The sequence below is a fragment of the Rosa chinensis genome, chromosome 4, assembly GCF_002994745.2.
Source record: "Rosa chinensis cultivar Old Blush chromosome 4, RchiOBHm-V2, whole genome shotgun sequence".
Classification (NCBI taxonomy): Eukaryota; Viridiplantae; Streptophyta; class Magnoliopsida; order Rosales; family Rosaceae; genus Rosa; species Rosa chinensis.
Window position 1 is genome coordinate 23,012,329 of NC_037091.1, and position 72,089 is coordinate 23,084,417.

Consider the following 72,089-nt stretch of genomic DNA (forward strand, 5'->3'; position numbering starts at 1 on the left):
ATCACCATGCAATGAAGGGAGCCTCCCAGGCTCTATGCTCAACTCACCGACAAACACATAGTAAGCAGGGATGAGTACTAATAATGCTCGACTGCACCCACGTGAGGAGGATAACTAAATAAATCTACCCATGGTGAAGAAAACAATAGAAAACAGAAACCAAGTAAAGCATCCCCAAAATCTCGCAAATGAAAACATGAGTACGATTCCCAAACGTACTCGGAAAATCTCAAGATAAACAAATAAATCATGACGCGTCCCTCACGCCAAAAGAATACTCACAAAACCGTCAACAAAACATAGGTATAAAATAATAATTATAAATTGGAGATAAATCATCGAAACTCAAAATCACACAAAATAGTAATACAAAATCCACTTCAAAAAAAGTAACCGAAATGAATCATAATCAATCTCCGAAAATCATCATTTAAAGTGAAAATCACGAGATAATCCAAAGTCAATTTCCGAAGTCAATATATGCTCAAGTTATAATAGATTGGTAAATACTTAAATCAATAATTTAATTCGGGAAAAAAAATAACCGCATGCATCACTTAAAATCAAAAGTCCACTCACAGTATACGGCTGACGCGATATCCAAGCGATTGGTCGATACCTCATCCTGTACACAATGATATTCCGTAAACAACAATTAGACAAATAAATACGATTCTAAAATGAAATCCAAAAACCCCTACTAAACCAATATCTCCATTTCTTTCCGGATTCAACCCAAACTTCACCACTAATATCAATCCGTCGATTAGCGTATTCCATAGTGGAAACAAGGGAAAACCGAATATCGGCTTCCCATAAATCGACATTCTAAACTCCAAACTTTGTAAATTCACAATCGATATTAAACTTCTCCAAATTTCACCAAAATCGCATATTCAACCTCTACAATAATTATAGGATTTAACTAGCTAAAAATCAAAGTTAGAAACCTGCTACACCCACAGTGGCAGCAAGTGGGCCCCACCCTCCGCCAGCCACCACCTCAACAGGCCACCAAATTTCATGTACAACATCATCTCAATATTTCCAACAACTTTCTCAACTATGATAAAGTCAGAAAATACCTTGAAGTGGTCAAACAATTAAGCAACCCGAAGTACAGGGAAAATTTTTAATTATGATTTCTTCCTCCACGCTGCAAGAGGTTTGGAGAGCATGAAGAGTTGCTCAAGGCGCTTTTAATGGACCTAGTTTCATCGCCTGAGGTGGCCATATTTGAGAGAAACCGGCGTTGACCACTTTCTGCTACAGTAACCGTAAGCTTCTCGATGTTGGTTCTCCGTTTTTCGACCAAATCATTACAAGCCACCATCACAGGATTCAAGGGAAGGAGGAGATGTGTCTATGGGGGCTGGTAGCTCGCCTGTCTGTGGCCGGACGGCAAAGAAACGCCAGAGATAAAGAGTTGCAGAAGAGAGAGGGAAAGTAGGAGGTAGGAGAGAGAAAAGAAAAATAAAATTTACCTGCCCACAGTAACTTTTCATATTTATACCATTTCTTTGCCTCATCATGCAGATAGTATTGCAAGTATTAGGGAAATTTTTACAGTGTAATCTGTATATGTTAGTGGGTGCTTATAAATTGTTAGAAGCTCAATGTAATATGTTCAGATATGTTGTACGTTCTTTGACAGAGTATCTGATAGTTATCTAGTCTGCCTCTTTTACCAATCCTCAAGAACTCATTACACCATGCCAATAAACTCATCATACGACAGACCATGACCATCGTTTGATATGCAAAAAATCTGTCGTCTAGTAAGCTGATATCTGATTGACGTTCAGACGACGGGTCAAGCCCGACGTTAGAAGTTCACTCAGACGACAGACACCTAAAAAAAATATGTCATCTGAGTGTGCCTAAATATGCACAAATTGTAAGTATATGTGGTTAGATATGAAATAGAATGACAGTCAAATGTTGTTGTCGTCAAACTCTAGCAACAGACTTTACAAATAACCTATTATCTGTTTTAATGTGAGACGACAATAAAATGTTGTCTAAATGTGTAGAATTTTGAAATTTCTTTTTTACATCTGTTGTGTGAAATGATTTTACACAATAATAATCTGTCGTGTGAATAACACTATGACTATAAACTCTCATCTTTGTCTGTGGATTCTGGTTGTTTCAAAAAAAAAGAATTTTGCTTGAATTCTGTTGTTGGATGTTCAGTTGTTTTCCTTTTTATGTTGTGTGATTTGGTTTACAACCACAGAATTTGGCTTTAATGTGTTGTTCTTTTCTTAATAAAGCAACATACATTCTAAAACCTGGATACCACAATAATGTACCATACATTCATCAGAACCTGGAAATACAAACCAAAATATACCATTCATATAGAAAGTGGAAATCGCTTTGTACCATATATTCATAAAAAACCTGGAAACCACTAACAACATATCCATTGATAAACACTGCAAAAACTGTACTACCACTTCAAGCAGCCACCAAACTACATCAATTGTTCCAAATATTCAACAAAGTAAAATCGATCTAGCCTGAAGTAGCCTTTTTAACGAATCCATGAAGTGAATGGTTTCTTCATCCAGATTCACAACAGCCAACATCCAATGACCATAGTTCACAATAGAAATAAGTCTAGCTCTCATTCAACTAGTTGAGATAGAGCATAATGATATGTCTTTTTTTTTTGAAGAAAGGAATTTTATTAATGAATATGCGGGAGGTCATACATGAGGGCATCCAGAATTTAGTCTGGAGCATTAACAAACCATTCATGATGAATATTAGAATGAAAGCTATGACTGGAAAGCCTATGAGCTACTGTATTAGCCTGACGAGAGGCATACCTAATACAAACATCGTTACTAGAATGAACCAGATCTTTAACCTCTGCAATTAAAGCACTAAGAGAAGATAGATTCTCCACCTCATTGTTTATATCCCCCACTGCTATTAGGCAGTCACTTTCAACCACAGCTTTTGTTACTTGCATGTCTTGCAGAAATAACAAACCGTGTTTTAAGGCCAACAGCTCGGAGTGTAATGGAGAACTAACAAAATTCACCCTGTGAGAGAAGGCAGCCATAAACAACCCTTGATAATTCCTGAGAACACCACCAATGTCACCATATGGAACATGAGACATAAATGCACCATCTACATTCAGTTTTAGAGAGACTCCAATAGGAGGGATCCATTTTTTAGCTAGCCTCTCTCTAACCCGAGGCGAACTCCCAAAAAAGTTAGCTTGCAAATATTCCTCATACCAAGCCAAGGACTAGGCCACCAGACTTGAACTAGTTTGTGAGTGATTCCGCCACAACACATCATTTTGATTTCACCAAATATTCCACAGGAGAATAAGCAACTTATAGAAAAGCATTGAGGATAGAGAGCTAGCCCTCTCTAGGAACCATTCCTTCAACGGTAAAGTCGATGGCTGAATGGAATAAGGTGGGGCACTCAATATAGAACGAGCAATAGGGCAATTATAAAACAAATGTTCAAGGGTCTCAGCTGCCTATGAACACACGGTGCACTGTACCTCACCCGTGTAGCCCTTTGAAGTCAGAGCCACCTTAGCGTGAAGAAGATTATGAGCTGCTCGCCAACCAAAAATAGCCACCTTGTTTGGAACCTTAGCTTTCCACAGAGCCTTCCATAATGGGGCATAAGGGTCCCCTAGTGATGAAGAAGCCAAGATATTACCAATGGCAAAATCCTGGGCAATTGAGTATGCTAACTTAACCGAGAAGAAACCTCTTTTGTTGAGCTTCCATGCAACCCTGTCAAATGCAAAGTGTCTACTCACGGGAATAGAAAGAACACTTGTAGCTACATCATTGTCAAAACAAGCACGCACTGCAATAGGGTCCCAAGACCAGGAACTCGTATCCAACAAGTCTGAAACTGTCTCAAACATAGTATCAGGTGGTCTAGCTAGTGAGTGAGCTGCAACATTTGGAATCCATTCATCCTCCCAAATCTTCACAGAAGAACCATTACCAATTCTCCAAAATAAGCCAGCTTGGAGTATTGGTCTAGCCTCCATTATACTACGCCAAGAATATGAAGGCCTATCCCCCATATCAGCAATAAGAAAAGACCCAGTAGGATAGTAGATGGCTTTGAAAACCCTAGCTACAAGTGAATCAGGACGAGATAAAAGTCGCCACCCTTGTTTTGATAGCATGGCTAGATTATGGGCAAACAAATGTTTAAAACCCAAACCACCCTGTTCCTTGGGAAGACACCTTCTTTCCCAAGACCTCCAATGTATCTTCTTTTTTTCATCAGTACTTCCCCAAAAGAACTGAGAGCAGAGCTACTGAAGATCATCACAAAGAGATTTGGGAATCAAATAACAATTCATAACGTAATTAGGTAAAGCCTGAGCAACAACTTTAATGAGAAGTTCTTTACCTCCTGCACTTAAAATTTTTGATCTCCAACTAACCAGTTTCTTAGTGAGCCGCTCCTTCAAATAAGCAAAAATGGTTGTTTTGTTATGTCCAACATGGATAGGAAGTCCCAAGTACAGACCATGCTCCTTAACACATTTGACACCAAGAACTGCAGCTAAGTAATGCCTAGTATGCAATTCCACATTGCCACTGAAAACCACGCTAGATTTATCCAGATTAATCTTCTAACCCGAAGCCCTAGCGTAGATAAAAAGAATATTCTTATAGGCTTGACATTCTCGAACTGAAGCTTCCCCAAACAGAAAACTGTCATCTGCAAACAACAGATGATGTATAGTTGGAGTAGAAGGTGACATAGTATGGCCTCTGATGCTCCCATTCTCGACAGAAGAAGAAATCAATGTAGAGAGACCCTCAGCACAGAGGATAAAGAGATAAGGGGATAAAGGATCCCTTTGTCGGCAATATAAAACCAGTAGGAGAGCCATTGATTAGAATGGAATAGCTTACAGACTTAACAGTTTTCAAGATCACATCCACCCATGCTCTACAGAAACCAAGCTTCACAAGAATAGCCTCCAAGTAATTCCACTCAAGCCTGTCATATGCCTTAGAGATATCTAACTTCAAAGAGAAAAAGCCGTCTACCTGTCTCCGAAGTTTCTTCATAAAATGTGCTACCTCAGTAGCCACTGGGGTATTGTCAGAGATAAGACGTCCTAGGACAAAAGCACTTTGTAGAGGAGAAATAATGTCAGGGATGATCCTTTTCAACTTGTTGGCCAAAACCTTGGAGGCTATCTTATATACCACATTGCATAAAGCAATGGGCCTTAAATCTGAAGCTAACTTTGGCTCTTTTATTTTTGAAATTAGAGTCAAATGGGTAAAATTGGATTCCTGGGAAATATACCCTGTACTGAGCGCCTCTCGTACTGCCCTGCACACATCTAGCTCTACAACATTCCAAAACTTCTGAAAGAAACAAGGAGACATACCGTCCGGTCCTGAAGATTTTGAGGGATGCATTTGAAATAAGGCTCGTTTGATTTCTTCATCAGAATAGGGAGTCAAGAGCTCATCATTCATATTATCCGTAACTCGAGGTTGTATACAATCAAGTATCATCTCTGTAGCCAAAGGATCAGACTGTTCAGACTGAAAAATAGTTTCATAATACTGGATTAAAACATTAGCCACTCCTTCTAGTTCACTAATCCACTGTCCATCTTCAGACATCAAACCCTTCACACAGTTACGACTTCTTCTGTTCGACGCTCTCCTGTGAAAGAAGGTTGTATTATGATCTCCCTCCCGGAGCCATTGAACTTTAGAGCGTTGCCGCCAATAAGTCTCATTCAAGGAAAAGAGCTTGTTTAGTCTGAACTGCAGTGCTTTTTGCTCAGCAAAGTGTGAATCTTGGTGGTCTTTCTTCATCAAAACATCCAACTTACCTTGAATTAATCGCATCTCCACCTGCCGTTGTTGAAACACTCCTTCATGCCAACTCATAAATAGGTTTCCGGTGTGTTTAATCTTTCTACTGACCTGAAACATAGAATCCCTAATAGATGGCAACATCCAACCTTGTTGCACAATATTACCACAGTCCGAATGTTGTAGCCACATATCTTCAAAGTGAAAACGTCTGGGGGCACGACTAAATGAAAGGAACTCAGGATTAACCTTAATAAGTAGTAGTGGACAGTGATCGGACCTGCTTAGAGGTAGAGTGATAAAGTGGGAAAAAAGGTACATCTCCCTCCATTGTACGTTCTGACAAGCTCTGTCAAGTCTTTCCTTTGTAAATCGATTGGCCCAGGTAAAATGAGAACCAACAAAACCTATATCCATCAATTCACAATCAACCAGGGCTTGATGAAATCTCGTCATCTGGGCTACGCACTTCGCCAGACCACCATACTTGTCATCTAGACACAAGATTTCATTAAAATCACCGGCGACTAACCAAGGAAGATTGATCTGTGCTGCTAGGGTTCTTAGCAGATTCCACGTAATATTCCTGTTGGAAGTTATAGCCACCCCGTAGATCCCTGTGAATCAAAAGACACCTTCAGAACCGATGGCACCTACTTTTGCATCGATATGATTTGCAGAATAATTCTGGAGCCGCATCGGAATCTCATTCCTCCAAAAGAGTCATAGACCACGACAATCATCATCTCTTAGAGCACAGAGAACCCCATCAAACCCTATGCGACAACGAACATCATTTAGTAAGTCTGGTGTGGCTGGGGTTTCGGATAGGAAAACAATGCTAGGGTTTTGTTGTCGAACAATATTGACAAGGGCATCTTGCGTCTCTATGTTATTAAGGCCACGACAATTCCACGTTAGGATTTTGAATCGATGCATGGAGTACCGAAGGGCGTTGTGAGAATCCGGAGATCGGAATTAAAGAACCACGATACAGTTCTCAGATCTATCTAGGGGTTCTAGGGTCGAGAGGGAGGCTCTCTCTAGGTTTGCCAATTTTTTTCAGAAAAATTATAGAGAATCAACTAAAAGCATAATGATATGTCTTATGTCTTCTTCTCTGAACTTTATCATCAACACTCTGCCTTTTGAACACATGCAATAGTTTGAAATATGTTTATAGCTACTATACAATTGTATAGCTTTCAGCTATCAAAGTTATAGAAAGTTGATCATGCATAAACAAAGAGTCAAAGACCATAATTCTTTTATCCATTATTGAACATTTTGGCATTCGGCCTTTTCACACATGCCAATCATTTCTTGTTCCTTCCCTATTATTTCATATCTCTGTTCAGTAAGTGGTGCATTTCAGTAAAACAGAACAAAGACTACATAATTGAAGTCTTAATTAAGATGCACAAAGCATGTATGTGAAACCCAAATATGATACCCCAATCTTTGTATTCATGAGTAGTAAAGCGATATAACCAGTAAGAAATAAACATTAATATAATAAAAGCTTTCAAATTTGATCTGATGAAGAGAGAAAGTAGGATAAGGATCACTAAAAATTAACAACCTAGGTTCCCACCAATCAATTAACAAAGAACTTAAAGCAGCAGTTCGGAATTGGTATATTTACAATGTTAAAGGGGCCAGACTATGTGCAGGTGTAGTTCAACACAATGATCGTCTAGGGTATTATAGCATTACCTTTGACAATGGGAGGTTGAACAGTTTGCAATTCTAGGCATTGTAGTTTGATCAAAGTGTCAGTCAATGTTCGGGTATAACTTAACACAACAGAGTGCTTTCAAAGTGTCATTATCTGGACCATATATTTACCTTCAAGTAGCCTTCAACGATTGAGATGGCAGAATTTGAACGGTTCATTTGCAGAAACACCAATTACCAAGCTCCCTGCTGCTTATTGTCAAAATACAGATTGTGGAAAAAGCTTCCAAACCCCAATTACTAGTCAAATCCCAGTCAGCATCCATTCCACAAAATCTTCAGCCTAAGATAGGAAAACCAATGCTATGGAAATTAGACATCAAAGCTAGTAAGACTAGATTCTTTGAAAACTAGAAGCTATGTAAATTGAAGCCTTTAAAGTTTAAAGTATACATAGGATTACTTAAGATGCTGATAAAAGTTACATAGTTTAGGTGAAAGACACTTCAATCATTCAAATGGATACCAAAATTCCTGTATGGTGTACGACAGTGTTATAGTGCCTCCTGAAAGAATGTTTTCATCAAATCCTATTCATTCATCAAATCCTATTCATTTCTCCCACAGGAGTGAAATCTTATGACAGTTCAATAAATTACCAACCAACATCAGTAAACATTGGATTGCAGTAAGATGGCAAATGACTAAATAGTGTATTCTTATTGAGCATAATAGAGTATTGCTAACCCAATAATATGAATACCTAATGTAAATATATCCTTTTAGTGAGTAGAAACTAGAAAGAGATAAAAATAGTAGGACATAGACATGAATATAAAAAACAGAAGCTCTAAGATTAGATCTAATTGCGAGAACTTTATTTCTGGTTGAAGATATGACACAAGGAACACCGATTTTAAACAAAACAATATCAGATACATCAAACAACAATTACAAGGAAGGAAACTGTTATAAGGTCACAATCATAAAAATCTAAAATAAGAAGAAAAATATCAGACACATCAAATAGCAATTACAAGCAAAGAAAACTCACCACTCCAACAGACTCATGCAGCTCCAACTTCTGAACCACCATTACCTTCAACTGATTCAACATCTTCAAATCCCTTCTCCTAGTAAAATACACTTACCAAGCTTCAGACACCATACTATTAACTTGCAAAGTAGTTGAAATCCAACAATATAAATACCTGAATAGGAATTTATAGAAGAAAAAAAATTCAAAATTAAAGTAGTAAATTGTTGATTAAAAGCTGCACACATAAAACATACAGTCAATCAAACATGCAATATAGCTAATTGAGAAATATATAAACAACAATTCTTTTACACAAATAAACTCATGCTCCCTTTATTTACTTAATAGACTTCATGTAACCAAGAGCAACAAGATTTTCATTCACTAGTCAACTTGTTAAAGCTCAAGTCCCTATAAGAAGATCAAAAAAGTCACATATGAGCCTACAAAAGAGTTCTGTCTTGATAAATTACAAATATGGGGTCATCACTGAGCTACTCTCTTTGTGTATAAAGCAACAAATTTCAATTGATGATTGATATTTGATTGTGGAATAGAATCAGAACCAAAAACCCTAGTTGCTCTCTAGATCAGAAATCATGGATTAATACACTACAACTAGTAACTCCAAGACCAGTTGAGTACCTACAAGCATTGATGAAAGCACAACAATACAAATTTAATTAATTAATGGTCAAGACATAAAAAATGCATGAGAATGAATATTTTTGACACACATCATACATCTACCAAACATCAAAGATGCATTCAAAATGAATATCATTGTAACAAGAGTAGGACTCCCCGAAAATTGTCAAGGAAATAACTAGCGTTTTGGTTAAAAAAGGACAATAAAGAGGTTTCTAGAGCTAGAGAGAAGAACAAAAAAAAAAAAAAAGGATGACCATCCAAGAATGACTTCCTTAGGATTCACCTTTTGCTGAGATATCAGCATATTCTTATGGTAATCAATGTCTAAAGCAACCTACAATATAGGCAAAACAAAAAAAAATGTCTAAACACATTCTGGAGAGTCTCAATATGAAGAATTAACAACAATTATACAGATGAATGCCAACGGTGTAGCAAACTGATTACATCTACTGTATCCTAAATCATAACAATGGTGTTACATACTATTCAAAATTTATTTATCTTACAACCAACTATTACTTTCTCGAGAGGGAAATAACAATATTGCTAGGATAACCAATCCTAACTTTTTCACCTTCACTCTTCAATTTAACTCATTCCTCTCTCCATATACATTTTCAACAGAAACTTCACCACATTTAGAATTATCCACAACTAGATAACTAGATATTGATATCAATAAAGAACTGAGATTTGGAGACAAATTGCATCTTCTCAGCAACTAAAACTGAAAACCGAAACAAACAAAATCAAATTGAAATCAATCTAAGATAAATCCAAATTCAAAAACCTAACCTAACATCCAATTCCATCTAATCACTAAACAAATTCAAACAAACACATAAGGCCAATGGGAGGACCTGCAAGGAGTTCTCGCTATGAGGAACAGTGTACGAGTTTCTGATGTCAACTGTGCCATTGGGAAGAACGAAGCCGAACACTTAAATCTATTTTGATAACCCCGCATCCCCAATTCGAACATAACCCAGCAAAAACAAATCAAATTTCAAAGGAAATTTCATATAAAAGCCCTAAATCCCCAATCCAACAAAACCCCTAAATAGATGAACACTGGATCTAAGGGCTTACCAGCATAGATAAAGAGCTAGCCATGAAATGAGTGATAAGGTTTGGACAATTTCGCTATATGAAACAAAGTCTCAAATGCGGAATGAGGTTTTCTGTCTTTCTCAAAGAGAGATGGGGTATGGATTGGAGGGGGTTAGGTTGTTCTAGGTTTTCAGTTTGGAATGGCAAGAAATTTGGATTCAGCTGGATTTTTGATTATGGGTGAGGACTTTTGATTTGCATGGCAAGAAATTTGGATTCAGTTTGAGAGAGCTGTTGTGTGAAGTTTTGGGTTTGAAAAATTTGTCGAGGTTTTGAGTTTGATAAATTTGTCGAGGAGAGAGAATCATTAAAAGCTTGTCTTAAATCCCTTCACGTTGTGCCAAAAAAAAAAAAACAGCTACAACAAAATTCAAAGTCAATTTATCTCTTTTGAAGAGACGACATATAAATGTTGTCTGACCACAAACTTAAAAAAATAACTTACGACACGAACCAAAATCAATTTATCTCCTTTGAGTAGATGACAGATAACTGTTGTCTGAAAATAAACATAATTCTCAAAACTTACTTACCATGGTATATTGCTATAGTCAGACAACAGTTTTTGGACTGTCTGTCGTTAAAATATATCAGACGACATAAAACAGCATGTCTGTCGTCTGATGGGGTTATTGGCATAGTGTTATATGTTTTATTAATCTGCCATGTTCTTTTTTTTAATGCAGAAACATAATGCTTACAGCTGCTGCAACTGTCCTTGTCATCCATGTTGGGTGTGGATTCAGGCCTAAGATTCCATGTAGGAGATGAATCTAGAGCTAATTATGCACAAGATAATGAACTTGTCCATCAGAATCCTTAAGCATTTGTTGCACAAGATGGAAATTGGATTGCTCGTATTGCAGCATTACTTGTGGGTGAGGATTGAACACAATCTTGTATAGCTTATGAAATTGGAAGGCATAGTTCAATGAAATGTTTAAATGCTTGTAGAGTTGTATATGGTGAATCAATTGGAGTTTGTTTGATGTATCAAAGTTACTTTTAGCATTAGTATAAAATTATTGTTCATTGGTAATAATCTCTAGCATTGATTTTGTACAATTTCACCAAGCATTGATCTCATACAAGAGAATACAAAAGGGTGGTTCTAGTTGGACCTCCAAATTTGATATTTGGAACTCCAATTTTTTTTCAGTTATTAATTGACTTTGTCAGCTTATATGAAAAGACAAATAAGGACAAAAAGAGAGAAATGAAAAATTAAGTAAGTAAATAAATAAATACTCTTCTTACCTCCTCCAATCAAATATAACATTTAATTAATTTTTTTTTCCTGATATTTTCTTATATTGCCTATGTAGTTTTATAATTTACTTAAAATAATTAAGTAAAAAATAATAATTTCTAAACATGGCCTATCATTTATTACAAAGGTAAATTCAAAACAATTTGATTTGAAATTTTCTTAAACTAAATTAATTGATATAGTTAATACTCGATCTTCCAACCTAAAACCCTTGAAATCCTTCTTTTAGCAAATTCAAAGGGGTTCCAACAACATATCAAGATCGAGAACAAACCATCTAATTAATTTTGGTGGAGGAGAGACTTACTCATAAGAGAGCAATGTCATGTGATTTTGATTCATTTTTCTTCTCGTGGTTGAAGAGAGAGATAAAAAATAGAATAACAGATTATTGTATCTCATGTTCAAGGGCGTTTTGGTAAAAATAAAAAGGTCTACTTAGCTTTTCAAGTATTCTAAAAAGTAAATTAGAGGTGCACTAAGTCCGGGAGGTCCAAATAGCAAATTTGGAGGTCTAACTAGAATCATCCAATACAAAACAATGTGTTGTATAAAAGAGTTCAAAATTCAGGCTTCTCCTACAACAGTTACTGGATGTTCGGCAATTTGATTACAATATTCACACCATAGTTAACCAAATATAGGTGTTGTGTGAACTAACAACCAACAACAGAAAAAAAAAAAAAAAAAAAAAAAAAAACAAAAAAACAAAAAACAAACAAAATTCTGTTGTGTGAGATTTTTAACACACAACAGAATTAAAATTATCCATGTTTTCTGAATGAATCAACAGACAAGAGATATCATTTCATTGTAGTTGTGTGTCACTTATCTCAAACAACAAAGAAAGAATTATATATGTTGTGTGTTATGAATCTCAAACAACAAATAAACAATATAGCTGTTGTGTCTTATTCATCTCAGACAACAAAGAAGTTATAATTGTTGTGTGTTATGAATCTTAGACAACAGCTAAATTTCATTTTTTGTTGTTTGAATGGCCATGTCAATACCGAGGCATCCCCGCACATGCCATGCCAGGCACATGGCTGCGCTGAATTCGTACAACAGAAATAATTATCTGTTGAGAAAATGAATATTGCACAACGGTGAAATCACCGTTGTGTGATTTTTCAATCACACAACACTCGTTTAGACCACAGTGAGGTTGGTCATCACACAACACAAAATCACTGTCGTCTGATTAACTTATTGTAGTAGTGTGTGGGCTTGGTCTCGATATGCACCTTCAGTATGCCTTGTCTGGCCTAGCGAGGCAGCGAGCATTTACTTGATTAAATAGACGCAATCTCTTAGTGGCAGGATGAATTGGAGTGTCATCGGATTTGATTCCGTGCACTAAAATAATATGAAAGTAGTCTTTGTAATGATGCTTCTTCGTGATAGAGTAATATTTCGGTTGTGTCACCGCTTTGTTAAAGCAAATAGAGTAGCTAGTTGTGCATGCTTTACTAATTGGTGCTTGTTAGAATACATAGACTTAGTGGAGACTCCTGATATTATTTTAGGATATTCTCTTTATGCTTATTGTAATCAAGGGGTTTAGGCTAGACATCCCTCCCCCCTGTATTCTGCAATTTCATTAATTAATGCTTAAGGGCAGCTGCACCAGTCCCCTTTCAAAAAAATAAAAATCTATATATTTATAATGTAGGGAGTCCTTCTAATTAGGACTACTTTAATGAGGGCTAGTTAAGAACTTTCTAATCAATAGTTTGGGAGACCCATTTTTCGATTACATTACAGCAAATCTTAGATGTTTATGTATATATGAGGTGTTTACTTCTGAAAATTTTATTCCAAATTGCTAATCGTTGAGGTACTGAACTAGATTAAATCAATAGACGAACCATATATGTCAAACATGAACTATTCATGTTCATAATTGATAAATCAAGATTATGAATACCTTAATGATTTTCAATTTGGTTGAAAAATTGAATTTATGTTCTACACATGAATATCTAAACATCTAACGGTTGTAGAAATGTGATCAAATAGTGGGTTTCACAAAAAAGTCATCAATTAGTCTTCATTAGAAGCTTTCCCTTATAATGTAGGCTTCTAAAATTGTGTGTGTATATATATATATATATAATAGAATTATGATATTCAGTATGGATGAGTAATTAAGTAGTAGGTTGCTAATTAAACTAATGTTTTTATCTATATGACTATATGTAATTATAAATGTACTATAAATTCACTAAATTGATAATATGAATGTATTGTTTTAGAGAAATGGGAATTGAGAGAAAATTATTGTGTATTCTCATTGATAATATGAGCCTCTTTATATAGAAGATTACAATGCATAGAATCTGAATCGTACAAGGAAATGTAATCATATATTGAATGAATATCTCTAAGATTCTCCGAGATTATCTCTTGTTAATAACCCTATTACCACTAGGTTAAGTAACTGGAGTTTGGGGCAGACACAATTTGGATTTACTTAAACACTCCCCCTTGTGTCGCCCAAAAGTGGTGCTTCTCTCGTTGCCTCGTTAAAAACCTTACCGAGTAACAGAAACCCTGTGGGACAAAAATAACCTCGATCAAAGGGGAAAAAGAGCATAACACACCCTTCATGTTTCGAGACCATACATGTAGACATCTCCCCCTGATGACTATAGTCATGGGAGTTCGGATAACTTCCGCAAACGGTGCTACCAACATATTTCTCGAAAGTGGAATTTAGGCAATGACTTAGTGAGCAAGCCTGCCACATTGTCCTCAAATTGAACCTAGTTCACTTTGATCTTGAGGAGAGTTTGTTGTTGTTGATTATCCTTGGTGTTGTCGCTTTTGATGTAGCCTTGCTTCATTTGTTCAAAACAAGCAGCATTATCCTAAATGCTCATAGGCTCATCCGTGGTAGACTTCAAACCACAATTTTTCGAACATGCATAATTATGGATCCAATCCATATACATTCTCGAGCCACTTCGTGAAGATCAATGATCTCTGCATTGTTCATAGATATAGCGACTAGGGTTTGTTCTGTAGACCTCCAAGATATCACGGTCTTTACCCATGGTGAACATCTAACCAGTTTGGGAATGACCTTTTTGTGGGTCAGAAAGATACCGAATATCAGCAAACCTTCCAAAACACATGTCGTTCTAGGATAGGGATAGAGGACTCATGCCAGTGTTAGCGGCGTTCCTGGTGTGTGATGGGTCCGAATCCATTATCTCTCTGTAGGGATAAAGCATGCCCCTATCAGTTGTACATCTCTAGTATCGAAATATATCTTTTTTCCACCAATCCAATCGTGTCATGTTGGCGCGCAGCTATACCTAGCTAACAAGTTCACAATATATGAGATGTCCGGTCTTGTGCATTGAGCTAAGTACAATAATGCGCCTATTGTACTCAAGTAAGGCACTTCTGCCTGTAGCATGTCTTCGTCATCATCCTTCAGACAAAGAGGATCCTTTTCAGGATCAAGACTATGGACCATCATGGGGTGCTTGAAGTTTTGACCTTGTCAAAATGCCTAAGCATCTATCAACACGATGCTCAAGTTCCAAACTGAGACATAATCATGTTCTCCCAAAATCGTTCATCTTAGAATCGGATTTCAAGTGTTCAGTGGTTTCCCTTAACTCTTTTAAGGGCTTCCAATGAAGATCATGTCCAACATGAACCACGATAGAATCCGAAACTTGTTATGAAAAAGCGCGGGCATATCCCTTCCCAATCAAGTAGCCACTTTAGTGAGTGTTTCAATCTTATTGCAAATGCTCTCCGCGGTCTAGAGCCACTTGACTTGGTTAAATAAAGTCCACCATGAACCTTCATGTATATTCCATATATAGGTCCCCATAGAGATACGTAGTGACCACATTCATAACCTGCATGATCAGTTATTTGGAAACTACCAAACTGACCGGGTAGTAGAGTGCAATGACATCCATTACGAGAAAATATATCTCATCATAGTCGATTCCAAGGCATTTTGTGAGAAGTCTTGCACCATAAGGCGAGATTGCCATCTCTTTTTCTCATCACTCTTTCTAACAAAGACCCATTAGTCAATAGGTTTTATGTTAGGAGGTATTGGCATCACTAGCTCAAAAACCTTCCTCTTTGTTAGAGAATACAACTTAACCTGGATCACATCTTTCCATTTAGGCCAAATTTCTCTACGTTGGCATTCATTTATCAACGGACCATGGTTCGATATCATCAGACTCAACAAACTCATGCGCAACTACATCATCAATTATGATGGAGTTTCTATCCCACATCTCATGTACACTAGCGTAATTTTCATAGAGCTCTATATTCTCAAGAATAGGTTCTGACGTTGAGGCGTCCCCCAACAATAACCATAATCCAGAAGATTCTCATGAGACTGATTTTGAGTCTTGATGATCAAATGATTGGAATGTGTCAAAGTATCCTTCGAACCCACGGGCCTCCCACGCATCCTAGCTGAGGCAATGGCCTATAACGCATGAGTGTCACTCTCTTTGGTGTTGGCACCATGCCTACCTCCTTGTAGGGTAGCTCTACGTCCTCTCGTAGGGACGTCCTTCCTTGCAGGCATGTTTGCAGCATATTTGTGTGATCTCATCACTTTAACCGGGATCGAGTTGAGACATAGTGGGGACAGGCCACGACAATTCCTGTCGTTCCTGATGAACGTCCGTGATCTAATCTCCCCCTAATGACGGGAAGACTGTCTCATTAAAGTGACAACCCCCAAATCTAGTGGTAAGGAGATCGCCTTGCAAGGGCATTAAGTGGCGGACGATTGTTGGAGTCTCAAATCCAACGTAGTTGCCCATTCGTCTGTAAGGACCCATCATAGAGCGCTGTGGTGGCGCAATTGGCATATAAATGGCACACTCGAATATGCGTAAGTATGATACTTGTACCCAGTCACTAGCTATAACACAAAGGTAGATTGAGTGGCGGTGGGTCGTAGACGAATTAGCATAGCTTCATGCGATATTGCATCACCCCAAGCGGATATAAGGAGATTGGTGCGCATTACCAATGTCCTGACTACCGTCGTAGTCATTTCCACGAGACCATTTGGGTGTGTACATGAGAATATGATGTCCAACATCAGTCGCATTGCAATAACCATCGAAAGTCTTCGATGTAAACTCTCTAGCATAGTCAAATCCAATTGACTGAAAAAGATGATTCGGGGAGTAAGCCCGTTGTCATATGATATGTGCTAGGAGTGTAGCATAAGAAGCATTACAAGTGGACGATGGTACAACACGTGACCAGCGTGTTTCCGTGTCAACAAACATCATGAGATATTTAAACATCCGCAGTCCATAAAATCCCCATGGATTCTATGTAAGAAAAGAATGAGTATTTTCATATCCTTTGCATAGGACGGTCTCAGTCCTAATTTCCCTAAGGAACAGGCTTTGTAAAACAAGCGAGAGGCTTTAAAAGCAACCAATGAGGATTTTGGTTGGGTCTAAGCGTCTGAAAAGCTATTTGAAGCAAAGTTGGTGACTGCAGCATCACCTAGGGCGTCAGCGCCATGATGGACGCCATCCATGGCATCATGGATAAGGACTCTGCTAGCCCTAGGCTGGTAGTGGACGGCGGCGGTGCCAGAGGCAGCGGCGGTGGTCACACTTAGTCCAAGAATCAACTTTTGATTTATGCTTTGTTTCGCTTGAGAGAATGGATGTCCGTGTGAAGTCTTTAGTAGACGGATCATCATATCAAGACCAGGAAGACCTATCCTGTCGTGACAAAGCCAATATGTGTCTAAATCCAAGAGATCTTCTCTCATGACTTTATTGAATTTAATAGCTCGAATAGTGACATAGAGTCCACTAGAAAGACACATAAACTTCTCTGAGATGCGCCTTTGTTCGCAATCATTAGAGGTATTGCAAAGGAACTTATTTCCATTCTCTACATGTGTTTTCGCATGGAATCCGTTGGCTATTCATAGGTGCGATTTGCCCTAGAAGCATAGAGAGTCTCTATGACAATAATCAAGGTACCATTTGGCAAGGGGAACTTGGGCTATTCCATGTTCTTGAATTAATATTGATGACCCATCAATCATAGTCACAAAAGTAATATGCTCAGAATCAAAATGGAGTCATAATGAAATGAACTTGAAACACTACTAGAATTTTGTTCATAGACATCGGTTCTGGACCGATGTTAAACTAATTTTCGACCGATGTCTTAGTGGGTGTAGAGAAAAGTATAGACATCAGTATAAGCGCGTTTTCAACTGATGTCCCAGACAACAACCAACATTGATTCTAAAAAACAAATCGATGTATAATCGTTATAATCATCATATTTTTGTATGTTAGGTATGTCTAATTCTTCATATTTTCACATTTTATGCTTAAAAAAGTATATGTCGAACAATACCTACTTGAACATTTGCATCGATTTCTATTCCAGAAGCGATGTCCAGTACACTTGTAGACATCAGTTCCCATGAGTATTGTTTGTTCGTAAAACCGATGTTCACCTTTTGACCACACATCGGTTTGCTCCATGGTAGGTGATTTGTATGTTCATAATAGATTACGGTTTGGTGATTAGAAATCGATGTGCAGTAATTTTGATTACATCGGTTTTGAGTTACAATTCGATATATTGATAATCATAGGATATCGATTTCATTTTTGATACTGATTTCTAATCTCTCAACTGACTTCGTTTTGCTTGGTATTACTGTTTTATTATGCTTTAATATACTTCACTTCATTTTGACAAGCATGATGTGAAAAGTTTGCATTTAGCTATTGCTGGGAAAAAAATTGCATTTCTCATCATTGAGGCTTTCCATTAATTTTTTTTTCAAATTCATGATTCAACATAATTCAGAAAATAAACCCCTAAACTTACAAAAGCTAGCTTGGAAACATATAAGCAACAATGTACAAAAGTTCCACACCAAGATTTGCTTCAAAGCCAAAACTAGCTAGCCTTACTCAAAAAACATCTTGGCAGTCACAATCCTACATCAAACTCTGTATATAATCAGCCACTTCAATGCACACCTCGTCAATTTGATTTTGGCTATATGATTTCCGCGTCTTTACCGCCCACTAGAAATATATAAACAACACACAAGGCACAGTGATTGGGTAAACAAGCTAATGAAGATAATTAGTGTGGAAACCCTATGGACTATCTATAGAGGCCAACACTAGCAATATAAAGACTTGGAAGTAACTGGAACGTAAAACAGAAACAGAAACAAAATAATACCTTTTTCAAATGCTTCTATAACATCAGAGACAGATTGGAGATTCTCCAAGGGTTCCCATGTATTGGCTATCTCTGGCCAGCCACGCCTACATAAGCACAACACCAACAGGTTGATTCTTCGGATATTACTCTGGCTCCTTTGTTAACTAATGTTGCTTCCACCTGATCAGCAGACTGACAACTAGTTGACTCTAACGTTCTGCATACAAATTGCAGAAACAAGGTCATGTGTCACTTATCTGCAGCATACATCAAAATCCTACAAATGTAGATATTATTGATGAGCATCTGAACACAATCTAGACTGAAATCTGTCCAGCAACACTTGATAAAATAAGTACTCAAATAATCTGAAAATCATGTAGAATTTCCAATAAAAGGATCACATATAAACCTGGATAACAAGTGTTCAGCTTCCAACTCCGTCATAAATGCACTAATAAGTGCAAAGTTTGAAACTTTGATCTGTCAAGTTCAAGCAAAATAAACATTTACAAACCCTCAGACAAATATCAAGCAAAACCAAAAAAGAAAAAAGAGGCATTGAAAGCATAGCATAGCAGCACTGAGAACCATTGCTAAAGGCAAAAGCCTTATCCTGCATGTTGGACCGTTTCATATTTAAATCGCATTGTACTCTAAGAGCAAGATAATTTGATGTGCAGGAAAACCAACCTGTCCAGCAATATCAGGAGCAGAACCATGTATAGGTAAAAAAAGTCCAACATCCTGAGCCAATGGGAATTATAATGTATTCAGATCAAAGACATAAGAATTCCCACCATAGCGTACAAAATTCCAAAAGTAAATAAATAACTCAAAGTTAAATAAAAAATCCAAGTATAAATTACGATTGGCACTATGACATTTCTGGAGTAGCCAAGTTATTGGCAGTTACTTGTATTGAACATATATGATGGTCTAAAGTATCTAAAACTAAAAAACCTGATATACAGAAAAATACAAGCAGTTCAAATAATGAATCTTGATTAGTTGAGTGCAGAAACAAACCATGTCAGGCTTGAACATTGCCTCACAAGCACCATATACGCAAGCTGATGCAGTGCCAGCAACAACGAAATCCTTTGCTAGTTCCCTGAATATACATATGCACAAATGGCATCACTATAGGAAGCTACTTAACATCTGTAAGCATATACACTCAAAGATCAAACTTTAGCATGCACTCATAAAGAAAACGTAAAATTTGCATATCATTGCATACAAAATTGAAACATTAAACTAAATTCTTAACTATAAAACAACAAAGATCAAACTTTCTAATTTCCTATATTTCACCGTACAATGTACTTAGGTAAAATAAATAATAAAAAAAGAAAGAAAAAAAAAACCGCTCAAAATTTATTACAATTATAGTCTCAATTAAGTCAATTCTTTTTCATGGTAACCTTTTTCACTTAATTGGTTTTTCTTTGTTGGCTCTTCAATGTCATAGCCCATAACCTAGAAGTCTGGTACTTCCTTTGTTAGCCTGCATTGATATAGTCTGAGGAAGTTCCAGTAATTTAACCTGCTTAACAAATCAAAAACTTCTAAGCAGTTAACACCACACACTTTGCATAAATTTTGCCAAACATATGAATGTAGTATCCAAAAGGCTTAGGTAAGCTATTGGATTAACCCTAATACCTGGCACTGAAGCCAATTTATCAAGTCCCCTATAAAAGTAAATCTGTTCATAATGAAACAGAGAGAATGCATCAAGCTTTAGAAGAAAATCCGGAAAATTGAGATTCCTCCCATCCAATTTCAAAGAGTATACAATCTCATCCCATCTCCTATCTTTGTTCAAATGAAAATGCATCAAGATATCAATCAAATTCCATGAGAGGCCAAGAACGACACTTGATAGTAACAAACTTTGCAGAATATAAAGATACTAAAATGACATGGTAAAACCTGAAATTTCCATTTGTAAACCAATCCCACATCCAAAATCCACCACAGGAAAGGAAAATATTTACCTTCAAACAACTCGCACAACCCAACAACTCGACAGAGATCAATCATGAAAAACTGTACCAAACAGTCCACAACCTATGACTGCAGAAAATGAAAAAAACAATGAGCAAATCATACATGCAAGACAATACAAACTGCAGGAGAACACCACACCACTTCCGATCGCAAACCGAGCAATCCCAGATGAAGCTATGCAATACCCAAATCAAATTTTAAACGGAAACTACAATTGCCCATCAATTGAAATCTAATAGCTGGATTGCAGACCTGTGTTCTTTGAATTAGTAATCCTTTCAAGTCTTCATCATGCAACATCAACATCCAGGCTGAATGAAGTACGAAACAAACCTAAATCACAAAAACAAAAACACAATTGGAATTCATTCAAATAAGTTCAAACTCTGATTTATACTCGGGTCTATTTCCAATTCCAGTGGTATTAATATTAGAACACCTAAACAAATTAGTACCTTATTTGAGGAAAAAAAAAACATTAGTAGCTATAAGCTCAACTGAGGGCTACCCCCTAAGTAAAATCTCAAGTCTACCTATTTGTATAAAATTTCAAAAATCAGTTCATGCAACCTGTTAAACTATGCAAATCAAACAATTTCGAGACTCAACTTTCCAAATTTACGCTCCAATTTCAAATTACAGAACATAAAGTAGTAAATAAGCTACTCCATTTCTTAAGTACCTTCACCGGAATGTTCTGAGCGGCAGAGGTCGGAGATTTGGGCAAATTGAACGGTAATGTAGCGGCTTGGTAGCAAAAGCCGAATCGTGGTCAGCTTGGATGTAAGGGTTAGGTGAAAGGGGCTTTTTCAGCATTTGGTGCGGCAATTTTGGGGCTGAAGAAGGATTTTCCGTGCTTGGTTGAGATGGATCTGGGGTGGAGGTTTCGAATCGATGAGGCGGAGATAGTTCCCAGGAATCGAGACTCGCCGGTGGTCTCTGTGGAGGTGTTCTTCGCGTTCATTGTTTCTGAGACGAAGAAGGAGAAAGGAGGAGGGGGTTAGGGTTGGGGTCGGAGGCGGAGGCGGATGCGGATGCGGATGCGGAGAAAGGCGGAGGAGGCTGGGTCCGGGTCTAAGCTAGAGAATGGAGGAGGAGGTCAAGTTTGGGGTCGGGTTGAGAATGGAGGTCGAGTTTGGGAGGAGATCTGTTTGGGGTGAGTTCAGAATGAAGGAGTCGAGCGAGAGTAACATTAGGGTTTTCGATCTGTTTCAGTTTTGGGGTCGGGCGCAATTTTTTTCTAAGTGTGAAAGTTTTCCCCGCTTCTTAATTTCACTTAAAAACTTAGCGCTTTTTGCAAAAATAGGTTCCCGCAAATTTTCAAACAAAATTTTTAACACCAGTCATTTTAAGAACCAATGTTAATAATATACATTTAAATCGGTATTTTCGTAAAACGATGTTAGATTACGTTTTTACATCGTGGGCAAATCTGACCGATTTAAAACATGTGATGTCTAATAACATAATTCTAGTAGTGAAATTTTATTCATAAGCCAACGGAGTACATCATTGTCTCTTAACCATTATGAGAATCTAATCCAAATGCTAGCTAATGCAACAAAGGTAGTCGTTTGACTTCTTTCGATAACTCCAAAATAAATATGACTAGGTGAGTAGGGAGATGTCAGTGGAGCAAAGCTCGCTTAAGTACCACTTATCTCAAAACCTTCCTAGACATCATACTCATTTTGGATGAACCTATGTGAAGAAAAACTAAACCAATGGCATTTACTATAAAATATATGGCAATTGCCCATTACGTACATCTCTTGGAAAAATAAAGACTTAAACAGAATTGACGATCTATTGTTCCCAGCCAGATTTGTAGTCTTCAACCCTTCACTCTAGATCATCTTCTTGATCTTCTTGTTCCACATAGTGAGCTTCTCTTGCTTCACAATATGCTTTGTAGGCGGTGACAATTTCTTCATGAGCTTTACAAATGTGTGCGCAATGACCGAATACTCTACATCGAGAACATACATCTCTTTGCTCAGACTCCATTGATTGAGGTTATTTGAAAGCGTCATTTAGATGGCTCTTAGTGTTGGTGGCATCACCAACATGGCCAGAGGCGTTGCCTCCATTTCTCTGTCCACGTTGACCTCTTCGGTTCCGTGTTAGCTTATTTTGGCGGTTACCTTCCCAAGTAGAGCGATTATATAGACCAGAACATCCAAAAGTATCCCTAAGATTAGGGTTTCGCTCTTGGCGCCCTCTCTTAGGGCCGCAACTATTATTGGATTCTGGAATAAGCTCTGTTTCTACGGATCTTGAATTATAGTTCTTCACAAGGATGTTGTCATGCTTTTCAGCGACACTCATAGCTCTAATAAGCTCATGAAACCTTGTGATCCGTCCTGCAGTAACATCGATTAAATAGTTCTTAGCAACCATCAATGCAGAGACAGGGAAAGTAGAGCGAGTCTTCTCAATCAACATCGCATCTGTGATCTCTTTACCACAGAATTCCATTAAGGATTTAATGCGAAGTGCTTCTGAGTTGTAGTCAAGAACTAACTTGAAATCACAGAAGTGGAGGCTATGCCATCTCACTTCTAGGTCAAGAAGTAGGGAGTCACGGAAGTTGCCAAATCTTTCTTCGAGTGAGACCCACAGCCTTCTGGGTTCTTGTTCATTCATACACTCGTACTAGAGCGAATCATCCATATGACAAGTCATTAGGATGATGGCTTTCGCCTTATTTGCCTCTAAGGCTGCTCTATTTGCTTCCAAATATTGAGCTTGCTCAACAGTTAGCACGTCCTAGTTAGGCTCGAGAATCATATCTAGTATTCCATCGGCCTTGAGATACTGGCGGACATCACGAACCCACTTGTGATATCCAGAGCCAGTTGTTCCTAATGGAGCAAAGTCAAATTTGTTCAAGTTACTCATCCTGAAAGAAAACAAGAAAAATGGTTAGTTTCTGAGTGAAAAAGCTACCACAAAAACATATAAAATTCCTGAGCGTAATCGCTTCCAAGAAATTCAATTCCAAGAGATATTAGATTAGATAGAAACATGACATAAGTGGTCGATCATAAATTTTCTACAAACTCTAAGTTTGGAGATCTCAACAAGCTCCAAGCTTGAAGTGAGCACGAATCCCCACAGTTAGGCTTAATTAGGTCTCCCCTATGATGAAGAAAGGGGGGGTAGAAGAAGGGAGTTTGCAAGTCCCCGATAAAAAGAAGAGAAAAGAAATAAAAACTTTAAAAATGGAAACTTTTAGTAAAAAAATACCTAGAAATAGGTGGCAGGAAATTTGATCGGAAAAAGTCGCCTGAAAGTTGACCGGAAACGGTCAACCGGCTTTGACCTGGGTTGACCGGTGCTAACATGGCGTTGGGGTCCGTTGCTGACGTGGTGGTGGGTCTGTGCTGATGTGGCAGTGGGACCGGTTGCTGACGTGGCAGTAGGGTCCGACTGCTGATGTCAAAATTTGGTAGCAATCGGAGGTCCGAAGGTGGTGAATTGGAGCAGGGATCCCTTTTTTTTCTTCTTGGAGGGCTGGTTCGATACTTCCAGTGGCCGATTCGATGGTTTTCTGGCCGGTTCTGGTGGTTCCGCCGCCGGTTCTGGAATCCTGGGATTTAGGGCTTCAATATATGAGGCGGTGGTTGCTAGGGTTTGAAGGCTACAAATTTTAGGGTTTTAGGGTTAGGGCTTCGTGCTGATAACGTGTTTTAGAGAAACAGGAATTGAGAGAAAATTACTACGTATTCTCATTGATAATAGGGGTCTCTTTATAAAGGATTATAATACATAGAATCTGAATTGTACAAGGAAATGAAATCATATATTGAATGGATATCTCTAAGATTCTCCAAGATTATCTATAGTTAATAACCCTATTACTACTAGGTCAAGTAATCTAAAGTTTGGGCTAGACACAATTTGGATTTACTTAAACATGTATTAAATTTTTTATATATTTTTTTTATGGCTATAACCTAGTGGGAGACTTAGTCATCACACCTTTTTCACTAATAATTAGAGAAATATAGCGGGGTGACATAATACAAGTACCAAAACCAAAACCCTTTAAATGAAAAGGAACAAGTACAACATAAGCAATATAAAAAACTAATATAAAGTACTAATAACAAAAACTATTACGATGAGGTTCGATCTAGCTAGTTTGACTACTTCCATTTAGTATCATACAATATTGCTCCAGGATACATGAATTTTGATATCGATTTTGGTACTTTATCATATGGGTATTGTATATTTGTCAGTGAGCTGTGACTAGTTAGTTAGCTAGCCTAACTAACACTATGGAAGTCAAGGGTTCAAATCTCACTAACATCAGGGGTGGGGTGGGGAGTTACATTGTCATCAACAATAAAATAAAATAAAAATCTATATATCAGATATTGTGAAAAAAACTCAATATGGTATTACATTGCATGAAGCATATGGCATAATGATAAAAAAACACTATGTGCTTCCATGTTGTGAGCTAAATCCAATTTCATAAGAACTTTATGAGGTTGAACTCATTTCGCAATGAGGATAATGAGAGTGCAATGTGTTAGTTTTATCACTATATTGAGTTCCTATATCCATTGAGCCAAGACTCGAAGAAAGTGACTCAAAATCATTTTGAGACATATGCATATCGTGTCTTCCTTGTGAATTCAACATTGATTGCAAATAAAATCATAATTAAGGCAATATATTTTCTGTATGTATGATGTAAAACTTATTGTCGGTGACATACCCGAAATTTCGGACAAAATTTCTATGTGAATTTTTATATATGCTATTTATGTGTAAATATTTCAGAAATAAAGAATTTCATCAAGATGAATGAGAAATTTCGGAAAAAAAACTGAATGGAAATGATATAACGTAAAAATTCCATCTTGGTTCTTCAAAACTCCAACAGAAATTTAAATCCTTGCTTAAAACTATGCCTTTGCATGCTTTTATAGAAAAGATAGCCAAAAAAGAAAATTATAAGAGTATGGTACAATGCATTAGGATACTCAAACTAACAAAATTAACACTGGATTATGTACCATACGCCCCACCCACCCCCCCAAAGCTCTCATTCTTGTTTTTATTTCATGCCATTATTTTTTAAGTTTTTTCGCTCTCAGAATGATATGGAATTATGGATTCATCACTTTTGTCTTCAAGAGAAGTTAATGTTGTGACTAGGAAAAAGCAAATAATGTAGAAGATGTAAGTTACTATGCTAATTCGTAAAAATGATCGAAACAACTATGGTTCTCAGCCTCCAGGTAATCAGAACCACTAGTTCAGTTACTGTGGTAACTGATCAAGTTCTCTCTTTCTCAACCTCTCAGTTGGGTTATCCTATTCTCTTCATTTGTAATCACACCTCACTACAAACGAGTTAGTACCTCAGTTCACAACAATCAGAGAAACTAGCTAGGATTGAAAACGATGAAGCAACGACTCAGTCGACTTGTGCAACTATGCTTAGCAACCTCAACCTGGCTAATCCTAGTGACTTGCTCAAACCTAACCCCAACACCTTCACCATGGCCAGAGCAATTCCACGCGCTTCTGTACATGAACACTTCCTCGGCCCATCTCCAGCTCAGTGATGTATGGTACGACTGGCCTAAAGGCCGAAACGTCAACATATTTCAGAAGCAGCTAGGTGAGCTTCTGTATGATGTAGAGTGGAACAACGGCACGTCGTTCTACTACACCTTGGGTGAGGGAGGACATTGCCAGGTTATGGCGTTTGAAGTGGGTATTCCTCGGCCTGATTTTCTTGATGGAGCAAACTACCTTGGGACTGAGGTCATTGATGGGTTTCTCTGCAATGTGTGGGAGAAGGTGGATTTCATTTGGTACTATGAGGATGTTCAGACTAAGAGGCCAGTTCGTTGGGATTTCTATGATGGTATGTCTGTCATCTTGATTCGCTATCAATTCTGTTTATAATTTTATTCGCTTAAAAAAAAAAAAAAAAACTGTTTTTGGATTAGCATTTCTATATGAAGTAGGGGCCATGATTTTATTTTTTCTCGTAATGGATAGGATATCTTCGTTGTCGGTTCATTAGTCTAAAATTCAGAGTCTAGTAAATTGTCTAATGCTTTGGTTGATAGTTTCTGAGTTTGAAATTTGCAAGGTGGAGAGTGAAGTTGCACTTGTATGACCTCCCCATATGTAAATTAAATAGGCCTGGAAGGAGGGCTATAGCTATACATTGGTCTATTTTCAAGAACTGACAGTAAATGTAATGACTCTGCAGGAATAACTAGTCACGTCATGACATTTGAGGTTGGTGCAGTCTTGCCGGATTCAGTTACTCAAGCACCCGCGTACTGTTTCAATCAAAACAGAAATGCTGCTGCTGCATAAACTCTTTAATCTGTAGATAGATAGAAACTAAATGTCCTATATTTGCTTAACGATATAAGTTTCACATTCCTCACAGATGTCCATATTGTCTGATATATCAAGGGGAAAAAAAGTCACTTGTGCCCATACATTCGAACAGGATTTTTTATCCTTACTGTTAACTGATGGTCTAATTGGATAGGCTATGAACTAGGATATATATGATGTATAAAATGATCGAGCTTCCCTTCTAATGTGGCTGCCTATTTTTGCAATTCTGTTTGTTAAAACAATCAACATATGTTTATAGACTATGATCAAGGACAAAAACTATATATTAGTGTAGATGAAAACTTCATTAGTTGAACTGGGATGGATGGTTGCAGGAAGATTGATGAAAACTTCATTAACGGTGGTGGGGGACTAATCCATGATCAAAATGGAAGTTGGAACTGATTCTGCAGCTAATTTGGGTAAAGGGTGTTTTGTTAGTTGAACTCTTGGGTCTCTTTCATGGTCTCAAGTTAACTTGGGATAAAGGAACTAAAAGAAGCATAAGATGGATTTGAGTTGTGCATGCATATGCAGTTTTCCTTGTTTCAAATTCTGTATTTCTGTTCATCATCAAAACAAAGAAAACATTTGTTCATCCGTATTCCCTCATTCCCTCAAGTTTTTTTGAAAGTAAGAAACAAGATTGCTGGCAATTAATGTATCATGATAAATCAAACCGGAAAGACAATGTCATTGTACACTTGTGCAATGAATGGATTATGGAGAATGACTCTACTTGGTTGCATTCAAAAGAGTAAGCAATTGTAGTATCACCAACAAGCTTCAATGCCACCAAATGGTAGAGAAGCTATTCCCTTGCTCTTGAGTGAGGCCTCTCTCCGACACAATTGCTTACTCCTTTGAAGAAAGAAGCTAGAAGCCTCCACAATTTTTTTTTTCCCTACTTCTCTCTTTATTCTTCAACTTTTCTTCGTCTTAGTTCTTTTTCCTCATACCGCAATGCTCATCTTCTTCACTTGGCTTACAAATATAAGGTTTATGCACCTCTAGATAAAAAAAATATATGCATATTTCATGGCGGATTATTGCTAATTTTTATCCTGCAATCACTTATCACCTCCAAATTATGATGATCGAAGTTCTTAAATACCGACCAAAATTGACCATTTAACTTGGTAAACCGAACTTTTGATAGTTAAGAAATTCGGTGCAGTTACGGTTATGAATATGGACAAACTGAAAGCCTTCGGTTTGGTTTCAGCTAACTCCAAAAAAGTTGGTTACCGAGCCCAACTACCCAAGTTAGCTAGATTCAAATGTCATTGGCATCATAAATTGGGTGGGATGGAGAAGAACTTGTCATTTGTATAAAATAAAAAAATTAAAAAAAAGTTTCTTCTTTAGTATCAAAGCAGAACAAGTGTGACAACATATGAGTAAACAAAACCAACAAAAATTACACTAACAACTAATAATCTAATTTTAGGTGAAATAGTTGATTGAGGAAAGAGTCGAAAAAGAGGTGATTCGGCCCAATTTACTATGAAAGTAGGCGTTATTTACGGGCCGAGCCGGGCCTTACAATTTTTTTACATAATAATGGGCCGGGCTTTATTATAAATTTCAAGATCTAAGCATGTCCATATAAACTGGGCCTAGCCGGGTAGCCCTTGTTTATCTGGACCGGGTTTTAGCAGTTGCAAATTTTCAGCTAAATTGATTAAGATATCAAACTAGATTAAATTAATGAATGGACTGAATCTGTCCAACTTGAACCGTTCGTGTTCATAAATGTAAATCGCAGTTTTGAATGCCTTAAGGTTCGTTCATTGATTTAATATAGTTCAATACCTTAACGATCATCAATTTGGCTGTAAATTTACAGAAGTGAACTATACATTAGGACCTAAAAACTGAACAATCGAGATGTGGATATCCGATCGAAAAGTGGATCTATCAAGAAAATCCTTAGATATTAATATCTAAGGACCTTCTTAGTAGAGAAGGAATACACACATAGGCCTTCTATGCCAAGGAGGTCCTTAACTTACTTAAGGAATGAGTTTCCATATTTTGATTACTTTTCAATAACATGTTCACATCTTAACCGTTTAATTTTTAAGATCTAAAAACATGATGCAAGTTGGCAAAATATATGTGTTTCTGAGTATACGGGAAAAAACCCATTATGATTTGCCCCAGGCGTAAAAAGAGAGTAGCGGACAAAATTCTACCCCAAAGTCCATACACGACTGCGTAGCTTCCTATTATGTTTCCCAATTCCGATTCGTTTCTCAGAGAATTTTAACTCCCTCGAAAAAAACCCCAAACACTCCCCCCCTCCCCCCACTAGTCCCCCAAATTCTCAAAGGCAGGCCCTCTCTCTCCTTTCCCTCAGGTGTGCAAATCTCAATCCTCTCTCTCTCTCTCTCTCCGTCTCGCTGCTTCTATACGCAATCTAATGCTTTGATTTGCAGGGAGGTACAGGGTTCTGCGTTCAAGATCCGATCTCAGACCCTTAACGTTTGATCCCTCACCTCATTCATTCATGCTCTAAGAGCAATTCGACTCAACGATGGGCATTTTGTTCACGAAAATGTTCTCTTCCCTTTTTGGGAACAAGGAGGCTCGGATCCTCGTCCTCGGATTGGACAATGCTGGCAAAACCACTATTCTATGTAGGAATTCCATCGTTTTGCGATTGCCATTGTTGTTGTTTTTTTCTATCTTTCGTGTTGATTTCGGGTTTTTGTTGACATGGTGTGTGTTATTTATTTATTATTTTTTTTTTCTGCAGATCGGCTACAGATGGGGGAGGTTGTGTCCACAATTCCAAGTCGGTATTCTTTCTCTGGTTGTTTAATTTTCGTAGTTTGTTGTTGGAAATTTGTGAAGATAGTTGTGGAATTTGAATGTTTGAGGTTGATTGAACTTAGTAAATGGTAGGATAGCCAGTTTTCGGCAGCTAAAATGTGTTGGAATATTTGTTGAATCGGTTTCTTTTACTTGCATGCAGCGATTGGATTCAATGTTGAGACAGTGCAGTACAGCAACATCAAATTCCAAGTATGGGATCTCGGTATGGCAACATTATACCCTTTCTGCATCTTCAAATGCATAGTATGGCATGTGTTGCTTGGATAACAAATTTTATGAGAGCACTCGCTTATGTTAAGAATACACCTGAAATTATAAATCAGCTGTGCTTTGTTTTGATTCAGTATAAGCTATTAATGTGGATTCGAAGGAAAACTCTCCAATCGATAACAAAATAAATAACCATCTCAGTTTTATCTAGGTCTTAGCTTTGTAATATGATGTAGAATATGGATACTTAGTGGATCAATTATAAACAGGTCAGATTAGGTGCGGACTATTAACTAATAGGTAAACTCTATATGATACATTATACATAAAAGAACTACATAAAAGAACAAGAGTAAGATTGAGGTCAGTATGCCAGGCCAACACCTGGAGTCAGTACCCCCATAGTTGGGGCGTTTTTATAAGCCAATGCCGCTTAATGACACCAACAATGATGTTGGGGATGTGGTGGTCAAGATGAGAATACTTATTTATTTATTTTTATTTTCTCAAAGAGTTTTCGAGGACTGTGTGAAAAGAAAATTGGTGGAGTAAACAATATATTGGGTGTTATTAGCACTGATAAAGTTGAATGTTTAAATTATTAGTCTATGTAGATTTTTAAGATGATGGAGTTACTTTGGATCTTAAGAACCAGAGCCATATTTTAAGAGTGGTTTTAGCAATTAGTGTAAATGTGTTATTTGGATTGGACTTAAGTTGATTGGGAGAAATTAGCCCTACTTGGTGAAATAGGTTCTTTTGGAATCAATTTTAAACCATCTGCTTGAGGTTTTAACAATCTGAAAGCTCCCACTACTCAGGACTGTTTCAACATTGCATGAAAGCCATTACTTTACATTGCTAGCAGAAAATAGGGTACTTCTAGTCGATGTGGTAGAAGTATTCCACGTATTTTGGCTAGAAGACATTGTTAGCCCCATTTCTTGGGTGACTGGATTTTAATCCTTGCCTTAAAAACCGAAGGGCTTTTTTCTCCATTTTAATGTTTTACTCACCTTATTCAACTTTGTTGCTATTCAAGAGAAGAAAGGAGAAGGGAGATTGATCAGAAAAATGTAAGTGTAGAAAGCATTGGAGAAGGACAGGAGGAGGAATCAAATGGAGTTGAGAAGAATCTTTAGTCTTGCATTTTCTTTGAGTGAGTAAATAAGGAAGAGAACTTTGGAAGTTGGGTGCAGCCAGTTCATAGGAAATTTCAATCATTAATCCAGAAATTTCTTGATTGATTTCAAGTAAATCAATTAATTGACATATTTGGGTAACCCATTTGGCAGAGAGTTTTTATTCTTCCAGAGGCAGTAAGTGGGCAAAAGTTTGTACATTACTGTAAATTTAGGAAATAATTTCCCAACCACAATACCTGTTGTGTTTGAAAGATGACAGTGGAATGCTAAAAGCCTTCCATTCCAGATGGTCAGGAAATGGAATTTTAATTCCTTTTTCCTATGTAACATGATGGTCAAACATACAAGGGCGTGTAGTCAACAATTTCTGGCTGCATACCTTTGACCTTACATTGGTGTGTCGGTATATATTTTGGGGAGCAATGTTTCTTGTAACTTCTCCAGGAAGATGGAAGATTAAGCTTACCTGATAATTTTGAATTGTTGCTTTGAATTGACCTCTTGTTTAAGCCATTTCATTTTCTTGATCAAATGAAAAATTCATGCTATCCAGTTCTGATAGTTTTTGCACTGTTTGTGCTACAGGTGGACAGACAAGTATCAGGTAATTTTTTCATTTATGAACTCAGTCGTCTTCTTTGTTGATAATTCTTCTGTATTATTGTTATGTGAGTTTATAAGCATTTGATTTCCATCAAGTCTCTAGTTTCTTCAGTATATCTCTTTGATTGTTATATAAAGGCCTCAGGTGTTATTATTATTATTATTTTTCCTGTAGGAGTTGTTCTTATTAGAAATGCTTGATACATTTACACTACTTCAATATGTGATCTGTGCACTAACTAAATCCGTGTCCATATATTAGTTTCTGGCCAAATTGCAAAATACCTCGACTTTAGTGTAACTTGTCAGCTCCCCCGACTTTTTATTTCATAAAATATCCCTACTGTTCTTTCATTATTTGTTCATAAATTATCCCTGATCTTCATTGAATTCATTGTTTTCCATCAATTCTTATTTAAGGTGCCAATCCCATGTGGGGAAATGACGATGTTGAACTTGAATCCTTACTGTCCTGTCATTATGTGTTTGTATTTCCTCCGGATAAGCAGTGGCTATAGCACTTTGCTTAGTTCTGAGACATCCTTGTAATGCGTTATGACCATGGATTTTTAATCAACTTTCTTATTATGACCCTGTGGTAACAAATCTATATGTGTTATTGTGGTTTGCATTGTTTCTCTGACTGATATATAAGCTCACTATCTATGTTGGTTTTGTGCCACAGGCCATATTGGAGATGCTATTTTCCAAATACTCAAGCCATAATCTATGTTGTTGACTCTAGCGACACTGACAGGCTGGTAATAGCAAAAGAGGAGTTTCATGCTATCTTGGAGGTAACTGACTGTGGGTTTACACATTTACAAAGTTAAAGTAACTGTTGCCACTGTCTCTTTGAAGTTGAGTGCTTCTATTCTTTGCCTTGTGTGTGTGTAGTGTATGTAAAAATACGAGGGAAGGGAAATTGTTGTGAGGGGATATTATGTAGGGGATAGAAATAGTTTGATGCGAGGGATATCATGTAGGGGATAGAAATAGGTCTATTGGGACTTTGGGTAATCATAATAATAATAAATACTCTGTAATATGAGTTGTTGCCTGCAACATTCTAATTGGATACTCTCGCTCAACTCACATTTTCTACAACATGTAGTTTTCCAAATTGAATATTCTTTAAGCTTAAAGGTGTTGAGTGGGCCTCTTTTCATGTTCTTATGCTTTTGCTTTCATTTAACATCACATGCATTCCCAATTCTGCTTTCTTTCCTGTCCTTAGGATTTTACATCTTTATTTATTTATTTTTTATCTATGCAAATTTATGTGTTGTTGAACTTACTGTTCTTGAGCCTTTGGCAGGAGGAAGAGTTGAAAGGTGCAGTTGTTCTTATTTTTGCCAATAAGCAGGTAAATGCTACTGCCTGTTTCTAGGGTTGCGGGAAGTATTACTGTTTAAGGATAAAATGTCATCCCGTAGATGGTGGCAGTGTAAAAGGCCTTCTATTGAAAGAAATAAATATTATATTGAGGATAGTTCTTCCCTCATATAGTCAAGTAGTCCTGTTGCAGTTTCGTGTCTCTATCTCTACATTTTCAATTATCATTTCAATAAATTGTGTAGTTTTTAGCAATATGATATTCTCTTGTGGGTGATGTAGGATCTTCCTGGTGCACTTGATGATGCTGCAATAACTGAGGCCTTAGAGTTGCACAAGATAAAAAACCGCCAATGGTCTATCTTTAAAACTTCTGCGATAAAAGGCGAAGGTCTTTTTGAGGGCTTAGACTGGTAAGGATTATTAGTCATCATATTTTCTGTAGGTCTAGTTAGTGAAAAAAAAAAAAATTCCTTTTGATGTTCTCGAGGATATCTAATATGCTATGTTGCTAGAGAAGTGGAAACTTCCTTATTTTATTCTCTTACTTTGATCCAGCAGTAAATAGTTTCTTTTGTTTCAAAACTAGATAAGATTAGATGTTGCTTTGGCTTCCCTTATGATATTAGACCAAATAACTTGTAAATCGACTTGCCTTATGAAGAGCAAAGAAGGAAGGAAAGGTTAAGAAAACTCTTCTTTGGTTATATGCTCAATTCATATCAGTCCAATATTAGAAGCCACCCCACTACTAGTACTGGTTTAGTGTTGGTCTATTTTTTTGGGTGGTTTTTGTTATCTTTACTAGTTTAGTGTTAATATAGTCATGTGTAGATGACCAATTTAACATTGAGTATCGTGCAGAATATAAAGTCATAGAAAAAAATTCTTAGTTTCAAACTTCCAATGACATTATTTCAGGAACTAACACTAGTATCAGTAGCTTTCTCAAGTATGATATGAATGATAGTTTAGAACATTAATAAGTCACTCTTCCCCCCTCAATGTGGTAGTACTTTCTAGGGTCTACCATATAATGAAGTTGGTTTTTTGGTGTTTTTTGGTTAGGGTTTGGTTTGTTGGTGTTCTTTGTTTGTAGACATCAAACTATATGATACTTTGGTGTGAAGGATTCTTACCATGCAAAACCTGCAAGTTCTCATCTTGAAATATGATTACAAGTGCTTACTGAGTCTGACTTTAAGACATCAACTATAGGACAGCTCCTGTTACCAATGTTTTCTGTGATGTTCTCTACTTGACTCGTGTGCTAGTATTAAATGGCGAACTAGTTGTCTATAACAGTTTCTTGACCTTTAAATTTAGTAATTTAGTGGTGATGATAAAATCGAAGTGTTACATATACATGTACATAAAACTGTACTTATATTAGAATCAAAACTTGTTAATGTAGGCTGAGTAACACACTGAAGTCTGGAGGTGGCTAATTCATTGGCCTTGGAAATTTCTGCAAAGCCAACTCAGAATTTGGGAGGAATGACGTTCTGATAGAAGATTTCATTCAAGACTCAAGAATACAGTTATGTCAGTTGACCTTCTCCGATTTTTCTTCTGTTCCCGTTTTGGACTAAACCACTGATATACTAGTCAAACTTTTCATCATAGATTATATTAAGTATGAAAATTAGGTTTTTATATTTGTAATTTGCACCGTTTGTCTTTTGCTAGTTTTTGTGTTGTTGGTATTCTGCTGTGGGGTTCCTTTCCCTGTAGTGCTATAATGTATTTCCTCTAAGGCTGGACATGGAAAGTGTTATGTTGCTTCATTTAGTGCTTGGTTTATTAATGTGTCACCATTATTTGTGGTATATCATAACACTGTTCTTTAATTTGTAAAACCAAGTGATTGATGAATGTTTATCCGGCAATATTTCTAGTTGAGAGCTTCTTGTTGAATCATCACTCTCCACGTAAGAAAGTGAAACTTAACCATGCTCTTCTTTGCTCAGGTGTAGGACTGACAATATTCCCAATTTGTAGTAGTGTGTGTTTCTTTAATGCGATATTTACAAGATCTGTTATGTATTATATATATATATATATAAATTTTCATTATTTTTTTTTTCAATAATACAAGGAAATTACACTCTAAACCCAATAAATTATCCTTTGTTACTTCTCTTCAGAAACCATCGTAATTTTCTTAATATAATATTGAGTTTCATGTGTGTTTGACCCAACCAATCTTTTTTTTTTTTTGGATAATGTCGTAAAACCCTCAAACTTTGGGTCAAAAATAAATGATTTTTTCATATCGTATTCTATCTCAATATTGGTGGTTTCTCCAGGTTTAGGTATCGTCCTACCTTATGGCACATTTTAAAAATTTCTTTGAGAAGTATTTAGGGGTGTCAATGAGATGTGTGAAGGTAATATTGTAGTGATCAAGCTCAGTTTGGATAAACATGATGTAAGCTCAGACGGTCAGACCTCTTGAATTTTTCCCTAAAATTCAAAAATGAGTTTGAGATTGAGTTCAAGTTCAGCCTAATAAATGTCAAATAAAAAGTAAAGTTAATATTAATCTTAATACAATTTTTTGTTTTTGAAATTAAAGTTATCAAGAATGATTGCATTCGTTTGAATGACATGTGGAGCAAACGGAAACCATTAATGATTTAAAACTAGAACAAAGGCAGGCACCCATTATGTTGTAATCCACCAACAATTTGTCATATTATAACAGAACACAGTTTATTTGGAAAAAAAAAAAAAAAAACACAGCTATAAAATACTGGCTGAGCAGCCCTCATAACCAAATGCTACGTGTCTTACTCCCACTCCAACACACCTGTTTATTTTTTCTTCAACATTTGTGCCTTCTCTTCTCCTTCTTCCTACTTCACCTTCTCCAATGAAGTCGAGCTGTGCCCGAAAGAGGAAATACCTCAAATCTAATTCAATCCCATAGAAACCAAATAAGGGATCTGGGAATCTGATACAAGCTTCAAGGATAATCCAAAAGTAGGCAGAGCAGGAAACCAAATTCGAAATTCTCAAGATCCCAAAAATCTGAACGATTCGTAGAATGATGAAATCAATTTGCAGTGGAGAACTTGAGGTTTCAATCCCTAGTCAAAACGAAGGCAAAAGATTGAACTGGTTTGAGATTGGGATTAGAGTGAGAAGTGGGTTCTGTCCATCCAGGTTTAGTAATCTAGCTTTTAGTTTGGGTAAAGATTAATTTTATTGTTACATGTTCAAAGAATGAGATTTGATATGGGTATCAAATTGATACATGTTCAAAGCTTAATTCAAGGTTTTATTTGAATGCGGAGTCTGAGTTCGGAGAAATGGCTTGGTTTCACAGAAGAAGAGGAAGAAGGAGAAGAGAAGGCACCAATGTTGGGGAGGGAGGGAGGGAGAGAACAGGTGTTGGAGTGGGAGTGACACGCGCGAGTATTAATTTTGGGCTGCAGCTATCGGCCCGCTGTGCTAAATCTCCTAAATGGATATTGCCAAAATTATTTTTGGGCTCAAACAGCTCTCTCGATACCTGTGTATTGAATCATTATGGATTACTTTTAAGGAAAGTAGAAACCTGTAGAAACCTAATAGATTGACTCATACTTTCCTAGCCCCAGTCGTCAAATCTCAAGGTTCAACCTTAGACAGGCTGTGAAAACTATCAAGTTGGAGTATGGTAGGAACAGAGCACAAAGGTGGAGCATTGAAATGGGTAGAGATTGGAATGACACAAATTGTACTGCTCGTTTAAGCACACAATTATGGTACGCATGGTGCGCTTAGATTGAGACTCAATAGTAGAGTACCATTCAACAATCCATGAGAAAAAAATTACAGAGAAGTCATCAAATACGCTTCAAAATCAACCCGTCAATTGATTATGAAGTGAAGAGATAATTTAAATGAAGTTTTAAATTAAATTAAGCTTAATTAGCTAGCTTGCATATTTTACAAGTTAAACTCAAACATGCAAAATTTTGTGCTGTTTTTTTTTTTTTGAAAGGATTTTGAGCTAAATTTAAAATGTATTGAATCAGATTTAACCATAACGTTGTGAATATAATTTCTTTGTTGAGCATTAAATTTAAAAGGAAAAAATTGGTTAGATACATGCACCGAGATCGGCATCTATTCGTGCACATATGTGAATCATGGTAGTGTTTGGTTTCTTGTGAATAAAACAAAAATTTAGATAGGGACTTGTCCAGATTGTCGCCCTCAATTTCCAACAAGGAAGACATATTCGATTGCAAGTTGTATGTGAGATGGAATTGGAATGGGGAACGTGAATAACGCTTTGGGAATCTTGATTTGAATTGTATTGTATTATATTGATACGATAGGGTGAGGGTGATAGACCTGAAGGACAAGAGTCATGTAGTTGCACCGATTTATTGTTTTTCCTCAGCGGAGTTTTAAGGCATATATCCACGAAAGTACTTGTACTATATATGATCAATGTTTAGTCAATGTGGACATAATCCTTCAATAATGTAGGCATGTTAAATGTGCTATGTACAACAAGTTGATTTGATTTATGGCATGTTATCGGGAACCACAAATTTGGCAGGGCGAGTGGTTACGATCAGTTAGAGCTCTAGTCTGTCTGTCATGGTACTTCATGGGGGTAACTATGAGTTACCGGAGACTCATGAGTACGTGTTTTAAAAGAGAATCTTAAGAGTATTCTTTCTTTTATTGTCCATGATAGACTTTGACTTCATATTTGAATTGTTGAGACTTCAATTAATATGATTAGTTGCTTTCTCAAGTAGATTTGAGTGGATTTACTGCTGTTTGTGTTAGTTGCTTCCTCAAGTAGCTTTGAGTGGATTTATCACGGATTATGTGATTTTGTGATTCGATTTCGAGCGTGAAAATGATTTCAAAAATTACTTGAAGTGGTTTTGTTTTGAACTATGATCGTGAAATTGAATGTTGACTTGACGTTTGAGCATATAGATTTTGTCACGAGTGGACTTGTTGATGCAAGCTATTGAATTTTGAGAAATTGATAGTTGATGCTGTGATATATGCTTATTGACTATTAGGTTGAGAGAACTTAAGCATGCGTTTCTGTTTCTGGTTTTGAGTTTACTCATACAAGCTTGCAAAAGCTTACCGGGTTTATGGTTGCAACCCGATGCACTATTCCATGGTGTAGGGGTTTACCATGCAGGTTAGGGTGTGCGTGGTTGAAGCTGTAGAACTTCCTTGCTGTTGCAGTGGTAGGTTTATTACCTAATTGTGCTACGCACTTATTAGTCTTCCGTTGTGTAATGAGCGTAGTGTGTGCAGTTACTCATTGAATTAATGTTTCAGTTTAATTTGTAAACTTTGTTTAATGTAATATGTGACTCTGAAGATGGAGTTTGTATTTACATTGTGGGTTCGAGACATCGGTTGGTTGCCTTGTTTAAAGGAAAAATTTCATAGCTATTTAGTATTGGTGTTCGAATCATCACGCCCGGTGCTCTGTATTTGATGTAATTGTATTATTATTGTGTTTGAAATTCGGGGCGTGACAATAGGAGCCACAACCACCACCTTCAGGATAGCTAGAGGAAACAATAGGAGCCATCTTGTAAATCTTCTTTTAAGTGTTTATGTTCATTTTCGTAAGTGCAAAATGATGACCAACAACAACATTGTGCCTTATCTTAGAAACATATTTGATTATTCCCATTTGCACATTTCATAGTGGGGCAACTAATGTCTTAAAAAAAGCGTCACTACAAACTCTATCATGATCCACGCCCACAAATTTATTCCAACAGAATTTTCAGAGCTCCTCTCTTTCAGAGAGGGTGACCTACGCATGTTTTTCAACACTCGATCATTTAATTTTTCAGTTCAAATAAACAATTTCCAGAGTCTGTCCTGCTGCTGCCGCAATAAAAAACACTGATTCACTTTGTTTGAATATTCCAATTCATTAAATATTGATTTGAACATACATCTAACTATTATAGAATTCTTTAGTGTTTTGTCCTTTAAAACCCAGGAGACTTTTCAACGTAAACAGATTCTGAGCTCAATCGAGTTAACAACCAGCCATCAATTCACACCATTTTTTCCTTATAAAAGCCTATGCTCTCATTCAACCATGTAGTCACTCACTTCTTTCCTACAAGTGACCATCTCTTGTAAAATCTATTAGACTTCCAATGGATTCTGTTCTTAGAACTAGTTTCGTTCCCTTACTCCATTCTCAAGATGGTAGTCATTCATTTTCATGCACTCCAAATTTCTTTTCCGCATCTCCTCCTCACCCCAGCAACCAGAAAATGGTACGCAACGTATATTCAAATCAGGTTTCGAACAACGCGTGTGTACATGTAGAGCAGTATATCTTCGTGCCGTGTATATGTTTGACATGTTATGTTGGTCATATTTATTTTCTAGCAATGTCACGGAGGCCTATTGATAATGTAGTACTTCACGCAATGCGATTTGGCACTCTGCATTCCGACGAGTTCATCTTATCAATAGTCATATTTGTATAGTCTACCAGTGACTAAATTCTAAAATAAGAGAGCCAATCAATTGAGGTGTATGTTTTTAATTAGCAGTAATTTTCTGTTTCTTTTTTCAGTTCAATGGGACAGCTGTTGCTCTTCACAATAATTCAATTGATGACAAGAGCACTTTCATGAAGGGAGGTCACCAAGAAAGCCAGAATAATGGCAAGCTACCGAAATCAAAACTGCTGAATTTCTCAGGAGAAAGGCCCTCAACTCCAATTCTGGACACCATAAACTATCCCATTCACATGAGAAATCTTTCTATTGAGGTAATTAAAGAGGGGACAAGCTATGGTACTGTGATATTTATCATACACTCATTTTACATCTAATTGAACAAAAATTACAATTATTTAAATCAAAATTACAACATTGAGAACAAAGTTACCATATTCATTTACACTATTTACATATAATTAAACAAAAATTACAACATTGACAACAAATTTGTTCAAAAACTTGTAACAAGGTCGTAAATGGTGTAATTACCATTATTAGAACTAAGATTACACAAAATATATATGACTCAACATTACCACTTTGACAACAAATTTGTTGTCACACTTATAAATGTGTGTATGAGATACGGGTATGTATTATAGAATTTTTAATTAAAGAGCTAATTACTTATGGAACATTAATGGTTGCTGATGAGGAAAAGACACTCTTGGAATTAAACTTTGTGCATTGACATGAATTTCAGGAACTTGGAATTTTAGCGGATGAACTTAGGGAAGAGATTGTTTACACAGTGTCAAAGATTGGGGGTCACCTGAGCTCAAGCCTGGGAGTTTCTGAGTTAACAGTTGCACTTCACCATGTTTTCAACACTCCTGAAGATAAGATAATTTGGGATGTTGGTCACCAGGTAGATGTCACTCTCTGGATATTTCCATTATGTAATTACATTAATTGGTTGCAGTCCATTTTCTCATCAGATAAATAATTTCGATGATTTTGCAGACCTACCCTCATAAGATTTTAACTGGTCGGAGGTCGAGAATGCAAACAATCCGACAGACTTGCGGGCTTTCAGGCTTCCCCAAGAGGCATGAGAGTGTGCATGATGCCTTTGGAGTTGGCCATAGTTCCACTAGCATTTCAGCTGCTCTAGGTACATGCCCTAAACAGTATATTCTCATTTTGTTTTTAGCCAAATCCTTTATGATTATTGTATCTTTCATATGATTCCTGGTTTGGTGAAGCTCTGCATTTTCTTCATCAATAATTGATTAACCTCGGGTGGTACTATAACTCCAAACTTTCCAATATATAACTCCAAATGAGCATACTAATCTCTGAATATATATATATATATATATAGGTAAATATGCTGGAAACAAATACAAATCTCTGGCAAAACCTGTTTTATTTTTGAAATATATTAGTCTGTATATTTAGGGGAGTGAAATCCACACTCCCATTTTACAATATACACTCATGCTTTCACTTTTTGGTTGAATTTCTTATAAAAAGATAAAATTTAAGTCACTAAAGACAAAATCTAAGTTACTAAAAAGGAAAGAAGAAGTGTGGATTGTAAAATGGAGAGTGTGAATTTCACTCCCCTATATTTATAGTTCAGATGTGATAGTGATTATCTTAAATTGTTCGTGCAATTTATGTGTAAGTATTTTTTAAAATGGCTCGGTTATGGTAACATTTTACAATATGTATTTCATAGGTTATATATTGTAAAATTTTCTTTTTTACTGATGAGAATAGAAAATAAAATGCAAACCTGATGGAGAATAAAATTTCAAATTTTATCTTTATGAGTTAAGGACCCCTTAAATATTTTGTAATTTATTCCAAAAATTACTTCTTTTTTTGTTGCCAAAAATGCTAAAAATCAAATAGGCTTTTGAATTATTTGGAAGTGCTTTTGTTTTTCCCATTTGTTGGGATACCTGACCAAAATTTTCCTTCCGCATATAGGAATGGCAGTTGCTAGAGATTTGCAAGGCAAGAAGAATCATGTGATTGCAGTGATAGGAGATGGAGCCATGACAGGGGGACAGGCATATGAGGCATTAAACAATGCAGGCTACCTTGATTCTAATCTTATAATCATCTTGAATGACAACAAGCAAGTCTCTCTGCCAACTGCCACTGTCGACGGCCCTGCCCCTCCAGTTGGAGCTCTAAGCAAAGCACTCACAAGATTACAGTCTACTCAAAAGTTCCAACAGCTACGTGAAGCTGCAAAGGTACCTACATGCCACAATCGGCTTCAGCTACCCCAACTGATTAACGCTTTAGATTTCCTTCTTCAAGTAACCAGCTTATGAAGTTTTTGTGGATTCATCCACAGGGTATGACCAAGAAAATTGGACACCAAGCACATGAAGTTGCTGCTAAAGTTGACTCCTACATGAGAGGAATGGTGGGTGGTTCTGGGGCATGTCTGTTTGAAGAACTTGGACTCCAATATATTGGTCCTGTGGATGGTCATAATGTCGAAGACCTTGTCTACATTTTGAACAACATTAAATCCTTACCAGTACCAGGGCCTGTTCTGATTCATGTCATCACTGAGAAAGGAAAAGGCTATGCTCCAGCTGAAGTTGCCCCTGATAAGATGCATGGTACAAAATTACAGACATTCTTTGTAAAGTAATTTTTTTTTCTTTTACTAGTTTCACATCAACTTCATTGTGTTAGTAGGCTTATTGGTTTTTGGTTATGTGATCATCAGGTGTTGTAAAATTTGACACCAAGTCAGGGACTCAGTTGAAGGCGAAATCAAGTACTCATTCATACACGCAGTACTTTGCAGAGTCCTTAATTGCGGAAGCAAAGAGAGATGATAAAGTTGTAGCCATCCATGCTGCAATGGGAAGTGGTACTGGACTCAACTTGTTCCAGAAACAATTCCCAGACAGATGTTTCGATGTTGGGATAGCAGAACAGCATGCTATTACCTTTGCTGCTGGCCTAGCTGCTGAAGGCCTTAAACCTTTCTGTGCTATTTACTCTTCGTTTCTTCAGAGGGGTTATGATCAGGTAAATAAAAAAAAATAGATCGAGAAGTGTTGCTATTATTTGGTAATCTAATAATTTTAAGTGGTGGTACAGTAATCTAATAATTAATGTAGTTTCAGTAATCTTTGGTTTTAACTTATTTTGTGGTGGTGCAGGTGGCTCATGATGTAGACTTACAAAAGCTCCCGGTGAGATTTGCTATAGATAGGGCTGGTCTTGTAGGTGCAGATGGTCCAACACATTGCGGAGCCTTTGATACAACTTTCATGGCTTGTTTACCTAACATGGTGGTCATGGCCCCTTCTTCTGAGAGTGAACTTATGCACATGGTTGCCACGGCTTCTGCCATAGATGATAGGCCTAGTTGCTTCCGATACCCTAGAGGAAACGGCATTGGGTCAATTCTTCCACCAGACAACAAAGGAACCCCATTGGAGGTAAATCATTAAAGAGCATCTTCCCTATTTATATTTGTTATCTTGGTTACACACGTATATTTATGTAGACCCAATCAGGAATAAAGCGCGAACCTGCAATCTATATATGGTTGAAATGCAAGGGTTATTTGCATGTTGTGTTTATACCCAAATTGTGCGTCATCAATTTTGTGAGTCTGCATAGTCGGTCCGCAAAGTCCGTTTCAGAATCATCCTCTAAAATTTATATTTTTTTCTATTATATTTATATCACATATCATAATTCATTATATTGTTTTTATTTTTCTCCTTTACAAGCATGCTAGTGAGGTTCATATTCTGAACCTCTACATTCTTAGCTTAATTTAAACTCAACATGTGAAAAAATTTATTTTGCTGACTTATATATATTCCCGAGCAGTACTATACGTAACACAAAATTTGATCAATTTGACAAGTCATCTATGCTTAATTATTACTGAATGGCATGTATGCTAACTCAAACTCTGGAAAATAGGTTGGCAAGGGAAGGGTGTTAAGGGAAGGTTGTAGAGTGGCTATTTTGGGTTACGGAACAATAGTACAAAGCTGTATAGCAGCAGCTGAGCTGCTTCAAGTTCTCAACATCTCCACAACTGTGGCTGATGCACGATTCTGCAAGCCTCTTGATGGAAATTTGATCAGACAGCTAGCTCAAGAACATGAGATTCTCATTACCGTTGAAGAAGGATCAATCGGAGGATTCAGCTCCCACGTTTCCCAATTCTTAGGCTTGAATGGATTACTTGATGGCAAGCTCAAGGTAATATGCTTATAACTTCAAATTCAGACCTTCCTGAGTGTTTGAGAGTATCCATGCTTAGTTTCTTGATTGCTTTTGTTGTTACAGTGGAGGTCTATGATGCTTCCTGACAGATATATTGAACATGGATCTCAGAAACACCAAACTGAAGCAGCAGGGTTGAGTTCCAGGCATATTGTAACAACTGTGGTGTCACTCTTAGGTGAACGTAAGGATGCCCTTCACCTTCTCAACTTTCGGACCAATACTACAGATAGCTAGTAATTAATAGTCAGATATGGAAGACAAGGCCCAGCTGCTAATTTACGAGGTCAGCCGAAGTGTAGGACCACAAGGGTAAAGCCCAATAAGAGTTGGGCATTAGATGACCAATAGCTATTTTTCTCTTTCTTGTAGAATTTCATTTCATGATCCACTAGCTAGCTTGTCCGAGTTCGTCTGCTTAAACCTATAAATAGACTTGTACGTTCATCTCACTGTTGGACTGATCAATTAAATTCAGGCATGACTTGCTAGATTGTTTATGGCCTCAGTCACCTTCAGGTTGACCGCTTATGTTAAGTTACAGATACTTTTCCAATGAAATCATTAGCGTAATTCATATCTAGAAAAATTAAAGAACTTGAGTTCCGTAAGGCCTGGCCTTTTCCATTCAGATGTGTCCGTTGGTATAATTAGGGATCGGAAAGGAAATAAAAAATGAGATATGACTGGAAATTGACTCCCTCATAAAGCCTGAATTGTTGTAGGAGAATTGTAATCGTGTTTATTATTGATAATAGGAGCCCTTTATATAGGGAGTTACAAGGTACACAATAGGTAAAAAAAATCCGTATACAATTGAATACCTAGAACACTTTCCTATTACAACTCTAAACCCTAGTTTGTAGAGGCACACATTATGTCGACATCCTTCAACACTCCCTCTTGTGCCGCTCAAATTTGGTGATGACGTTTTGATTGTTGCCTCGTTAAAAACCTTGCCAGGTAACAAAAACCTTGTGGGACAAAAATAACCCTGATCAAAGGACAAAAAGAGCACAACACGTCATTCACTCTTCGAGATCGAATATGTAGACATCATGCCTCCCCCTGATGTCAATATCCCCCCCCCCGATTGCTACAATCATGGGAGTTCGGATAACTTTCTCAATCCGATGCTCTTCACATGTTTCTCGAAGGTGGATTTTGGTAACGACTTAGTAAATAAGTCCACTACATTATCCTCTGATCGGATTTGGTTCACTTCAATATTTAGAAATGCTTGTTGTCATTTTGATGGAGGGGAGGAGGAGCACGGAAGGTGGCATTTTGCCTTGTGGGGTCCGATCCCACACTTCCGTCATCTCTTTTCTCTGTAGGGATAGAACAAACCCATATCAATCGTACCTCTCAAATATCGAAAGATTGTCTTTATACCAATCTAATGGTGTTGCGTTGGCGCGGGGCTATATCTAGCCAACAAGTTCATAATAATTGAGGTGTCCTGTCTTGTATTGTGCTAACTAAGTACAATAATGCGCCTATTGTACATAAATAAGCACTTCTGCTATTAACATGTCTTCGTCATCATCCCTGGGACGAAACGGATCCCTTTTAGGGCCAAGACTACGGACGACCATGGTGCATCTTTGACTTTATCAAAAATGCCTCTTGACACGGTATACAAGTTCTGAATTTAGACAAAACCGTGTTCTCCCAAGGTCATTCCTCTCAAACTCGGATTTCAGGTGTTCAGCGGTTTCCCTTAACTCTCAAGGGTTCCATAAACCGCGACAATTGCAAATCCGGAACTTGTCATGGAAACGCGTGGGCATAGTTCATCATATCCCTTCCAAATCAAGTAGTCATTTTAGTGAGCATTTCAACCTCGTTGCAAATGCGCTTCGTGGTCTAGAGCCACTTGACTTGGGTTAATAAAGTCCACAAGAACCTTCATTATATTATGTATCTAGATCCCCATAGATATACGTAGTGACCACATTCGTAAGTTGCATGTTCAATTATTTGGAAACTACCAAACTGACAAGGTAGTGGAGTGCAATGACATCCATTACGAGAGAATATGTCTTCTCGTAGTCGATTCCAGGGCGTTGTGAGAAACCTTGCGCCATAAGGCGAGATTACCATCTCTTTTTCTCATCACGCTATCTAACGAAGACCTATTAATGTCAATAGGTTTTATGTTAGGAGGTGTTGGCATCTCAGGCCTGAAATCCTTCCTCTTCGTTAGTGAATCCAATTCAACCTGGATCGCATCTTTCCATTTAGGCCAATTTTCTCTACGTTGGCATTCTTCAACGGAGTAAGGTTCGATGTCATTGGTCTCAATAATTCCACGTCCTCATGTACACTAGTGTAGTTCGTAGAGATCTCTATATTCTCAGAAATTGGTTCTAACATTGAGGCGTCCCCCAACGATGTCTCTTAGACATAACCACAATCCAAAATATTCTCATGAGACGGATTTTGAGTATCAATGATCAATGGATCAAGTTGTGCCAAACTCGCTCTCTTCTTAGGGCGAGAATCCATCGAACGTATGGGTCTCTTACTCTCTCTAGCGGAACCCATGGCCTATGACGCCATTATGCCACCTTTGTGGCGTCACCATACTACCATCCATGGTACTGGTGCAGTACCCATCTTCTCTGGGTGGCACCATGTCCTCTTGTGGGGATATCAATCCTTGCAGGCATGTTTGCAGCAGGTATATGTGATCTCGTCACTTTTAGGGGATCAAGATGAGACATAGTGGGGACAGACCACGACAATTCATGTCGTTCCTGTTGAACATTGACGTTCTAATCTCCCCCTAACGACAGGAAGACTGTCTCATCAAAGTGATAATTCGCAAATCCAGAGAAATAGAGATCGCCTGGCAAGGGTTCTACATAGCGGACTTATAGTTGGAAACTCATGTCCAACAAATATATATATATATATATATATATATATATATGCATTCGTTGCAATGACTCATGTTGATGCGCTGTGGCGGCGCAATTGGCACATGAACCGCACACTTAAATATGCATAAATACGAGATATTAGACTCGAACCCAGTCACTAGCTGTAACGCAAATAAAAGTTGAGTAGCTGCTATGAGTCGTAGACGAATTAGCATAGCTGCATGCAATATTGCATAACCCAAGTGGAAATATTGGTGCGCATTACCAATGTCCGGGCTACCATCGTAGTCGTTTAATGGTGACTTTTCCGCGAGACCAATTGGGTGTGTACATGGGAATATGATACTTGATATCAATACCCAATGATATGCAATAGTCATCGAAAATTGTCGATGTAAACTATCTAGCATTATCAAGTCAAATTGACTGAATGGGATGATCTGGGTAGTGAGCCCGTAGCCATATGTTATGTGCTAGGAGTGTAGTATAAGCAGCATTACGAGTGGATAATGGCACAACACGTGACCAGCGTGTTTGCTTATCGACCAACACCATAAAACATCTATACGGTCCGCAAGTTGGTTGATCAAATCCACATAATTCGCTTAGATTCTTTGTGAGAATGGAATTATTTCCTCAATCTCCTTTGCATAGGATGATCTCAATCCTAAATAAAAGGCTTTACAGAACGAAACATGGGCTTTATAATCAACCAATGAAGGTTTTGGTTAGGTCATAATGTCACAATAGACTTGAGAAGTAGAGAGAGGAGTTTATGGCGTCAATGCCATGTATTTGCCGCAGGGGGTAGGCGGCGCAGGCCATGTATGACCTGTCTTTGCACAATCATGGCTCCATGAGGCGCATGTGCAGCTCCTCGAACCAATTCTTGGTTCTTACTTTTCTTCGTTCTGAAAATGGATGTCCGTGTAAAGTCTTTAATACACGGATCATCATGTCAAAGCCTATATGTGTCAAAATCCCATAAGTCGTCTCTCATGACATGGTTGGATTCAATAACTCAAATAGTGGTTGCATACAACCCGCTAGAGTGACACATAAGTTTTTCTAATACTCGTTTATGTCCATAGTCATTAGAGGTGATGCAAAGGAACTCTGTCCATTCTCATAATGTGTTTCCACATGAAAACCATTGGCTCTTATATAATAAAGTTCGAATTAAGGTATGTCCAAGACATTAAGTAAAAGAATTGACACTTTATTAATAGCCAATGATTACATCAAAGTTTCCAAAATCTAATCCAAAATAAAATCAAAGTAAGACACATTGTAGTCACTATGTCCGTTTGGTTACTCCAATCAAATACGACCAGGAAAGTAGAGAGAGATGTTGGTGGAGCAAGACTCTCTTAAGTACCAATAATCTCAATGACTTTCCTAGACATCACATTTTATTGGGTTCGCCACATAAGAAAGAGTTAATACAATTGTCATTTATTGACTAAGGCAAATTGCCATTACAAAAGTTATTGGAAAAATAAAAAGACTATTCGAAATAAAAATCTGCGGCATTTTGTCTTCATCGCCAGATTTAAAGTCTTTTTGAACTCGATGTCTTGATTATTGTGAGGCAGCTACCTTCTTAGGTACATTGCAAACTCAGGCCCATTGATCAGACGTTCCATATCAGAAATAGATACCATGAAGAGGATTCTCCCTTGATTGAGGCGCATTGGTGCAATGTGCATGGTCCCTAGGACCTGAGGCGTTGGAAGATTATGACCATGACCAACGTTGGCTCTATAGTTTCCAACCCTTAGTCCCTCAAAATCACGGCTCTTACTGTGGCGTGATTGTCGCCTTTGGTGACTACCTTCATGAGCATTTCAATCATATGGATCATGATGTCTATGGCGACTTTCTCTAGCCATGGGATGATGCTCTGGATAGCTATCTTGAAGCCTATCAATTTCTCTTCTCACAAGCTCGTTGTATTGCCTTTCAGCAATTTCCATAGCTTCAATAAGCTTTTGAAAGCTTGTGATCCATCTTGCATTTATATGAGTCCGAAATAAATCACAGGATCTCATAGCATAGACAAGGAAGGTATTGAGGTTTTCTCAATCAATTGTTCTTCTGTGATCGTCTTACCACAGAAGCGCATCATTCCTGTGATGCGGAGAGCTTCCGAATAAAATCGTATGACTGTATCAAAGTCAGAGAAGCAAAGATCATTTCATTCTACTTCTAAATTCGGAAGGATGGAGTCATGAACATTGCCATGACATTCATGAAGTGCTTGCCAGAGCTTTATGGCACTATCCTCATTCATGAACTCAAACTAGAGGTCTCTATCCATATAACTCATCATTAGGGCAAGTGCCCTGGAATTGTCAATCTCAGTTTGAGGGTATGGAGCAGTTCCTTCAGAACAAAGCTCTTGGATTGTGTGCAATAGATCACGGGAAATAAGATGGAGCTCAACGTCCTGAGTCCACAATATGTATCTTTTGCCTGCATAATCCAATGGAACAAAATCGAGTATGTTCGAGTTTGACATCTTGAAAAAGGGTGAAACAAGAACGAATTAGTTTCGGAGCTAAACTTCCACGAAAACTAATAATAATAAGATTTCCGAGCTATGCTACCAAGAAATCAATTTCCAAGAATAATTGGATTAGACCAAACAATGATGTTTTAATATGGTCACAATTTGATGCTTACGGACGCTCTTAGTACAAGCATTGTGAACGCTCTTAGTTCACACGAACGCTCTTAGTTCGTTTAATTATGAACACATACGAATACTCTTAGTTCGTTAAGCGTGAATCCCCACAATTCCGCTTTGTTAAATATCAAACTCATTAGGCAACATATATTCCAATATTTGCAGAAAATAAAAGGAATTTAAATACAAGAAAGCAGCAACCTTAATTATAAAAACTTACGTGATTGTTCTTGGCTTGAAGACACGCGCGTGTTGATGCAGCGTGTAGCTAAATTAGGATTACTGGAATCTGGTCTGAAATTGGCAGTTGGTGGCTGCCCTTCTCCCTTCCTTTTTTTTTCTTTCTTTTTTTTTCTTCTTTCGGGCCCAGCCCTGCTCCTTCCTTTTTTTTTTCTTTCTGGCCCAGCCCTGCTCCTTCCTTTTTTTTCTTTCTTTTTTCTTTTTTTTTCGGGCCCAGCCGGGTCCCCTTTTCTTTTCTTCCCCTTTTTTTTTTGGTCTTTCTTCTTTCTTTCTTTGCGTCTTCTTCTTCTTCCCTCTGTTTTCTGAATTTTTTTTTCTTTCCTGCGGGGGCTGCAGCTAGCGGTGTGGCTAGGTAGGCTGGCTACGGCTTCCGGGGCTTCTGGGCTGCTCGGTTGCAGGCATGCGCTGCTGTTGGGATGTCTGCAGGTCGGGCTGCTGGGTTTGGCAAGGCACGGGGCAGGAGGCAGCAGGTGTTGCGGGGTAGCAGTGGTGCCGGTGTCTGGGCGCGGGGGCGCTAGGGAGGAGGCCGGCCGGGCTGGGCTGCTGGGTTTGCAGGTATTGCTGGAGAGGTCCGGCCGGTGAGGTGAGGTCGGGGTGGAGAGATTTTTTTTGTTTGTTTTGGGTTGGCGGCAGAGAAGAAAAAGGTTTTTTTTTCTTCTAGGGTTTTTTTCTTTTTCTGAAGCTAGGGTTAGAACTCGTGCTGATAACGTGTTGTAGGAGAATTGTAATCGTGTTTATTATTGATAATAGGAGCCCTTTATATAGGGAGTTACAAGGTACACAATAAGTAATAGAATCCGTATACAATTGAATACCTAGAACACTTTCCTATTACAACTCTAAACCCTCGTTTGTAGAAGCACACATTATGTCGACATCTTTCAACATGAATAGAATTATCTAGTCAGGGGTGAAATTCTATTTTCATTTCTCAATGTTAAAGGCAAAATTACATTAATTATCCCTCTAAAAAAATTATATTCCCCCACCAATATTCCTTATAAGTTGATATGTACTTTAATTAGTAAAAAGGCGTTATTAAAAATTATAATTTTATATTTCATTCTTATAACTTACCAAACACTACAATAGAAATGGAAAATTAATTCTAGAATTTATTTTCCAGTAATGTTCCAAACAATCACATGGAAATATAAAAACATATTTCATTCCATATCGGTCTGGAAAAGAAAATAAATCTTTCCTATTTTACATTCCTGCTAACCAAACGGGGCCTAAAGGTAATCTAAAACCTCTTATCACTACTAGCAAAACAATACAGAATCTATGGGTAATAAGACTTTCTCACACAGATTTCAGTGTGTGATGACTTTTACCCACGGTACACGCATAGATTGAGTTGCCGTGTGGTTTGAGTGGGGTAATACTCATCTCACACGGATTATTTTGTCCGTGTAAATATTAGATGTGGGCCCCACTATTTTTCCATTAATATAAATTACCGTAATTGAGTGCAATCCATATGAACAACATTATTTCACACGGATTTCTGTGTCAAATATGTAAACTCTATTTCACACTGATTTCTGTGTCGAAACCTATAACCTTATTGACACAGATTTCCGTGTGAGATCCATGTACCCTAACTCTCACTTATTATTATTATTATTATTATTATTATTATTTTTTATAAGAAAAGTTTAGGTAAGAGGGAGGCTTCCCTACACTACCAGGATCAGGACAAACCTACGAACTCAACCCAACAAGACTTACGAAACTGGCCAGTGTCCCAAACTAGCCCATTGGTATGGAATTATGCAGGACATTTTCTAGATTGCCCACTAAATGAGAGATTGTTGGTAGCGGGGATTGAATGTGTGGGTTTACACCTCAAGTCCGCCCTTGCCAACTGAACCAACTCTCGTTGGCTAACTCTCACTGATTTCTGTGTGTAATAGTGACAGCATTTAAAAATATAAAAAAAATTTCTGACTAATTTGCAACTTGAACATAATAATACTTTAATTTATGAACAATAAATATACTTCAAATATTTACAATTAAGTGCACAAATCCACAACTCAGGAATCCGGCGTTGACCACCGTTGACCTATTTCTTTGTCCGTTTGTGCATTTTCTTTTCCTTTCTTCCTTCAATTGAATCTCCACCGAAGGTTCCGAATTGGCCTTTGACTTCTTCATACCAAATGTTCCTCCATGAGTGTAGATCCTCTAGGTAAAATTTCAGAGCTTAGTTCACCGTAGTTTGGCAGGAAATGCTGCCGGAATACGTACAGGTCCGGTTTTGCAGTTTTCGTCTTTTAGTCAGAAATTTGTGCCTATCTTTTGAAGCCCTTCCACTCCGAAATAGCTCTTGCACTCTTCATAATAAATGATCATTAAGATGTCTATAATGGATCTGGAAAGTTTCAACTCATTTGAAGTTCATTTTGTCGGCCAGTTTCTCCTAGCCGGAGTAGGAAAATGTGCTAAAGTTGACTTTTTAGTGCATTTCCAAACTTCTCCATCATTTCCTAGCATGATAAGGAAAACATAATAAATATATATAAATAAACACAAAGATTAAGTAAAAGTGAAAGATTAGGGGAATAATTAGTAGGTAATTATGGACCTAACAAGAGTTATTCTCTTATCGCCTACGATAGTTATTAAAACTATTAAGTGTTTTGATTTGATTCAAGGCCAATAACTGTGGCCTAAAATATAGTATTTCATTCCGATTTGGAAGCAGTGAACAACCTATATATAGAGGCTAAGACAGAACAATAAAACACAACTCTTCAATCAACCAAACAGATTATCAAAGCCTTTCCGGAGCACACCTACCTGCAACCTAGTTGCAAACCAGCGAAGCAAGGGTAATGCCCTCGCAACCCAGCGAAGCTAAAGTCACGCTTTAGCAAACCCTGTGCTTTCTCCCAACTTCCCAGTGATTGTTCTGCTTAGTCTACAATACTAAGTATCGATTCGGTAAATGCAAGAGATTACAACCAAAGCCCTTATCCGTAAGGCAAGAAGTCATTTTGCAGAAGGCAGAGAAAAGAACCTTGTGACGAGGTTGGTGCTTTCCTCGTCCACAGCATTTGAAAAGAAGTCAGGTCAAGAGATTCTCCAAAGACTGCACCCCAAGGTGCTGGCACGCCTGCACACTCAAAAAAGACAGTTTGCACCCAGACTGATTTTGGAGCCAAACATTTTGGCACGCCCAGTGGGACTTACACCAGAGTCTTTTTGTATTCACCATCATTGGGTTGCCAGGGGAAGATCTTTACCAAAGGAACTTTCTAAAGTGACAAGATGGCCAATGTTGCCACCACTGGCAATACTGACATTGATGATGAGTTCGAGTCTCTCCCCATCCCAAAGGGTGATAGCATCGACGAATGACTCAGCATCCTTACGGTCAATAGCGACAAATATCGGAGGCAGCTGGCCACGTCGATCGCGAGGACGGAACAGCGTCTTCGTGACTTCCCAAAAGCAAAGGGAGCAGTGCGCTCGAGAAGCTGATCAATGCGATCGAGAGCTTACCTAGTGGAGGAAACAATATCAACATATCATGGATTGTATAGTGACCCAGCGCAAGACCGCATCGGAGTTCGCGACCTTGCGCAAGGAAGATTCCATCTTGGCTACTCAAGTCGATTCACAGCAAGGTGAATTGGAAAGTCAAAAAACTGCTCGCGAAGAGGTCGTTTCTTAGACTAACTTGCCTATAGGTGGAAATCCACCTAAGGGTCTCATTGGTGAGTCACAGCCTTACACAGAGGCTGTGCACGGAAAAGGTCATCAACAAGAATGTTCTTCTGACAATACAATTGTCTCTGAACAAATATCTGATTTCTCCACTGATCAAGCCAAATATGTAGCTACTGATCAGATGCATGGGGGGCAAGATGCAGACCAAGTTGATTCCCATGATGATACTCTAAAAGCAAGCGCATAATTTAACCCTGAAATGTCATCGTTAGTATAGAATAAGTAGGGATCGTTCTATTCCGGGGATTAAGGGTACACCTGTAATTGCAAAAATAATTAATTAATTAGTAAAAGTAAAAAGTATTATTTACAAAAAGAATATATACAAATAACGAAATAAAAGGGGGGTTTAAGAATTATAAAATCAAAAGTTAAAGTAAATCAAATAAAGAAAACGTAAAAACATATATACAAGGGTGGAACGCAAGGAACAAAGATCAAAACCAATTCCATGTAATCAAATTCGATTCAAACCCTTTAATTGTTCATCTAAGTCATGAGAAAGGAGTTGATCATGTGAAACATTCGAAAGCAAATGATTTCCCATATTTTACTTTTCAATGCTAATTAACCTAAGCGAAAGCACCTAGATCAATCCTATCAAACATGCATTCAAGCACTAGAAAGTTAGTTAATCATAACATGTTTAACGCATTACACATAGAGAAAGGCTATCAACTCAAGTGTACAACTTAGTTATGGAAAAGTCCACCTAATTGCAATCCTCTTCAATTAAATTCGATTCTTGTCTAGAACCTTTACTACTTTTGATTCAAGTTACACAAAGCAAAAAGTTGATTCATGTTCTTAAACCTAGCACCAATTACATGCAAATCCTATAAGTGTCGACCCAAATAACATAAACATATAAAAGTTTTCTGTAAAGCAAATTTAATCGAACAAACTCACATAAGCAACTTAGAATCTCAATTATAGAATTCGAAAACTTTATTTAAACATAGAAATTGGGCTTAAACTTTGCCCTAAACGTTATTGTTAACTAGAAACAAGTTCATACGAAATCAAACAAGGAAACCAAAAAGGTTACAAGGAAAAGGAACGAATTACACCGTGAGTGGAGATGGAGATGGAGAGCTAGATGGTTGGATCTTGAATCTTGGAAGCAAGCCTTCAAGGTGGATGATGGAGGATATGATCTTCACGGCTCATTCTTCTTCTTCCTCTCCTTACTTGAAAACGCAGAGCTTTGCAACTAGAGAATGGAGAGAATTTTTCTGAATGAAGAGGTGTTGTGGTGTTGTTCTTCTGTTTGATGGTGTCGTTGTGTGATGGTGTGTTGTTGTGTAGAATTGTGTAGAGAATGCTCCTATTTATAGGAGGATGACAACTTAGTCTCCAAGTCTTCAAGATTGATCCACACAGCATTAGCCAATCAGAGAACGCCACGTCAGCTCTGCTATGTCATCCAACCAATAAGAAACCTCCAATTTAACACCTTGATTTAGGGAGATTATTTTTGAATTAATTGCATGATTATTTTCTAATTTATCTCCTCAAATAACTATCCAATCATGCCACACAGCTTCGACCAATCACAGAACACCATGTCAGCTCTGTTGAGTCATCCAGCCAATCAGAAGCCTCCAAAATAAATCCCATAATCTTTCCAAATATATTATTGCTGATTTTCCCAAGATTTAATCTGATTTTTCTCTTAATTTTCGGCCAAAATACTCTTGAGTGAAAATAGGAATGAATCTGGACTTGTTTTGGACTTTTTCTCCCTTAAATCTCTCCATGGCATCATTATCCTTGATCATCTCTTGATTTTTGACATTAACTCCATAATTTCCCATGGCAAAATCAGCTTTAATTCCCCATAATATCTCCCACGTCATCATGTGGTCTCCTAATGCCTTCAGGTTTCCTAGCCTCATCAGGATTCCTGCGTTGACTAGGATTCCTAGTTGGACCAGGAAAACTCCATTTCTTCATTTCAGCTCATTTCCTTGTCATTTATTCCAATGTACCTAGAAAATAGAAACTTTTATTAAAATTACTAAAAATAGAAACTTTCTAAAGATGGAAACTTTCCTAATCAAGACGGATTTATTTAAGGAAATAACTAAGTAAATATGAGGAAATAACAGTTAAAACGTCGCATTAAAATGCTCCTATCACATGATCAAAAGAAGCAAGTTCATGATCATTTTAATAGTGACTCTGCTACTAGACGTCATGACCATGCGAAGGGTCAAGAACATGACCCGCTCAATTATCAATCAAGATATGACCATGTAGAGGATCAATTAAGGCATGGCCCACCTTACTATCATCAATTTAGCCTTGGCCATGCTACTGGACGTCATGGTGAAGGTGATCAAAATCATGGCCAACTTAATTATCAATTAAGTTGTGGTCTTGAGAGGAAGCTAATCTGTGGCTTTATTGATCAATTCAATTTGAAGTTCTTCATATATGCTTTAAGGCCAGGCGGTGGCTTTGATATATGTGGGAGACACATCTGCAGCCCACGTTGCATGATGGGCCAGAACATGTATTTTAGTGGCCAATTTGTCATTCGCGACTGTAAATTTGAGTATCATCAATACAAGTTAACTCTTGTTTACAATTGTCAAACTTCAAATTTTTTGCAAGAGAAATTTGTTTATGATACTAAACAGCCCATAGAGGCATCTCAATATGATGTCTGGAAAGAAAATAGAGGCGAACAAATATTTGATATGCCTATTTTTGAAGAGATCAATTCATTAAATTTTGGTGACTCTACGTATGATCTCAACATGGAGCCAATTTATGATGAATATCATGATAATTATAATTTGATTATTGGTTCCAAAAATCAAATGCAGGAGTTCAAGATCTTTGAGGCTCTTGATCATGAGAATTCAGACCAACAAGTGGTCAAATACAAAAGCCAATTCATGGCTAATTCTGAAGACACCATGTTCTATGACATGGTCATTCACTACAACAGAAAGTCTTTTTAGCGACCACATTTTTTGCGAGGAATTTATTTTCCTCAGTAAATGTCACTTTTTACGAGGAATATATTGATTCCTCACTAAATGTCATTAGGTTTTCTGCGAGAAACATATTTTCCTCACTATTCACCACTTTCTACGACAAATATTTCAGTTCATCACCAAAGGTGACCATAATTTGGTCTTCTAAATCATCATGTTATTAGTGAGAAAATAGGAGACTTCAGTGAGGAATTTTTTCATCACGAAAAAGACATTCAACGAGAAAATAATGATTTCGTCGTTATTAGTTTGGCGGAAAATTCTGTAAAACCGGCCAAATTCAACGACGACAAAACTATGGTTTCCTCGCTAAGAGTCCGTGTTTTGCGAGGAACTATTTCCTCGTCAGAAGAAGCATTTAGCGAGGGAAATACACTTTTCTCGTTATTTGTTTGGCGGAAAATTATGTAAAACCCGCCAACTCTAGTAGCGACGAAACTATAGGTTCCTTGCTAAATGTTAATGTTCAACGAGGAAACATTTGGTCGCCAAAAGATGCAGTTTGCGAGGAAATAATTAAGTCGTCGCTATAGTTTTGGTGGGAAGTTTTCTCGAACCAGCCAAATTGTATGACGACGGAAGTATGATTTCCTCGTTAAAAGATGAATTTTAGTGATGAACGATTTCCTCGCTAAAAGCGGACTTTTATCGACGAATGATTTCCTCGCTAAAATAGAAATTTTAGCGATGAATGATCTTCTCGCTATTGATACATTTATTGAGAAATTAATAATTTCAACGCAATAGTTTTGGCAGAAGGTTTTTTGAACCTACCAAATTTCATATATATATATATATATATATATATATATATATATATAGGACCCTTCTAGTGAGGGATCTATTTTTTTGTTCTTTTCTAGGGATAGGGCATTAGACCAACTTTTTGATCATATTTTAACATCTTAACCATTCAGATTTTAGGTCCAAATGTGTAGATCACTTAAGAAAATTTTCAGCCAAATTAATTATCGTTAAGGCATTCAAAACGGCGACTTAAGATTATAAGTATGAACGGTTCAAGTTTGACAGATTTGGTTCGTTTATTGATTTATTCTAGTTTGATACCTTAACGATCACCGATTTGGCTGAAAATTTGGAGAAGTGATCTACACATTAGGACCTAAAAACTGAACGGTTGAGATGCCAAAATGTGATTGCAAAGTTGGTCTGATGCTCTATCCCTATAAAAGACCAAAAAGGGGATCCCTTAATGGAAGGGCCCTCTATATATATATGTGTGTGTGTGTGTGTGTGTGTGTATGTTTGTATATATGTATGTATATATATGTATATATGTATCTATATGTGTGTGTGTGTGTATATATATATCTATATCTATATATATATATATATCTATAGATATATATAGGGCCCTTTTAGTGAGAGATCCATTCTTTGGTCTTTTCTAGGGATAGGGCATTAGACCAACTTTTCGATTATATTTTTGCATCTCAACCGTTCAGTTTTTAGTTCTTAATGAGTAGATTACTTCTACAAATTTTCAGCCAAATTAATTAATTATCATTAAGGCATTCGCAATGACGATTTAAGATTATAAGTATGAATGGTTTAAGTTTGATAGATTTCGTTTGTCCATTGATTTAATATAGTATGATACCTTAACAATCACCAATTCGGCTGAAAATTTGCAGAAATGATCTATACATTAGATCCTAAAAACTGAACGGTTGAGATGCCGAAATGTGATCGAATATTTGGTATAATGCCCTATCCCTAGAAAAGGCCAAAAAAAGGGGTCCCTATATATATATATATATATATATTATGGGATCCATTTTTTATCGCATTTTAGCATCTCGACCGTTCAGTTTTTAGGTTCTAATGCATACATCAGTTTTACAAATTTTCAGCTAAACTGATAATCGTTAAGGTATCAAACTAGATTAAATCAATTGATGAACTGAAACTGTCCAACTTGAACTGTTGATGTTTATAACTGTAAACGTAGTTATGAATGCCTTAATGATTATCAATTTGGCTGAAAATTTATAGAGGTGACCTACTCAAATAGACCTAAAGTCAACGGTTGAGATGTGAATATGTGGTCAAAAAGTGTGTCTAATAAGCAATCCCTTAAAATGGTCAGAAAGGAGATCCCTCGCCAGAAGGGCCCTCTGTGTGTGTGTGTGTGTATTTATATTTGAATAACTTATTATCACTCCCCAATTCCTTCCCATTGATCTTGCGCTCACTTTGCATACTTGACGTGTCCACTAAGGGACTCTTCTTTATGCATATTACTGTATTATACATGACTTACTATGTCATTCCAATTGAACTGCTCTGGTTTTATAACATTCTTTTAAGATGTAGAACTTTGACGAAAAGTAGATGATCGATCACACTATGTTCAATATGATCATCCTGATAATTCATGATAATTAACAACTAAATGGTACTCAATTTAGCTTAAAATTTGCAAAAATGATTTAGGAGCGATGTCTTAAGATTGAACTTTTCAGATCATTGAAATAAAATTTTCATAGAAAATCTCGCACCAGACACTAAAATGTTGATACTACAATACCTTCTTCAAATTAAAAATCACTTAGTTAGCCATTATCATGACTTAAGAACCCCTATACCCTAAACCACAAACCCTGAATTAAAGCGGGCTTTCAAAAACCTGAATAAAATTAAAAGTGAAACATTTAAAAGTCTTAAGCGGCAATGAAAACAGAAACGCGCCCGTTTGCGAAAGATAAAATGAGACACTGCCAGAAAACCCCAATTATCTCTCTGTCTCTCCCTCTCTCTCCTCGCTACCGCTCTCATTGTCGCCACTGTCTTTGGAAGCTTTGGGAATTGGATCCCCTAATCGAAAAGATGATTTGCCTACCTCCCATCTTGAATAGAGGCTCTGCACAGTCGGAAGGTCGACCCACCATTAATTTTGGTAAGATCCAAGCATGGTAATTGTACGAGAAGCTCTAACTAGGTAGAGGTCCTGGCCCCTGATGGGTATCCTTCCCACTTCTTCAAAAGTGCTTGGACCCTTTAGAATTTGGGTTGTGCAATCAAATTAGGGCTTGAATTTTGTACTCTGCTTGCTGTGAATTTTATACTTTAGGGTCTTGGAACAAGGTAAATTCTAATAATTCACCTTCCTTTCTTTAATTTCTTCTAGATAAATTAGGGTTTTGTTTTGATGAGACTCCGTAGATATTAACCTACAACGGATTACTCCGAATTTTAGATCAGTCAAGATCTGACGAAATTTGTTTCATAGGTTTTCTTTTCCCCCAATTCGAACTGAATTGTTAATTGATGTTGGTTCAATTTTGATTGTGTTCCAGTGAGTGAGAGTCCAAGACCAGGAGCTGTTGAGAGCAGGTCAATCCAAGGAACAGATAGACAAGGATGGAGCTAATCCAGAACGAGTCATGCAAGAGCTTTCTTCAATTGGTCTAATGCCGGAGCTCGCGGTGGTGATGTCCCAATAGTCCAGGTATGTTATTTCTTGAGTGGAGGAAGTTTCCATACATATTTTGTTAATGCCTTATACTTTTCTTCTGAGCCAGATTAGTGCTCTTAAAAGGGAATAATACAGATGACCTTTTCGAAACTGTAATGCTAGTTGCAGAGGTAAGTCAAATGTGTAATGATGTTGAAACATTAGCTTTGATATGTGTTGAGAGAAAATTGCACACGGTGAGCGTAAATATCACCCAACATAATTTCATTCGTATTCATTAAAAGAATAGAGTTTTAATTAATTCGGGTTCGACCCATTCAAGACAAAATGTGTCTTTTAATTACAATCCCCATTACAGGGAGACACCCTTTGATTCCTATTATGAAGAAACCAATTGTAGGGATGTGTGTGTTTGTTTATTTTTGTGGATGCACCCGGATGTCTGAATGGGTTGCCTACGTACCCTGGGAGAGGGATCAAGCCATTCGTAGTTCAAGATTTCCAATGGGTGAATGACCCATTGGAGGGTATGGCTTTTTGGAATAGGAATAGTGTTTGGACGAATTTGGTGTGAATGAACCAGGGATTCGATTGTTTTGGATTTGTTTGGAAATGCTATGACGTTTTCTGGTGTTTGGCAGAATTTGACTGATGAGGTCAAGGATTCCGGTTGGATGAACCAGGGAGTTAGAGATTTTGTTGGACTTGGGTTGCATCTAGTGGGTCGCTAGATTGCCTACATACCCTATAAAGGGATCAAACCGTTGTAGTTCTTGAGATTTGTATTTCTGGTGTTCGTACCAACTTTTGGGTTCGACGGATGTATATTTTGAACCAGTCAAATGTATTTCTTTTGGACATCCAATTTGGCAGAGTGTCCGCTGATCTGATCCGAGGACCCAATGTACTGAGGTTTGCAGTCGGCCTTGAAATTTGGAATGGGCTTTGGGCTGCAAATTAATTGGGCCTGAGTTTCTGAGGTGAATTGATTTAGACACCCGTTGTGTTAAGCTTCTGAAGTTGGGCTTTGTGACTTGAGATGGGCTTCGCACTGCCAGGAAGTTCAAATGGGCCTAAATTTCTGTAGTGAAAGGGAAGTAAACAAAAGGTGATCTGGACACCCCAGCTTTTTCCTCCGAGCTAAAATCAAGTCCAGCTGTATTTCTTGCCTCTAGCTCATCAAAACATTGATTATCACCTGTGCTTGATCTCTAGCGTAGAGTCAGGTACCTTCTAAACTCTTCATTTCTTCTTGACGCGAGCTTTTATCAATTGCGACCAAGCTATGACTCATCAGAAACTGACAGAGGCTTCTGCTGCAGATTGAGCATCCAGTTCGACAGTTAGACTAGCGACTGGTGTGCGAAGTTGGCGTGATCCATTTTGATCTTGTATGTAGCTTGTTGTCCTGTTTGCTATCACACCACCGCTTCAATTAAAAGTAATTGCCACCATTCTTTGTCATCTTCTTTCTTTTGATTGAATATTGATTTTTGCATGCTTTCCTTTGATTGAGAGATGAGCACGTAGCTGGGCACTATATTTCTTGGTTTGACTTGTATTCAAAACCAACTTGCAGCAATTTTGTTCAATTATATATATTGAAAGCTTTGACTTGCAGCACGTTATGACAAGCTTATATATATATATATATATATATATATATATATATATGTAAAGCTATTCATCGTTTTGAACATTCCTCCACAATCAATGTTTCTGAAAGGTAAGCATGTTTGCTTGACATCTGCAGCATCACTCTTAGAGACAAATCAATTGCTTTAAATTTCACCTCTATCCATCACCGTTTCAATTCAAAGCATTCACCAAAAACAATTAAGCTCATTGCACTTTGTCCTTCTTGTTAATTAAATCACCACGACTTTAAATTAACAATTTATTTTAAGACTTCTGTGCCTTGTATCCATGCTTAATTGTGTTTCCTCCACCGCTGCTTTTATATTCATTTAGCAAAAGGACACCTCGATCATCTCTATTGACAAAGCAAATATAGTCACTGGGATAATATTCTTATGTGTCCGTAGCTTTGCTTTAAGTTTGTCTTTCCTTTCCTTTTTGTTTACATGTTACAAAGAAGAAACGAAGACCAAAAAAAACAAGGGTGAGGCTTCAATCGTTTTGCTTGATGTGATTGGTACTTTGTATGGTTTGCTTTGGAGGTGGTGGTTTATCATAGTGGATGGGAGACAGAAGGCTCGGAGGCTCTTTAGTTGTGGCGGGTATTTCTGTTTTTCAAAGAGGGTGAATGTGGAGAGTGATCGGAACTCGGCCATTAGTGACAATATGTTCCAATGCTGGAATTTGCAGCAGCCAGGATTGTATTAAGACGTCGGCCGTTCATGAACGACCTTGTTAGTCTTAATGCAGGAGGAGATCCCAATGGAGTTTGGTCATTCATGAACGACCATGGTTGTTTTCAAAAGGATATGGGTTGTTCATGAATAGCCCTCCTTTTGTTCGAAGCAAGCTTTTTAGTTCTCTGTCAAAGAAGACAAGAATAGCATGACGTGGTGTATACCTGGGCTTCTACCCTGCAGCTTGGCTTGTCGTCACTCTTTATCTCGGCAGAACTTCAACAATTTATTGTTGCTTCTTTTTTCACCCTCTATTTTGGCAGAGTTTTAGCTTTTTCTTGCTGATTTCTTCCTCCCTTTATATAGAAGTAGTCGGATAAGTGTAGTTGGGTAGCTGATAACCCTTTCCAACTTTGTATTTGAATTTGAATGATAAGTTTATCTCCAGCTGTTATCTTCACATTTGAATTGGTCAAGCACTTAACGAACACTTGAATATTCAAAGCTAGCAGAACATGTATCCTTGACGTCAGTTTGAATAGCCCTCCTGCTTGTCATTTGAACTTGGTCAAAGCCAACCAAAATTTTGAATAGCAATTATCCTCATTTGCTGGACATTCAAAGCTTTTTAACAAACTTTAAGTTTATCAATAAGAGATGTATGAATGTATTTCTTTTTTTCTTGGTCTCACAACAGCTTGGACAAGCGTATAATTGTGCACCAATATTTGGTGTGATGGGCTCCCACCTTTCCGATTTAAAAGACCATCACCATATAATTTTTTGGACTTGTGATTTTTTTTGGTTTCAACAATATGCTTGTTGCGAAATAGATGTGCAATCCTAATATCATCATAATAGTTTCTATTGGTTTGCCTGAGCAGTTCGTGTGGAACCTAGAACTGGTTAAAAACCATTCTTTCAAACCAATTAAAATTGCTGAGCATCGCCTACACCAATTTATGCTTTAAATATACCACCGATCATGAACAATGTGAGGAAAATACAAAGCTTTGTTACTCTTATTATTCTTTAGGCATGATTAACTCTTGGTTTCTTTTGTCTTTAGCTCCCATTCATAAACAAAGCTACAACACACCATATTTGATAATGAGGCTTTAATTGCAATGAGATTTTGTCTTCATGTATATTTATCACTTCATGAATATTGATCAGTTTTCCACCGCCAAACAAAAGACATGAACTTATCACTTTAGCATGGCCTCTGTTTGGTCTTCTTGTATTATTGAACCACCATTGTGCATTATCAAACCACTACCTTATGATCAAAGTGAGAGATAATATAAAAGCTTAATTAAACTTATTATTCTTCAAAGCACCTGGACATTGTTTCTTGGTCTTTGTTGGCTAACTCGTATTTAAAGCAAGCTTGCAGCACATTTTGACAATCATAGTTCAAATAAATATGTTTTAAAGGTCTTTGTCGTCATCTGCAAGTCTTGAACATTCCTCCACCTCCAAGTTTAACATGGCTACTTGAAAGGTGATTTTGCTGCCATGTATGTTTTACGATTGACTTGCCAAAGTTCAATTCTTTTTCTTTCTTTCTTTTATTCATGCTCTGTACAGTACCACAATTTGAACAGAGAACAGATAAGCCAAAAGACTTTCATCATTGATCTTCTTGCCGCTTGCTTCAATTTTGGGGAAAATCAAAACATGAGACCAATTGTAGACTTTCAGATGCTTTAGTTTCTTTGCTTCGATTATAATGTTGCCTTGCAGACACCTTACAAGCCGTGATTGGTTAAGCTGTGGCTTTAATGATTAAGGTAATTCTCAGAGTCTCTGCCTGATAACCTCTTAGAAGTATTTGTGCACCACTGTATGTTTCTTGTAATATTCTATGAAACTACTAATGTAGTTTTAGTAAGTGTTCCATACTTGAACTTTGATTAGGAGTAAGTATGGTAATATTCCATAAATCCCCAGTCTCTAAAATTATATTCATGAGTTGTTCGTGGAATGTTGTTTTCCAATATCCTAGTCATTGAACTCTTGTGAAGGTCGAGGGTTCCAGCAATCCTTATCATTTAAAATACATGTGACTTTAATTATAAGAATACTTTTGGTGAAATTGTGAACTTTTTGTATTATCATTGACTTGTATCAATTTGGTTGCAATCGTTTTTTTTTTTTATTTCTATGTTTTTAGCATGTGTAAATGATTGACTTGTTTGTTATGTTATTTGAAGCACTTCACACTGATTGTAGGAACAAGAATCACATACTAGGATATGATTTATTGCTTGTAGTCTTGTAGATGAGGGGAGCTTGCACTGGAAGGAGCTCATTAGTTGACAACAATGGAGCTCGTGAGTCTCAGTGAGTAGCAGCTTGTGGATTGTGAGCATGAGGAAGTGAGAGGCTTGTCTTGTTAAGCTTTCATGAACAAGAGCTAAAGCTGCTAGTACATGCTTTTGTCTTTGAAATATAGGTTTGGATCTTTTCCTTCAAGTCTGAGAATAATGAACTACCAAGAGAGTTTTGTCCTGTAAACTATGTGAAACATGTTTGCTGCAATATAAGTTTCTTTTGTTCCAAAATCCTTGTTATGTTCTTTTATTTCCTTCATTATTTTGTTGATTGTTTGACTAGTTTTGAATAAGAATCCTCTTTGTAGAATGAAATAAGATGTACCTTTGACAGGTCATATCGTAATAAGCAGACAACTGTAACAAAAAGAATATTTCCTCGCTATAGATTAAAATTTAATAACGACAAAAGAGAATTTTCTCACTATAGACTTTAGTTCCTACACCGATGGAAAAAACAATTCTCGTTGTTGATTATTTTTAGGGAGATAACTTTTTCCTCGCTAAAAGGATACATATTACGATGAAACAAAATTTCCTCGCTGAAAACAGTTTCGAGCGAGAAAAAACTTCCTCACCCAAAGCTATTTATAATGACGAAAATATTTTTGTCGCAAAAGCAATAGTTTAAATTTTTTATTATTTAAAACTTTTTTAATTACTAATAATCATCAGTGAGGAAATACATAATTTAGCGACGAAATCAAGTTTGTCAAAAAATATATTTAACGAGTATTTTCTAATCCCTGAAATTTTTTAACGAGGTAAAATTATGAGTTTGGGTGAGGAAAAATATCGTCGCCATAGATTAACAGCAAGAAAAAATAATTTTCTCGCAAAAAAGATCTGGCGAGGAAATAAATTTTTCGTCGTTGAAACTTTTCTTCTCGAGCTTTCTCCGACGAATTGAAGACGAAAAAAATTTCCTCGCGGAAATACTATAGCGAGGAAATGTTGGTTTTCAGCGAGAAATAAGTTCCTCGCTAATGAGGTTTTTTGTTGTAGTGATTGGTGACAAAGCCGATCTTCGCACATCATTATTTCCAAAGTTGCAAGTGAAGATCATGCTTTGCCAACCAACAAAGATACTTGGGGGGCAATATTACTCCTCCTATGAGTCAAATTTCTTCCAAGTTTTCGACGTGAAGTATCTTTGTTGTTTTCCTATAAGCTCCCGCAAGAGGGATTTTCATACTATAAATTTTGATACATCGAAGCTTGGAGTAAAGCATAGATGGCCTCTCTAGTGATCTTCTAGAGGTTAGCCAAACGCATTGCTGCTAGCTTCTTTGTTTGCTTCTAATTTTCTGTCAATTTTCAATTTTAAGTTTTTAGTTTTCTTTTCATATTTGAAAAAAAATATACAGAAAGAAAAAAATACAAAAAGAGTTTCACTTTTGTGCATCACAGAGGATGTAAAAATTGTGTTCTTGCCTAACAGTGACTTGAACTTTCTGATATACTTAGAGGCCATTGGTTTTGGCCTGGAGGCATTTAATATGCCTTGTATGGTATCAGCAATGGAAGAAGTGAAATCAATAATTTTTGCCAGTAGTTGGTGGCAAGATGGACGTACGGCTGCGAATCGTTTCTTAAAGCTAGAGAAGTGGCTGTGATTACATGGCCTCACGAATGAATGGTTCGCGAAGGAAGACTGGTGATTAATGCATGTATGCTCGCTGTTCATATATATATATATATATATATATATATATATACACACAAAGAAGGTGTGAGGCCATCCAACAGATGTACAAAAATGTGCATGTGCATGTGTCATGATTCTTGATGTGGGCCATAATTTATTCACTCATATCAATTTGACTTGGTACGTGCCATTCCAAAAGGCAACAAATTGGCCTAATTATTAATACTTCACATGCAGCCAGCATAGTGGCTTGGTGGTTTTAATTAAGCATAATTAAAGACTCCTGCGGTTTTAATTGTTGTGGGCAAGTGTCATGTCTGCATATGCTATGGTGGTGGGCTCGCTTGGACACACGTGATGGTGGTGTATAACCATGATTTGGCATATTCATTTTACTTAAAAGAGCATGCACTTCGCGAACGGTTTGCTTCATAATCATCTCCATCTTCTTCAACATAAGGTTCTCGAAGGATTAGGCAGCCAACAGTTCGCCATTAATTATGTTTTGTATCTTATTTCGGCAAGTGCTGTGGGCCCTGATCGCAATTGATTTAGCCAGCAAAGTGGCTTTGAGGTACACATGGCTTCGCGAACAAGCATGAGGAAATCTGGTGACTTTATGTGGTCGCTGCTTATATATAATTAGGAAGAAGAGTTGCAGATTATTCGCGAAGGCTACTCATTCGCGACTACAAGCGAATTCCTTCGCATGGGGGGCAACATGTGGGGCAGGTAATTCATGTGATTGGTGCATATAATATAATATAATATTGATGTTTGCTAGGAATATAAGCATATATAATGGAGTTATGGTCGCCATTCTTTTATGGCCAAACTCACGTGGCCATAGCTTACCCTCCCAGCATGCTTTCTTCAAGTCATGATATATATGTGGTAAAGGAGCAATTACCGATTGCTAATTATTAAGAGTCATGGCTCAGTTGTTCTATTAGCTACAAACTGTGGTGTCACGTGCATGAATGTAGTTTTACATGGACAAAGTGCACCGGCCTCCAGCATCTTTTCTTGGTCAAACTCTTGGCTACTCACAGCCAACTTTGTGCAATGGTAAATTAAACCATGCAAAGCTACAACAGATTTTTGTCCATTGCAAACAATGAGGTTTTATTAATTAGCCTATATGTTTATACATATCTAAGTCTACCTAGAGGCAGGATTGCAATAACTGTCAAAGCTTCACGACCTAGCAATTGAGGTCTGTTGAATTATCAATTTTCATTTAAGCCAATACAAGTGGCTTTAAGGCGACGTTATCTCAAGACTAGTGTTGACTCAAGACATGTTCAGTCAAAACAGGAAACTTTGACTGCAAGGTCTGGGGGCAATGTTTGAACCCAAAATTAATATTTTTTCCCGACAAGGGAGACTCGAAGAAATCGGGCAAATATCCGTGGCCCAAGTTATATATTTTCAACAAGTTCGGAAAATATTGTTTAGAGGCTAAATAAAGCCTATTTGGAGGCCAAGGAATTTTGAAGCAAAACTGGATATTCATCTATTTACTGTTAATTATCATATATTTGGTAATTAATGGTGGTTTATTGGGTTGATTACCAAGATTGTACAAAGAGAGAGCAATGAAGTGACCCATGCAAAGATTCACATATTCCCATGCAATTAATGTGCAATGGAATGTATAGGAGTATGCAATCATGGTTGATTGTGGTCATCAAGGAAGGTATATATAATATATATATAATCTTATTACATATGTATAGTTGCCCATGCATATTAGGTCTTACGGTGGACCAAGTAAGGAAAGAATCATGGTTGCTCATGCAATTAAATATGGAGCATGTGGATCAATTAATAATACATATCACATACATGGATAAATTCCTTTGCATGGTGGGCTATCATCCTTCGCTACCAATGGTAGGCAAGCAATCAAGGTCCCATGCAATTCAGGATGGTTGTATGCAATCATGCTTGATTCTGGTTAACAAGGAATATATATACATATATATATAGGATTTTTCTCAGGTATAGACGTCAATATCGAAATTTCGGTACGGATTTTCAGTTTTCACCCACTTTCCGATCACATATTTTGATCTTAACCGTTCAGTTTTTAGGTCCTAATGTATAGATCATCTCTACAAAATTTCAATCAATTTGGTGATCGTTAAGGCATCCAAAACTGCAATTTATACGAACGAACCGAATCTATCGAACCGGAACCGTTCGTGTACATTATTGTCATTTGCAGTTTTGGATGCCTTAACGATCACCAAATTGGCTGAAATTTTTCAGAGGTGATCTATACATTAGGACCTAAAAACTGAACAGTTAAGATGTGAAAATGTGATCGGAAAGTGGGGGAAAACAGGAAATCCGTACCGTTCGCACAGTAGCCAGACTGTATGTGTGTGTTTATATATATATGTTGGTTCATGCATGGTTCAATGAAGGGAAGGATCATGGACGTACAAAAAGGTCAAAATCCATGCATGAATCAAGGTTACGTGGGGCTACACATATATATGCATGCAATTAAAGACTGTTGTAGGAGTCCTCGCGAATATATATATATGAACATATATACGTGCATATCCTACCGCATCCAAGAAGAAGATTACGTCCAGGACTCCAGAAGGTAATTAATCTTGCCTAGAAGATTGCTACGATAGAGTTAATCTCTTATCGCCTACGATAGTTATCAAAACTATTAAGTGTTTTGATTTGATTCAAGGCCAATAACTGTGGCCTAAAATATAGTATTTCATTCCTATTTGGAAAATGAATATGCAGTGAACAGCCTATATATAGAGGCTAAGACGGAACAATAGAACACAACTCTTCAATCAACCAAACAGATTATCAAAGCCTCTCCGGAGCACACCTACCTACAACCTAGTTGCAAACCAGCGAAGCAAGGGTAACGCCCTCGCAACCTAGCGAATCTAAAGTCACGCTCTAGCAAACCATGTTCTTTCTCGCAACTTCCTAGTGATTGCTCTGTTTAGTCTACAACACTAAGTATCGATTCGGTGAACGCAAGAGATCACACTAAGGCAAGAAGTCCTTTTCTGGAAGGTAGAGAAAAGAACCTTGTGATGAGGTTAGTGCTCTCCTCGTCCATAGCGTTTAAGAATAAGTCAGGTCAAGGGATTCTCCGACGACTGCACCTCATGGAATTGGCATGCCTGCACACTCAAAAGAGACAGTTTGCACCCAGACTGGTTTTGGAGCCAAACAACGACAGTGTTTTCAACCCAGTGATATAGCTTATGAACCAAGCCCATGTCCCATTTAATTCCAGATTTAACAAAGAATTCTCTATCAGCTTTGGAGTAGCAACCAACATTGATCATGCTTGAGCCACCGAGAACCCTTCCTCTGACATTAGCAACACCATCTTCTGACTTAAATTTTTAAACTAGTGTGGTCTTACCATCATCTTCTTGCATGAGATTACTCAGAAACCCTTCTTCTCGCAAGACACTTGGATATTCAGTAGGAGCACTACTCCTTTCAAGAATTAGCACCTAGTAGTTTGTTGATTATGTTGCTGCTAATGGACAACCTGTTATTCCTCCCCCAACTATAATATAGTCATATTTATCTTCCAACAGTAGATCAGTGGCATCCTTCGCAATCTTCATGTAGCTAAAATCTGTAAAATATAAATCAAGAAATCGAATATTATAGATCCTGTTAACTTATTTATTTAACATCGTTTTGTTTCCAAGAATCATTACATGATTTTTTTTTTTTTTTGTGTGGGTAAGTTAAAGGAAAATTTGCTGCCTAACTCGAAATTTTATTGAATGGAAAAGAAATAGTACACTGGAGAAAGAGGGACAATGCCAAAATCTTTCTTACCAAATAATATAATGCAAAGAACTAAAATCTCTTCTAATATCAACCCAAAGAAAAGCTAATAACCATTTAAAAAACAACTCAACAAAAGCTTCAAGCCCCTTCGAAGCAGTAGAAAATAGTACATTGAGGCTTGTGCCTCCATATATCTCATTACGTGGTTCTATTAACACACCAAAGCTAGTATTAATATGAAGTAATTTACCATGATCGGATGCATGTAGATGTGATGTAGGACGAGAATGTGCCCGATTTTGGTAGAAAACCATAAAATTAAAGAAGCGGCGTAGAATCAAGAAGAGTGATTGGAAAATAGGTAATTCACGCGTAATCAGGTTACTAGCCGCTGGAATATTCAAGAAAAATTGGTTTTGGACTTTTCGGGTTTCTCATGCGAAAAGTCAGGTTTTGATTGTGAATCAGATTTGATCAACTTTTGGCCAGAATGTCCGTTTGAGACGCATGATACCTTTCCGGAATGGGAACGACAAGATCTTCAAGACTCACTTTAGTGAGCCATTTCAGATTTAGCCAAAATACATTGTCTTAATTATTCGATTCGGCATTTAATATTTTTAAAAATTGTTTTAGGATTCTTTTATTATTAGGTTTTAGTTTCCTTTTAATTTGGATTCTTTAAGATTGATAGATTATGATTTAGGGTTTTGGATGCCTATATAAACACCATCATGCTTTGTATTAGAAGCAGTTTATCATATCAAATTTAATAAAATGGGCCAATGAATGAACTGCTGATTGAGCAAGAAAGCCAAGTACAAAAAGGTTCAGGAGTAGTAGTCTAGCAGCTATTGTCGATTTCTCCATGTAGTCTTTTCCTTGAAAAATTAGAAAACACGGTCATGGCCTTTTAAATAGAGGATTTTGTCCTCTGCCTGTTGTATAATATTGGTGAGCAACAAATTAAACTTCATATACTGCAGACCAAAAAAATTAGAAATTCATATATACATGCATGAGGTCAAGAAAATTGAAACCTGCTTGGAGGTATTCTTAGGAGATATGGACTCCATGAACAATTGCTATGAGCAAAGTTTTGTAATGCTATGGGGCAAAGTCAGATCATAAGGTAACGCATATATAGGAGTTCGGCTTCAAAAAAATTTCCTAGAATTAGTTATGAATTTTTAAAGTTCAGCTACAGTCCCACGTTTTTCTGCAGAAACTGCTACTGTGTGCTAACCTCTTCAGTTTTAATGTACTTTCTACAACTCCAATTTGTGTAAAACTTTCAATGCTGAAAATAGACTTTCTAAAGTGTTAAATAAAAGAAATCACACTTTCAACAAGGCTTTAAAGGATGAGTGAAGGTTTTCTAAATTCAACTTTAAAACTGCATATGTTTCCTACTTGGTTCTTGACTCTTCTCAAGTCAGATTTTATTAATCTATGTCTTCCAAAAACTCTAATGACTAAAGGAAACAATAAACCAGATACAAAGTGATTTCAAATTCTAATTTGGATTAATTCAAAGACCAAAAATATAAACTATTTTCCAGAAACTAGTGAAATCAAATAGAAGATGAGAAAATAATTAGTTCTAGTTGTTCCAGTAACAACAACTTTATTCCTAACTGAACTTCATCTCTATTGTAACTTCCTCTATCATCAAGAATCCCCAGGTCTTATAATAACCTATGAACATAACCCAATTTCCAAATTGCATTAACCATCAGAACCACAAAGAACTCATCAAATCAAAAATGAAAGAATCACACCTGACTTTTTACTCCTCCACTTCTAAGATACCAAAACCCTCTTTTTCTCTCTCTCCCTTGTTTATCTATGTATCTAGCAACTCAAGGAACTGTATGGA

The 72,089-nt window shown here is 37.2% G+C and overlaps 3 protein-coding genes and 1 long non-coding RNA gene across 4 annotated transcripts; 3 read left to right on the forward strand and 1 right to left on the reverse strand.

Annotated features, from left to right (window-relative positions):
* Positions 1 to 20,712: 20,712 nt before the first annotated feature.
* Positions 20,713 to 21,584, reverse strand: LOC121052496. The gene is made up of 3 exons (XR_005809258.1): positions 21,531 to 21,584; positions 21,101 to 21,181; positions 20,713 to 20,914 (listed from the first exon to the last, which is right to left on the reverse strand). It is a non-coding gene; the product is annotated as an uncharacterized LOC121052496 (long non-coding RNA).
* Positions 21,585 to 26,198: 4,614 nt separating this feature from the next.
* LOC112200473 (uncharacterized protein At4g14100) lies at positions 26,199 to 27,438 on the forward strand. The gene is made up of 2 exons (XM_024341505.2): positions 26,199 to 26,741; positions 27,096 to 27,438. Exons 1-2 carry the CDS (start codon positions 26,273 to 26,275, stop codon positions 27,203 to 27,205), a joined length of 579 nt encoding a protein of 192 aa, XP_024197273.1. The 5' UTR covers positions 26,199 to 26,272; the 3' UTR covers positions 27,206 to 27,438.
* A 2,000-nt stretch (positions 27,439 to 29,438) lies between these two features.
* LOC112199922 (ADP-ribosylation factor 1) lies at positions 29,439 to 35,271 on the forward strand. The gene is made up of 9 exons (XM_024340913.2): positions 29,439 to 29,597; positions 29,677 to 29,877; positions 29,997 to 30,035; positions 30,216 to 30,278; positions 32,017 to 32,035; positions 32,720 to 32,831; positions 33,353 to 33,400; positions 33,652 to 33,782; positions 34,784 to 35,271. The coding sequence occupies exons 2-9, from the start codon at positions 29,775 to 29,777 to the stop codon at positions 34,815 to 34,817; spliced, it is 549 nt and encodes a 182-aa protein (XP_024196681.2). The 5' UTR covers positions 29,439 to 29,597; positions 29,677 to 29,774; the 3' UTR covers positions 34,818 to 35,271.
* A 4,240-nt stretch (positions 35,272 to 39,511) lies between these two features.
* Positions 39,512 to 44,544, forward strand: LOC112195918 (probable 1-deoxy-D-xylulose-5-phosphate synthase 2, chloroplastic). The gene is made up of 10 exons (XM_024336149.2): positions 39,512 to 39,647; positions 39,953 to 40,150; positions 40,585 to 40,749; positions 40,845 to 40,995; positions 41,820 to 42,091; positions 42,196 to 42,469; positions 42,580 to 42,887; positions 43,022 to 43,303; positions 43,800 to 44,084; positions 44,172 to 44,544. The coding sequence occupies exons 1-10, from the start codon at positions 39,525 to 39,527 to the stop codon at positions 44,343 to 44,345; spliced, it is 2,232 nt and encodes a 743-aa protein (XP_024191917.1). The 5' UTR covers positions 39,512 to 39,524; the 3' UTR covers positions 44,346 to 44,544.
* Positions 44,545 to 72,089: the final 27,545 nt, after the last annotated feature.

Coding starts and splice junctions, on each gene's coding strand:
- LOC112200473 (XM_024341505.2), top strand. CDS start 26,273: ATGAAGCAACGACTCAGTCGACTTGTGCAACTATGCTTAGCAACCTCA. Junction 26,742..27,095: donor TCGTTGGGATTTCTATGATG/GTATGTCTGTCA, acceptor ATGACTCTGCAG/GAATAACTAGTCACGTCATG.
- LOC112199922 (XM_024340913.2), top strand. CDS start 29,775: ATGGGCATTTTGTTCACGAAAATGTTCTCTTCCCTTTTTGGGAACAAG. Junction 32,832..33,352: donor AGTTTCATGCTATCTTGGAG/GTAACTGACTGT, acceptor AGCCTTTGGCAG/GAGGAAGAGTTGAAAGGTGC. Junction 33,401..33,651: donor TTATTTTTGCCAATAAGCAG/GTAAATGCTACT, acceptor TGGGTGATGTAG/GATCTTCCTGGTGCACTTGA.
- LOC112195918 (XM_024336149.2), top strand. CDS start 39,525: ATGGATTCTGTTCTTAGAACTAGTTTCGTTCCCTTACTCCATTCTCAA. Junction 40,151..40,584: donor TGAGAAATCTTTCTATTGAG/GTAATTAAAGAG, acceptor CATGAATTTCAG/GAACTTGGAATTTTAGCGGA. Junction 42,092..42,195: donor AGCTACGTGAAGCTGCAAAG/GTACCTACATGC, acceptor ATTCATCCACAG/GGTATGACCAAGAAAATTGG.